The sequence below is a fragment of the Neolamprologus multifasciatus genome, chromosome 8 (genome assembly GCF_963576455.1).
Source record: "Neolamprologus multifasciatus chromosome 8, fNeoMul1.2, whole genome shotgun sequence".
Classification (NCBI taxonomy): domain Eukaryota; kingdom Metazoa; phylum Chordata; class Actinopteri; order Cichliformes; family Cichlidae; genus Neolamprologus; species Neolamprologus multifasciatus.
In genome coordinates this window covers 11,204,269-11,273,815 of record NC_140446.1, presented here as the reverse complement: position 1 = coordinate 11,273,815, position 69,547 = coordinate 11,204,269, and the positions used below count along the sequence as shown (strand labels likewise).

At 39.3% G+C, this 69,547-nt stretch overlaps 6 protein-coding genes and 2 long non-coding RNA genes across 11 annotated transcripts; 5 read left to right on the top strand and 3 right to left on the bottom strand.

The window, feature by feature from the left end:
• Positions 1-2,748: 2,748 nt before the first annotated feature.
• On the top strand, positions 2,749-17,589 carry LOC146512563 (cadherin-related family member 1a). Of its 4 annotated transcripts, XM_085170557.1 has the most exons (18): positions 2,750-3,065; positions 3,309-3,311; positions 3,512-3,607; positions 3,964-4,109; positions 4,202-4,252; positions 4,518-4,607; positions 4,752-4,838; positions 6,049-6,165; positions 7,673-7,816; positions 7,905-7,983; positions 8,112-8,212; positions 9,235-9,438; positions 10,069-10,221; positions 10,785-10,949; positions 11,617-11,684; positions 12,998-13,226; positions 13,916-14,170; positions 16,168-17,589. In XM_085170557.1, exons 1-18 carry the CDS (start codon positions 3,005-3,007, stop codon positions 16,708-16,710), a joined length of 2,592 nt encoding a protein of 863 aa, XP_085026683.1. In that variant the 5' UTR covers positions 2,750-3,004; the 3' UTR covers positions 16,711-17,589. The 4 variants fall into 4 exon arrangements, with proteins under 4 accessions (XP_085026685.1, XP_085026683.1, XP_085026682.1 ...); XM_085170559.1 differs by lacking the exon at positions 3,309-3,311 and having other exon boundaries at positions 2,749-3,065; positions 15,529-16,283; XM_085170556.1 differs by lacking the exon at positions 3,309-3,311 and having other exon boundaries at positions 2,751-3,065.
• Positions 11,691-12,829, top strand: LOC146512564 (uncharacterized). The gene is made up of 2 exons (XR_014875742.1): positions 11,691-12,681; positions 12,721-12,829. It is a non-coding gene; the product is annotated as an uncharacterized LOC146512564 (long non-coding RNA).
• A 6,082-nt stretch (positions 17,590-23,671) lies between the features above and the next one.
• LOC146512562 (leucine-rich repeat, immunoglobulin-like domain and transmembrane domain-containing protein 2) lies at positions 23,672-27,340 on the bottom strand. Its single transcript, XM_085170555.1, has 3 exons — positions 26,317-27,340; positions 25,318-26,099; positions 23,672-25,110 (listed from the first exon to the last, which is right to left on the bottom strand). Exons 1-3 carry the CDS (start codon positions 26,424-26,426, stop codon positions 24,323-24,325), a joined length of 1,680 nt encoding a protein of 559 aa, XP_085026681.1. The 5' UTR covers positions 26,427-27,340; the 3' UTR covers positions 23,672-24,322.
• Positions 27,341-27,436: 96 nt separating this feature from the next.
• Positions 27,437-30,817, bottom strand: lrit1b (leucine-rich repeat, immunoglobulin-like and transmembrane domains 1b). The gene is made up of 4 exons (XM_085170553.1): positions 30,550-30,817; positions 29,765-30,225; positions 29,222-29,527; positions 27,437-29,090 (listed from the first exon to the last, which is right to left on the bottom strand). Exons 1-4 carry the CDS (start codon positions 30,669-30,671, stop codon positions 28,012-28,014), a joined length of 1,968 nt encoding a protein of 655 aa, XP_085026679.1. The 5' UTR covers positions 30,672-30,817; the 3' UTR covers positions 27,437-28,011.
• A 4,323-nt stretch (positions 30,818-35,140) lies between these two features.
• Positions 35,141-41,378, top strand: rgrb (retinal G protein coupled receptor b). The gene is made up of 7 exons (XM_085169778.1): positions 35,141-35,513; positions 35,820-35,976; positions 37,516-37,637; positions 38,005-38,158; positions 38,304-38,421; positions 40,567-40,680; positions 40,925-41,378. The coding sequence occupies exons 1-7, from the start codon at positions 35,438-35,440 to the stop codon at positions 41,063-41,065; spliced, it is 882 nt and encodes a 293-aa protein (XP_085025904.1). The 5' UTR covers positions 35,141-35,437; the 3' UTR covers positions 41,066-41,378.
• A 6,489-nt stretch (positions 41,379-47,867) lies between these two features.
• Positions 47,868-50,832, top strand: slc18a3b (solute carrier family 18 member 3b). Its single transcript, XM_085169768.1, has one exon. It carries the CDS (start codon positions 48,517-48,519, stop codon positions 50,083-50,085), a length of 1,569 nt encoding a protein of 522 aa, XP_085025894.1. The 5' UTR covers positions 47,868-48,516; the 3' UTR covers positions 50,086-50,832.
• A 539-nt stretch (positions 50,833-51,371) lies between these two features.
• On the top strand, positions 51,372-63,246 carry chatb (choline O-acetyltransferase b). The gene is made up of 15 exons (XM_085169767.1): positions 51,372-51,605; positions 52,107-52,227; positions 52,971-53,162; positions 53,656-53,774; positions 55,103-55,156; positions 55,267-55,447; positions 57,120-57,297; positions 57,417-57,586; positions 57,663-57,763; positions 57,873-58,001; positions 58,096-58,218; positions 58,315-58,456; positions 58,693-58,755; positions 59,135-59,272; positions 61,091-63,246. Exons 2-15 carry the CDS (start codon positions 52,183-52,185, stop codon positions 61,355-61,357), a joined length of 1,902 nt encoding a protein of 633 aa, XP_085025893.1. The 5' UTR covers positions 51,372-51,605; positions 52,107-52,182; the 3' UTR covers positions 61,358-63,246.
• Positions 54,893-57,124, bottom strand: LOC146512558 (uncharacterized). Its single transcript, XR_014875647.1, has 2 exons — positions 55,779-57,124; positions 54,893-55,512 (listed from the first exon to the last, which is right to left on the bottom strand). It is a non-coding gene; the product is annotated as an uncharacterized LOC146512558 (long non-coding RNA).
• Positions 63,247-69,547: the final 6,301 nt, after the last annotated feature.

Sequence of the window (69,547 nt, the reverse complement as noted above, 5' to 3'; positions counted from 1 at the left end):
GTGGTTGAATTCTTTCTAGAGGTTTCTGTTACTGTTACAGCCCACAGGTGCACTCGTACACAATGAAATGCTGCTATTCTTAGTAACACCTGTGCTTACGTGCCATGTCGACAGTGCAGTAAAAATATCTGCTCTGGCCAGTAAGTCAGAGCGATAAAGTTCAGTGACCTGTAAAACAAGCTTAGGGCACCTTGTACATTTAATTGGTGTAAGCTGTGGTCTAAAAAAATTGCAACTAAATAACCTCAAACTTAAATATTTTTATGTTTATTTAGCTCTCCCCAATTCAGACCAGACTGAGACCAGCGGGAGTCCACCTTGTATTTCCCTATAAACAGTCAGTGTGTTGCAGCAGATGACAAAGGCTTAGTGTAGTAATCCTCTTGTGTACCATCTGGCTGTTCATCTAAAATTAAACCTTCAAACCAGGGCACTTGCAACAGATGCTAACATCTGTAAATATGCAGGTGTTTCATTAAAGCACATGCACGTGGCGCACGCAGCTGTCAGGCATGGTTTTAAATCTCACATAATGTTCACGTTTAGGACACGTATGATTCATATATACTGTGTATTGAAAAATCCCACAGATGGGAGGGATAAATAGGGCAATAATGGATGAGCCTGCACAAAGCTCCAGTTTGCAGAAACCTGCCATTACTGGGGATAAAAACTGGTAACTGCCAGTCATTTTCAGATTGATGACCAATATTTGGTAGAGTTCCAAGGCTGTTGCTGCATAAAATAGGCATGAAGCAGTTTGTGTTTAAAAGTTCAGATGACAGTAATCTGTGCTGGACGTTTTGTCACTTCAACCCGTGACACGGTAGAAACTGATGCGTCATCACTGCTATTTTTATTCTGGTGTCAGTGTTTTGTTTTTAAAAAACATGATTGTTCAAGCAAGCAGCATCACTCTAAGGATGGCATCTGTTAGGTCTATTGCTCTCTAAGCAGGGGCTATGTCCACGGGTGGGGCATGGGGTGGTATAGCCCCTCCCCAGTTATCTCCTCTGCAAAACCCACTGGACAAGACTACTGTGAATTGTACAATACTCAGCACCACCGGATAAGATAGATAACTTACTTAACAGAAGTTACTGACATTTTTAAGTGCTTTTATTTAATGTTAGTTGTTTGAATGTTTGATTCACATTTTTAACTCCATCCATCCATCTGCTTCCGCTTATCCTTTTCAGGGTCGCGGGGGGCGCTGGAGCCTATCCCAGCTGTCATAGGGCGAGAGGCGGGGTACACCCTGGAGAGGTCGCCAATCTATCGCAGGGCCAACACACAGGGACAGACAACCATTCGCACTCACATTCACTCGCACATTCACACCTAGTGGCAATTTGGATTATCCAATTAACCTATCCCCACAAGCTGCATGTCTTTGGACGGTGGGAGGAAGCTGGAGTGCCCGGAGAACATGTAAACTCCACACAGAAAGACCCCAGCCTGATGGTAGAATTGAACTCAGGACCTTCTTGCTGTGCGGCAACAGTGCTAACCACCGTGCCACCGTGCTGCCATTAAAATTTATTTTAAAGCTTTATTTACTAATTATTCTACCATTTATTTAATAAAAGGCATCTATGCTGTATTATTAGTATTATTATAAGCTATGCACAAAATGAGTAAATAAAATCATACTCAGCTACATTAGAATGACAAACTAATTCATTATAAATAATAATGATCATGTAATATAATGCAGTATAGGGCATATGCATATTGATCTTTTCTTTCATATTATATTATTTTGGTATTTGACAGTGGTACTTATCAGAATAATTTTTTATGTTTTTCTACTGGTTAATCCACCTCAAGCTCTTTAATCAAAATGTTAAAAGAGAAAAATATAATTAAAAAAATATATATATAATGCTACTGTACATCTATTATTGTGAATGTAGGAGATCTAATTAATAATGCTGAGTTTCTATGCTTGTGCGCTAACATTTTTCTGCCTTAAATGAAAATGTTCAGCCAGGGACTATTTTTATACCTGTGAATACAAAGTGCACACTCTACACCTTGGAATACAGTTAACACGGTAGCTCAAATGACAGGCAAATGTGCACTCACGTGACATGAAATGGTGCAAAACTCTCTCTTTAACTGTTGTCAAGGTTGCAAGCTCAAAACGTCATACTCGATTTTTCCACCCTGCTCTTCAGAGTGTCAATTTTTTTTTTACTTTCATAAAATCAGCTCTTCTGAATCGAGCATTATGCTTTGTCTTTCGCCTGATTTGTCTGCTGGTAATTCATACTGGAAGGACATATTACAGTTTTAATTTTGTATTATTTATTTTATTTTCCATTTGTTCTTGTTTTTGTTTTTTGTTCGGCCACATGGTGTGATTGGCTTCTCTCCTTTTTATTTATAGGGTTTTAACAAGCCCATTAGTCACATATAGCCAAGGTGGCCTAAACTGCCCGCTGTTTAGGCCACCCTAAATGAGCAGGCAACTACCCTTGCCTGCTCATTTACCAACACTAGCCTTAGCTGCACTCATGAACTTACAGCCAATAAGCTTTCTTTAGATCTTGCAGTCTACTTTCCCCAGGAAACCTAGTGACCTGCCAGTTGCCCTGTCTCAGCACAAAAAACATGACAAAACAAACCGCTGATAATAACAACCAAACAAAAATCTGAGCTGCAAACATTTCCTATCAATGTTTCCAGACTAAACATGGATTCTGTGCCTCATGTGTGCGCCTGTCAAATTTGTGGCGAGGTGCGATGATCACACCATATTGTGTGAAACTTGAACTCTCGTCTCTCAATGATCCAAGAGAATTTGGAGTGAGAGCAGTGTGGTAGAAGATGTGTGCAGAGAGAAGGGATGCGTCACTGGATTAGTGCCTGAGACGCTGTCCCAGCCTCTTCCTACTTCTGAGCCTGCTGAGACGCCTCAAGAAGGGCACGACACTCACTGCTCGCTTTCCCTCCACCAAGCCTTCCACATGAGCCAGCCAAGCCTTACCTCCCCACCAGGATGAAGAAAGAAAAGAAAACGCATGCTTTACTGTTTCTCCTTATGCTTCACTTCACCTCGGGTAAGGCTCTGCTTTTCTTTTACTGTCTTTGTTGTGTGTGGTTAAGACTTCTTGCTCCGCACTTATCTGGTTAATCCTCTAACACAGAGAGGCCATGTCTGTCTTAGTGTGGACTTTCATGTTGCTTGTACTTCATAAATTTCAACATGCAATGCTGTTTTTGTCTGGGTCTTAATACTACATCCTTATTATTTCTAATTTAACTCTTTTTTCCTCCCTGCTTTCAATTCCTGCCCTTGTTAGCAAGTGAGTGCAACTCTTCTCACTGTAAAATAATAATTAAGGAGAAAAATAATTTGATGTTGTAAGAGACATTTGTGGGGTTTATACAGTGTATGGAGCAGCTTCCTTTTAGATTAGGTCATTGTTTTTCTTTTATATCTCTCTTCTGCTCAAATAATGTGAATTGTCTTTTTCTTTCTTATTTTTATTTTTTTATCACAAAGGGCAATCAGACTATGCTCCATATTTTTACGATAATGGTCCCAGCAGTACAAATGGAAATATGGCCTTGTTCAGCATCTCTGAGGATACACCCGTTGGTAAGGCTCACGTAAAATTACATATTTTTTAAAAATTATTATTGTTATAATTTAATATTTTTAAGTTTGGTATAATTTGAGCATGTTTTTACATTTAGTGTAGTTTGAGATGTGTGCTTTAAGTGCCTAAGTGTTGTATGAAATGATCTCACATGGTGCTAAGGCTCCAGCTAATCGCTATAAGATCTTTTGGATTGTGACGTACATCACAGTCTTACGGGAAGAAAACATTATGGGTAGAGGCTCATCTGACCTAACCTGTCAAACGTGCCTTTTACACTAGTGCTGCATATAGACACGTCACGTTTCTGCCCCATTTCAAAGGTTTTGTCCCTGTATGTGTTCTTTTCTCATAGGAACACAGATATATGTCTTGAATGGCACAGATCCGGAGGAAGATCCAGTACGATATGGTCTTACTTTTGAAAAGGGCTCTACAGAATATTTTAGAGTGGACCCAAAGTCAGGAAATGTGACTCTAATTCAGGAGCTCGACAGAGAGGTAGGCATTTTAATAAAGACTCCTGGTTTGGAAACAGACAAAAAAAAACCCCACTTTGGCTCAAAGTGACGTGACATCTTTATTTTTCATAGAAACAAGATGAAATCTCAGTGCACGTGAGCATAACGGATGGCCGTAATAAAGTAAGCTCTATAATCTACAGTGCAATTCAGTTTACAGTCACATTTTAATACTGCATTTTAACTGGAAACTCTATCATAAATATTAGGATTAAATAGTACTCCAAAAAAGTGCCATGACAGCCTGTAAAATCTATTTAACTGTGCATCATGACATTTTCTCTGATTGCTATTTAGATTATTTCTCTGCAAACAATGTAATTTATTATAAGCTGTAGCAAAAGCAGCTGTTTTGGAAATTTGTCATTGCTTTTCACGTGTGTTTCAGGTCGTTGAGACAGTGAGAGTCTTTGTCACGGATACCAATGACGAGCCACCTGAATTTCTAAATTTGCCTTTTATTATTGATATTCCAGAGGTATATTATATAAAATAACTATACAGTTACATGCATGCATTCTAGAGTGTTTTTTTTCCTGAATGTAATAAAAGTGTCAAACTAATTAAATAATCAAAATTCAATAATGTTTGAAAATGATTGAACTTTTTGCTCCTTTCCCAGGACACTGCTCCAGGAAGTAGCATCTACAAAGTCCAAGCAGTGGATAAAGATATGGGCTCAGGAGGAAGTGTTTCCTATTATCTACAGGTAACTTCACAGCCTCACTGTAATGTGCTTTTGTTACCATGGCAACTTCAAAACAACTTGAGTAGTAACTCCCAAATTGCAAATATTTTTGAAGTTGAACTGAAGTAAAGATGCAAAAAGTCACCAGTAAAATTCAGGCACGTTAAAGAAGCTGTTGTGAATTTTAAGAAGTTTTGTTTAAACTCAGGTGAAAAATGCCAACCACATATCACAAATTAGAAACTATATAATGCACAAAGATCCAAATATCATACTTGATTAATTCTGGCTACTGCATCTATGTTTACTGAGCCATCAGTCAGAAAAAACACTCTCCAAAATGTAGCAGCTAGGCTTCTACGGCAGCACGTGCGCTGAAAAGTGACCTAGTGTAACCTAGGCTAAAGTTAAAGCTTTTTTTAGCCACGTTGCACATGGCGTCCAGATGAATACTGAGTTGATTGTAAGAGAGTACTAATCACAGAGAGGGCTCTTTATAGCTTCACACCTCTTTACATCTTCCGCTCTCTTAACTCTCACATCCTGGAATACTCCCTGAAGTCTGCCAACACCTTTATCCTCTTAGAGCCCAAAATGTATTTAAAACTGTTAACAAGTTGGGGTTTTTTTTTCATAATTTTAGCATTTCATTTTTTTCATATCTTAATTTTTCTGTTTGTTCTAGGTTTTTTTTTTAAAGCTCTTCTCCGGTTTGATTCAATTTCTGCTTTGCAATCCATTTAAAAATCAATTACATTTTTTATTACCAAGACTGCAATGCTATTATAAGCAAATAGCGACACTTATAACTAGCGTTGTATGGGATAACCAGAGGTCGACCTGACATCACGAGCACTGCGCGTGATGGAGGGAGGAAAAGGGCATTTGAGTGATGGGACAGTGATGCAGGGAAAGATTAATCTCATACCATAGAGCAGTCTGGAAATCGTGTTACTTTAGTGGATTAAATTTCAATTACATTTGAGCATGGTATTGAAAGCTTAATAGGGGCTTAGGTTTGGTCTGGGCCAACAGCTGACAGCACAGTGGTTGTTAGTCTCCATGTGTCAATTGTGAGACAAAGCTACCCTGAAATGCCAAGGTTAAAATGAGCCAGGCTAAAACTGATCGGTACCATATCAGAATTAGCTTTATTGGTTTTCATTGCTAAATTTAAGTCGAAATAAAGCAGTCCTACTATCTTTATTAACTGTGACTGTTATATTATCAGACCTCCCCATTCACCAAGTTCACCATTGATGGACACAGTGGGATCCTCAGAGTCAAACCTGGCGAGACTTTGGACTTTGAGACCACACCAACGCATTTTGTGACAGTAGTTGCAAAGGTGAGAGGTCACTGTGACACTTTTACATTTGGGTTGTGCCTTTATTTGCTTAATCAAGTGGTCTTAATACATGTAAACACAGTAAGTAGCTTAGTTTGCAGGTATTTCTGTCCTCAAATGTAAAGGATTTTCAACTTTAAAGTCATGTATTTTTGACATGCAATTGCATCAATCATGGGGTTTAAAAAAGATAAATGAAATTGCAGTTTAAAATTATTTAATTCTAAGTAGAAAATTACATGAAATCTAAAAATTAGTTATTGGAGTTTATCAATAACATTCCTTCTGATACAATTTGTTCATATAGAACCAAATCCTGCATATTTAAAAAAAAAACAACATCAACAAAACAACAACAACAACAAAAACAACATTATACTAAATACACACATAACATAATTATGTTCTATGAGCAACCACTTGCAGTGACTGAGAGGAAAACATCATTTTAATATGAAAAAAAAAACTGCTGCAGAACTAGATTCAGAGTAAAAGTTGTTTTACCTTCACTGATTTGGGTGAGAGAAAAGCAAAGAGTGAAAAAGGGGAACAGGGAGCTAAAAAAAAATCTGTTGGGAAGTGGTGAGATTTTAACTTGCTGGTCTGCTGACGCACTGAAAGTCCTGCTCCCAAAAATAAGTATAATTTATCACTGTGAATAATAGTTATTAGTTATTATAATAACTATTATTAGTTATTAATATAATAATAATAGTTATTATTATAGCTAGTTTATTTTTTGTAGCCTCGGCTCTTGGCTACTTAAATACCTGGCTACGTAACATTTAGTAGATAATACAGTTATTAAAAAGGTAAAGCTATGATGTATGAAAAATATTATATTATAGTGTTCCCAATTAAAAATGAATTTCATTGCCTAACTTTTGATTTTTATTAAGGTGCAAGTTTTTCCTAGGTTTTTTTGGCCTTTTTCAACTTTAGTCGATAGACACAGTGAAGATAGGACAGGAAAACAGAGGCAGAGAAAGAGGGGAAGACATGCAGCAAAGGACCGTGGGTTGGACTCCAACCTGGGCCAGCAGATCTCAGCTGTATGGCATGTGGTCACCTGCTCAATGCACTGAACTAAAGTGGCAAATCAGACAATAATTGCTTCTAAAATTATACTAAACCATGAACATGTATCTAAAATCTTATGCATGTTCTTCTCATATTTCATTCTTTTTTTTCTGCACTTTGTGATTTTTAACAAGTTAAGAAAAAACAAACTCTTAACTTTTTCAAGCAAGACATCTCTTTAAAGTGCAAGTAACATAGCATTTATTAGGTTGGAATACTAAAAAAATGTATATTTTTGGTTAAACTAAATTTTTAGTGTTTTTTGTGAGCTGACTTCAACCTGTTGTGACAGATAACATGTAGCAGAGATTCCATAATCCCAACATGGCCAAATGTAAAATAAACTTAACCATGTCTTTGATTAAATATAAAGGTGTAGCTAATTATTCCATGTGGTAACTCTGCTTTTACCTTGTTGTTGTCACAGGATGGAGGTGGAAAGTACAAGGGGAAGCATCAGGTGTTGACTTCCACAGCCACAGTAACAATTAATGTTATTGATTCCCAAGACATGCCTCCATACTTTGTAGGAACACCATATTTTGGATACATCTATGAGGTCTCTGTTCCTGTAAGTTCTTGTCGCATTCACTTAAGTAAATTTGATTACGGTTATTGCTTTTGTGTCCATTATGTTGATGTACTTTTTTTACTTCTAGGGCTCTGAAATATACACAGTGTACGCTAAAGATGGTGACCAAGGCAATCCTAACCCGATACATTATTCCATTATTAATGGTAAGAACAATAGCAAAAAGAGAAAAGTGCAAGATTTAGTTACTTGCTCGTAAGGCAAAGGTGTGTTACTGTGTCTTCTTTTAGATTATGATCAGATTTCAAACAAAACTTCTATCAACACCTTTCAGGTAGTGATGGTGTGTTCGACATAAATAGCACAAGTGGTTGCATCACCCTGACAACTTTTCCATCTTTGCTGAAAAATGAGCTGTATGAAATCAAAGTCAAGGTAACAAGTTATTTTTTACTTATCTTCATGTTTAAAAGAAACTTTTCAACGCAGTAGCTTTTGAAACCACCTTCAGCAGCCATAAGTTGAACGGATAGATTTTTTTCTTTGTACGACTTTATTAGTCTCTCACATGGTTGTGGATGAAGTTTGGTCCACTCTTTACAATATTGCTTCAGTTCATTGAGGTTTGCAGGTATTTGTTTATGCACAGCTCTCTTAAGTGCCAATCAAAGTATCTTAATCAGTTTTAGGTCTGGCCTTTGAGTGGGCCATTACAGCACCTTGATTCTTTACCTTTTCAGCCATTCTGTTGTAGATTTATTGCTGTGCTTAGAATCATCATCGTGGTCCATGACCCAAGTTTGGCCAAGCTTTGTCTGTCAGGCAGCTGGGCTCACATTTGACTCTAGAAAGTAGAGAAAGGAGTTCATAGTTGACTCAATAATTGCAAGGTGTCCCGGTCCTGTGGCTGCAAAACAAGCCCAAATCATGACCCCTCCACCACCATGTTTCACAGTTGGTATGAGGTGTTTGTGATGATATGCTGTGTCTAATTTCCACAGATGTGGTGCTGTGGATTATGGCCAAACATTCACTTTGATCTTGTCTAGCCATGGGACATTGTTCCAGAAGTCTTGGAGTTTCTTCAGACACAACTTTGCGAACCTAAGCTGTTCTGCTATATTCTTTTTAGACAGAAGAGACTTCTGGCAAACCTTCTAAAATGTGTTGGTCAGGTTTTGCCTGGCCTTGGGGTGTATTTTCTGGGATGTCCACTCCTAGGAAGGTTGCTACATTGTGTTAACATACACCTGAATGCTCCAGACCAGCAAAATTCCAAAACTTGTTATCGTACAGAGGTGGTCTCACTGATGATTGGTTAAATAAATGCATTTGATCTTCTTCTGGAATAGTTTTTTCACAGGACTGCATAGAGTCCCATGAAAACCTTTTTTCACCGGTGCTTCTTACTCTCATTGACTATAATTTTATTTACTTGTGTATTTTTTAAACTGAAGGCATCTGAGGTAGGCCCAAACAATGAGCTCCAGGACTATGATGTTACCACAGTGACTGTCCGTGTGGTTGATCTCAACAACCATCCCCCGACCTTTTATGGAGAAAATGGGCCACAGAACAAATTTGAAGTCACCATGTATGAGCATCCACCTGCAGGGGAGATCCTCCGCGGCTTCAAGATCACAGTCAATGACTCTGATCAGGTACATGAATTCCCAAATTGCAAATATCTAACTCATCTTTGATTCATTCCTTGGACATGCAGCACTGTGCCATTACTAATCAATAACTGTGATCAAAGGTGGTGCAATAATATTAAAATTTAGAGAATATTAGCCAGTTGACAGATCCATTTAAAGAAATTACATACAAAGTTAACTAAATATGTGAAAACAAACATGTTGTGCAATAATGCAGCCCCAAAGTTGCAAATGTCCAGCAAATGTATTGAAAGTAAAAATGTCACTCACTATGCCACCATGGTTAGTCTCCTCTACCTGTTTATAATAGCTCATGTAGCATTACATGACACTCTTATACTCTTATTTATGTGGTGGCAACAGCTCAGGAGGTAGCGTAAGTTATTTTATAATCAGAAGTTGGTGGTTGCTCCAGTCTGCATGCGAAATCCTTGGGCTAACTGCGAACCCCAAGCGTGTGAGTGTGTATGAGTGTATGTCAGAAAGCACTTAAGCATAAAAAAGTGTTTGTGTGAATGGGTGAATAAGACATGTTGTATAAAGTGCTTTTAGTGCTTAGGTAGAGTAGAAAAGCGTTATAAAAGAACCAGTGAGTTTATGTAATGGATTTCTGTATTGTGCTGACATTTTTAGGGAGCAAATGCCAAATTTAAACTGAGGCTAGTTGGGCCGAGCCGAGTGCTTCGTGTGGTTCCCCAGACAGTCCTGAATGAAGCACAGGTGACCGTCATTGTGGAAGACACATCCGGCATCGACTATGAAAAGGGGCCAACTCTCTCTTTTAAGGTGAGGCACTGTATGGGCAATATTACAACAAGTTATTATTAACAAGTGTCAAAGAAATAATCCTGCTAGTTATTTTACTGGGTGGGTAATCTCTTTTGATTACTAGGAAATATGATGAAGACCTGCTGTCATTTTGATTAATGGCTTTAGCCAATGAATTAACTGCATTTTCATTAACTTAAACTTTGCCTGTATACTAATACTTTGCGAATGTTGCAACATAAATACATAGCTCACCTTTTGTAAACTGCCACAAAGATAATTTACTCCAATCATTTGTGCTTTATAAAGGACCCAGGCTAAAAATCTATCTATCAATATGACTGTAGATAAGCAATAACAACATGAGCGCCCTAGTAAGTCTCTGATTTATTTCACTGACTGCAGTGACATTAATTTTAAAAATCATAAATCAAATCTGAAAATATTTTCTTTGCTAGGTTTACAGTTTCACAGAGTAGCCAGTGTGGCTTTAGATATCTGTCTATCCATGAACTCCTTGATTATGAGTTGACTAAAGCTTTCAGCACTAATTTAATCACTCTGAGTGTGTCTTCTTGCAGCTCCTGGCAGTGGAGATTGACACTCCTGAACGGTTCAGCGCAACAGCGGACATAGTGATCAACCTGCTGGACACAAATGACAACATCCCTAAATTCACATCTGAGTATTACATCGCCAGGGTCCCTGAGAACTCTCCTGGAGGCTCCAGTGTTTCATCTGTAACAGTGAGTCAATCACAGTTAAACTCATCTTTAACCTGATCAAAGTGATTATATAATCCATCTTTCCTCTATTAAATGCATATTGCTCAGCACAGTTCATTAGATAAAAGCAGATTGGTGCCAGACAAAAATAGGCTTAGCGCTCTCTTGCTTCAGTTTGCTACTCCTGGTTATGAAATTTGTTATCTCCATGTCACAGTCTGGCATATGTCCTATGTTACTCCTCATCGAGGGGGATTATTAAAAAAAAAATTGGCACATTTGTCCCTTGCTTGTCCTCATACTGTAGAAACCCTGCAACCAGGCAATGTGTCCAAGTTAAGCAGTGAGAAGTAAAAAGCTTAATTTTGCTTCAAGGTTAATCATGTTGACCGATGCTTGCTGAACATCCCCTCGCAACACACTCTATATGAGCTTAAGACCCTATCTAGTTGTCCACAGGGGGTTTTAGTAAAAATAAATGACACAAAAAATTATTTTCAGTCACCTTAAAGTAATCATATTTATTTAAGTTGCATATCTATACACTATTATGATGTAATTTTCCAAAAAGGTAATTAAAAATTTTTAAAGTGTAATTTTTTGATATTTTGTTGTGTAAGCATGAGTATGTATGTGTGGTATGTAGGAGTATGTAGGTGTACAATCGCCTTCCTTTTTTTCTCTGTAGGCAAACGATCCAGATTCCGGGTCTTGGGGTGAAGTCAAATATACGATTTATGGATCAGGATCTGATTTGTGAGTATAAACCTTTCATTGCTGCCAATTTAGGTTCATTCTGATCAGATCTTTAATTCTGGCATTTCCACAAAATGCATTTCACAGCCTAAAGTTATTTTGAAAGTATGAGTCAAAAATTCTCAGAGGCTCAGGGTGTTTAGTGCCAACAGGACACTAGTCTTGAGTCATCTTTGTGTCTTTGATGAAAGAGGTAATCGGGAAACTGGTTTGATTGGCCCCTCTGCTGCACAAACAGCTCGCTCTAAAATGGCTGTAAGATGCTGGCTAATCTCCTAATTGGATTGGTAGGTTAAAAATAGAGACCCTGGCCCATCTCACATAGGCAGAGCCAATTAATATGCAATGTGACAGCTGGAGCCACAGAAACGGCAGCTTTGAGAAGCAAGGCAACATACAGCGAAGGGAAAGTGAGAATTTATGCCTGTCTGCAGGCTGCAACCTGAGTTAATTGTGTGAAAGTTATCAGTTCCAAGGAAACTTGTGAAATTACACAGCGAAAAACAAGACAGAAAAGTCTGCTGAATAAAATGGCTGCATGCCCAATGTTGAACTAGAAGGCACTCAGAAAGCTCCTGGCAAGCTTTAAAATTAGTAAACCTGCTGTGTGTACGAGCAAGTATTTATTCCTTATTGTATCCCTGAAATTGTTATGAATGTGTTTTTAGGTTAGAGAAATATAACAGCTGGTAAAAAATTAAGCCCTACAGGGTATAGTCAAGTTCTCCTGATTAGTGATCACTTTAAAACAACCTCTGAGAAGTCTGAAAATCTCAAATATACATTCACAATGTTTGAAATGACAAAATAGTTAGAAGCTTTATGGTTCCAGATCTGCAGAAAACACAAACAGTGTATAACAATAAGAAAAAATTGAAGAAAAAAAACTATTATTGTGTAAATCAGATTTCTCTACAGATGTACATATGCATTTCATATGCTGGAGATCTGTCTTTAAGGAAGCAACTCATTAAACATATTCTCCCTGCAAATCAGGGTTCAGGATTTTTCACCCAAACAAATAATGCTTCATAAGCAGCAAAAATTTACAAGTTTGTTTTTCCTACATGTTTTTTAAATCAACTGGATTAACATCTGAAGCCTTACAGTACAACACGTCTGTTCAACGAAGGCTGTAAAATTGTTTTTTTTATAGCAAAGTGTGAGTCATGTAGAGATTCACAGGGAGCAATGAAAATCTGTCACTTGAGCTGTGAATTACGATGCCTGTATTAGAAACGCCTGGTTAGTTGAGATGAAGCTAAATGGACATCTGTGGTTGTGACTCATGCACTGTGTGATCTGAACTGCAGGTTTTCCATTAACGCTTCATCAGGCCTCATCAGCACACAGCCCTGGACCAGCCTGGATGCAGAGGTCAGGTCAAAGTACAACTTTTATGTCAAGGCTGAAGATTCAGAGGGGAAGTACAGCTTGGCTGAAGTCTTTGTCACAGTCACTGACATGAACGACCACGCTCCAGAATTTGATGAAGTGCTCGTGGAGAAGACGATGATTATTGGCACGCCTGTCAAAATAGAGGTACATTTTGCTTTGAAATTGATCTATCTCGTCTCTTTTAGCTTAATCTGTGATTCTACTTTCACCAAGTTTCAGCTTTTTTGTTGTAAACTGAATGTTTTGGGAGCTTAGATAACACTAAACATTCAATGTATTGAGCTTTGGTTCGAGAAAAGTTATGATTGCATAATTTGGCATCAAAAGACTAAAATTTGGGTGTGTGGAGCTTTCTAAATTTGTTAATATTCCATGGCTATAAATACAAAAACCACTATTTGCGCCTTTCTGATAAAGACTACAAAAAACAGCTGTTTAAAATATATTCAGTTGTGTGGATTAACTAGAAATGTGTAACTAAATTAAATAAAATTTGATTTCAAATCTAAGGAAAATCTGAAGCCTGCAGTGGATGTGTCTGCATTAATACCTGGTTTAAAACACTTCTTAGAAAGTAATCAGTGTGACTAATTAAAATTATTAATAGGGAAACAACAATTCCATAGCCTTTTTTTATTTCATAAGTACTACAGATGATAAGTTGACTCATCTTAAAATGTATGCATATATGTGCCAAAGCTAGGTTAAAGAACGACATATTGCATGCAATATGTCAAATCTAATGCATTTTACCTAAACATCACAGCCTAAGAATAAAGATTTATTCGTTTACATTTTAACTAAACGCTATTGATGCATGATGCTTTTTACAGGCCATGGATGAAGATGCGGAGTCTCCAAACAACGTCATTGAATACTCCATCATGACCGCAGATCCTGACAATGCATTTGACATCAATGCTGACACTGGCGAGATCAAGCTGAAGCCTTATATTAAGTCTATGGAGATTGTGCAGAACATCACCAAGCAGAAGGACTGCAAGTGGTCTGTGGTGGTCCAAGCCAGGGACCGAGGCTCCCCGTCCTTCAGCACAACAGCTGTGGTCAACATCGATATCACAGAGGCGGTAAGACTTGTTCCGACTCGGAGCATGCTTGCAGTGCTTCCTGTCCCAGAGCTGAGCTGTAGACATGCATTTTAACATGAGTCAATAGGAACTGTTGCCATGCTACTATATGCTTCTGCTAAATCAGCATCCTTGTTTCAGCTAGTCACAATTCACTAAGTTCATCTACTTTAAAGGATAACACTGGTAATTTCTTATAGTTTATTTAAAGATCAGAACCAACAATAAAGTTTCCCACTAAGAAGTGAAAAAAAAAATCCATTAATTCTAACTGGACTATCAGGTTCTAAATGTAATCTAATTTGTGGTTTTAAATATGAATCATTATAGAGTTTTAAAACCAATTAACTCTACATTTGTAGCTTTCCCTTTCAGAACAAAGTTTTATCATAAAAAATTATTTGGACAAAAAGACAGTTTTAACCATTCTGGGAATGATCCACTGTACAGTCAAAGGCCACTTCATTAGTTACACTTTTTCATTTACTGGTTAACACAAATATTTAATCAGCCAATCATTTGGGCTCACCAAATAAGACAAGAGGAGACTCAAAAAATGTTGCCTAAACCGATGAGTCACAATTGTTGCTGCAGCATCCAGATGGTAGGTCAGAATTTGGCATGGGCAACATGAATGCATCAATCCATCCTGCCTTGTGTCAGCAGGTGGTGGTGATGGTGGTGTAATCATGTGGGGAAATTTTTTGGCATACTTTGGGTCCCTCAGTACCAAGTGAGCATTGTTTAAACACCACAGCCTATCCGAGTAATGTTACTGCGCATGTCCATCCATTTATGGCCAATATGTACCCATCTTCTGATGGCTGTTTCCAGCAGGATAATGTGCCATGTCACAAACCTCAAATCATCTAAAACTGGTTTCTTGGTCATGACCTCCACAGTCATTCAATAGAGAACCTTTGGGATATAGTGGAGCAGAAGATTTGCATCTTGGATTTGACACCAACAAATCAGCAGTAACTGTGTGATGCTATCAAATCAATACTTAGCTCTGAGGAATGTTTCCAGAACCTTTTTGAATGTATGCTTTGGATTATTACAACAATTATGAAGGCAAAAGGGCCAAAGCCCACCTAGTGCTGGCAAGGTGTGACTAATGATGTGGCCAGTGAGTATATATGGTCACGGCTACACATTTTACTTGTTGATGGAAAAATTCACACTCATTTTGATCTTTGAAATATTGATATAAACTTTAGCATTATCCTTTGAAGTTTTTGTTCATTTGCATTGATCCATATTTTTCTAATACTTTTTGTGTTTTCATCCTGAATCCATTCTTTCACTCTCCATGATGTTTTTGGTTCTGTTTGTGTGTTGTGTATCGTGCTTTTCAGATAAAAGGTCGAGTTGTTTCATACTTCATGGGCCTCAGCAAGCGTCCGCTGACTGTTTTTGGAATTTTTTTGAGCATTCTCACGTCCCTCGTTTTACTAACAATCTGCATATCCACCATCCTGTACTGTAACTCAGTGAAAAAGTCCCGAATCAACCCTGAGAGTAACTACATTAAAGTGGTCCGCAGAGTCAAGTGAGAAATAACCAATGCCTGTCCTTTTTCATTCATGAACATTAAAATAATGTTTATTGGCTGGGTTAGGTCTGTAAAAGAGTACTGGAGTACATTGAAAGAAAAGTCTTTTTTATTATTTACTATTTTTACTTCCACTTCCACTTTTTTGGTCCCATGAACTGGTCATTATTATTGTTTAGCCCTCATCAGTCAAAGAGAAATCCTAATGCATCGCACTGCCAGACGCATTCCTAAACATTAGAGACATATGTAGTTGCTAGCTTTCCTGTATTGTAGGGCAGAGGATGGAAGTCTGGGTGCGAGTGTGAAAGTGCTAGAGTGTTCATAGATATGTTGTTTGGGCCTCCTCTGTCAGTGCTTTGGCATCCAATTTCATGTTTGCATGCTTTTGACAAATACTTGGAATTCAGGTTCAAACTGTTTTATTTATGCTCTTTTACAGACTCCTCTCAAGGGGCCTATGGCAGCTTTTTTAATGAAAAGTAGGGACAATCCTTTAAAAGCTCTAGGCATGGTCACTTTTATCATTAGTGTTTTGGTAGGAGGGACTGTCTTGATCTCTACGGCTATGTACATGCGCAACTCAAAGTCCAACAGGATCATGCCAGCACGCCGCATCATTAAGAGGCGACCCAGGGACCAGCAGCCTTGGACCTTCAAGATACCTGTTATTAAATTCACCAACCCTGGAGAAAAGTTCCTCATAACTGACCCGGAGAGCAGCCTCCAGCAGGAGACAGGCAGCCCCCGGCTGAAGCCTCCACCTCCCATTGCTCCCTGTCTTCCGCCTCCACCTCCCTCTAACGCGCGGCCCAATGAAAGGCCACGTGCAGTCCCAACAATATCTGGCGCACTGGCATCCAAAGGCTCCAAGAAGGCTAAGTCCAGCCGCCGTAAGGAGGGAAACATCAGCTCTGCTTTAGTGTCGGAGCTTAAAATGAAGCTTGAGCAGAAAATACACGAGAACAACCAAGGTTATTATTAACTTTAATGCACAAATATCTTCTTTGATGGCTCTTAACTCACTTCATCCGAGTTCTGTGTGAGGATGAGGTTACGTGAGCCTACCTTTATGTTATTTACAAGCAAACAAAAGAAGAGAGTGGTTTACATAATTATGTCTTAAGACAAGATAGAAGTGGGCTGCAGTGTATTCTCAGTTGACCTGCTTTAGATAAAAACAGGAGACAGCTTGAGTCAGCAGTACAGTACTAGATAATTCACCACACTGCCATCTTGAGGAGGATTATCATTTTAACATTAAGAAGCATTACAAGAAATTGAAAGCTGAGAAGTTGCTCTTTTGTATGATGAAAATGTGCCACTTTGGTTTTCACAGTAAGAGCATCTTGCTTTTATTTTGTTGAGTGAGTAACTGTAGAAAAATGCTTTTATATAAGTGGATGTGGATCTATTTTAATTGTACAGCTCTGTAAATATGGCAAAACCGCAGCTGTATCATGATGCAGTAAATACAGCAAAGTCAAAATTAGACTGTCTAACTCCTCTTGAAGGATGTTGTTGATAAAAATCAGTCATATGCTTGAAATTTTTGAGCTCAGATTACTATTTATATAAGCTGCTTGGACACTTAATTCATATGGGTATTTAAATGTAGTGTCAAAAATATAGGGTCTTTGCACTGCTACTTTCCATGTTACTTTTAAATGCCTTCAAATGTAGGCAAATACAGTGTCATCACTGCAAGAAATATGATGTTCCTGATTCTATCTTAGCTTACTATTGTAAATAAGTTTAGAAAAACTATATATGTTACATATAAATAACACTTGCCTGGTATTTCAAAGTAACAGATTTGTACTGTCTTTGTACTGTCTTGATTTTGAATAAATATTCAAAAATATCTTGGTCTGTGCTCAATTTTGTCCTAGTGGTTTGATTTAGTTTTTTAGGTTTTTTGGGTTGTGGTAAAGACACAAAAACTAAGACACTGATTAAAATAAAGAAAACAATACATACATTATTTTTGCACAGAAACACTGTCCCCATAGTTGAAAAGTTCACTGCAAATAATGCATTGGCTTAAGTGGACTGGCTTAAGTACAGCACTTAATTTTGATGTTTTGGTACTTAGAGTTTTTATGGTTAATCTTGCCTTATGAAGATCATAGCAATGCAGGGGGAGGGATCACTAGTGCAAACAAGCGTGGGACTAATGTCAGTCTGTTATGTAATGTAAATCACAATGTTATAGCAGCTGTGCTTTGTTAGTCTCTTGTTGTTGTTGTGAATTTCTAATGTAAATGTCACTGTTTTCATGGCTGAGGGTGGAACTCAACCTGGCTATCGATGAACCACCATGACTAATACTACAGCAGTAAGTGGTAACATGTGGCCACCCTTTCCATGTCCAAATTCCAGTACAGTTGTAGCCATGGGTTTGACCAATGCATAGAAGTCTTTACCTTCTTTTAATTGTTGAGCTTATTGGGGTTATGATGGTAGGTTGTCTACCTCCATCCTATCCCTAGCACTCTCTGCCATGCCTTGTTCTCCTTCACTAAATTGACAAATTTTCTCTATGGTCTTCTTCTGTTCCTTCCTTCTAACCTTTGCTCAATATCTCCAGTATCCCTCCTCTGCACATGTCCAAATCATGTCAGCCTTGCCTCTCTAACTTTGTCTCCAAACTGCTCAACCTGAGCTGTCCCTCTGATGGACTTGTTTCTAATCTTGTCCGTTCTAGTCACTCTCAACTAGGGATGGGTACCGGTATCCGGTGCCATGATGGCACCGGTTCTGACATAAACGGTAGTAACCAGACCGAAAAGCAGCGGACATTTCAGTGCTTTATTTCGGTGCTTTTTTTTCCTGAGATGTCATACACTTTGAATTCTAGCCAATCATTTTACGTTTCCGAGGATAGTAGGCGGGTCCAGGTACGTATGTTCTTTTAGAGCAGAGCTACAGATTAAAAATGCCCAAGGCGAAGCGGTCAAAAGTCTGGCTGTACTTCACAGCAAAATATGCAAACTCAGCAACCTGCAACAAGTGCTTTAAGGTGATACTGTGATACTGTCAAAGGAAGTAACACCTCAAATCCGATGAAACACCTGGCGACGCATAGCGTGTTTTTTTAAAAGCCGAAAAATGCGCCGTATTTGATAGCTTGGTGCGAGACCTCACACCGAGCGCATCTACTGCGGGTGTGGTGCCTGTTATCGGACCCGGAGTTAGCAACATCCCCCAAAAACCCGAAGAGTAGAGTCCTGGCCCCTAGCCCTGCCAGTGTAGCAGAAATGATGACAGATGATGATGGCAGCAGCAGCCGTTCTTCTCTGCGTGAGTAGCTTAATGTTGTTCGTGTATAATTTACGTTGAGTAGGCTAACCACGTTATTAAATTAATACATGTAAGGTGAACTAGCAAACACCGTCGTAGTTACATGCAGCTGTCTTCTTGTTTGATGGCAGATACTCCCTTCACCCTGGCCAAAAAGGCTAAAATGACCAAAGAAAAAGTGGAAAACAGCTAAACATGAGAGGTTTTTGGACAAAGTTTGTGTTCTCCATTCTTTAAGCACCGGTTTGAGCACCGTTTAAGCACCGTTTGGCACCGGTATCGGATAAAACCTAAACGATACCCATCCCTACTCTCAACTAAAGTCTAAGCATCTTCAGCCTCACCACCTGTCTTCTTGTTAGGGTCACTATCTCCAAACCAAACATCATAACAAGTCTAACACCCCTCTTGTAAACATTCCCTTTCATTCTTGCTGCTATCACAATTCACCCCTGACACTCATCTCCACCGGCTTCATGGTGCCTACACTGTCTTCTTTATCTCTCGTGTGCACTGTCCATTGCTTTGAATAGCCGATTCCAGGTATTTAAACTCATCCAACTTCACTATCTCGACTCCTTGCATCTTTACCTTTCTACCAGCCTACCAGGTTTCAACGTAACTTTATTCTTTCATGAGTTATTTACAAGTTTCTGACCACTTATAAAATGTGTTCAATGTGCTGCCCATTGTGTTGGATTGTCAATGCAACCCTCTTCTCACACTGATAGCAACACCGCAGGAGAAATGCCAGCACAGGCATCCAGTATTCGTAGTTTCAGGTGCTGCACATCTCGTATCTTCACACCATAGACAATTGCCTTCAGATGACCCCAAAGATAAAAGTCTAAGGGGGTCAAATCGGGAGACCTTGGGGGCCATTCAACTGGCCCGCGACGACCAATCCACTTTCCAGGAAACTGTTCATCTAGGAATGCTCGGACCTGTCACCCATAATGTGGTGGTGCACCATCTTGCTGGAAAAACTCAGGGAACGGGCCAGCTTCAGTGCATAAAGAGGGAAACACATCATCATTTAGCAATTTCAAATATCCAGTGGCCTTGAGGTTTGTACCCCATCGTTGTACCTAGCTATTGTTGTACCCCATATACCACACCAAACCATCACTTTTGTTGTTCCAACAGTCTTGGAGGGATCCATCCAATGTGGGTTAGTGTCAGACCAATAGCGGTGGTTTTGTTTGTTAACTTCACCATTCACATAAAAGTTTGCCTCATCACTGAACAAAATCTTCTGCGTAAACTGAGGGTCCTGTTCCAATTTTTTTTTTGCCCTTTCTGCAATTCTGTTCGCCGATCTGGGTCATCCTCATTGAGATGCTGCAGTAGCTGGAGTTTGTAAGGGTGCCATTTGTGAGTAGCTGATATCCGCCGAAGGGATGTTCGACTAATGCCACTCTCCAGTGACATGCGGCAAGTGCTACGCTGTGGGCTCTTGCTGAATGCAGCAAGAAGGGTGTCTTGCATTGAAATCTGCTGCAATGAACCGGTTATTGCATTCACCAGATATCAACACAATTTTGATCCGCTCCTCAGAAACTCCTGCCTGACCTCATCGGTCAACCTGTCCATCACCACTGCAAACAAGAAGGGGCTCAGGGACAATCCCTGATGTAATCCTACCTCCATCTGTTACTCCAATAGCACCCTTCCTCACAGTCTTGCTACCCTCATGTATGTTCTAAAAACCATGTCTTCACTCACTAGTATATTTGCATCTCTAACCTTATTCACTTAATCTACTGCACATCCTTTCCAGCTCGATTTCTGCCTCTAGCCAACTAGTACAAGTCCTTTTCAAGACTTTCTTGGCCTTTTTTTCTCAATCTTTCCAGAATGCCTGGAATGTGAACAATTTCTAAAATACTTTACTGATAAAATTCTATCTCTCAAATCCTCACTCCCCCCAGTGGTGAGCCTTGCTCTCACTGGAGAATGTGCTTCTACTTTTCATCAGTTTGAGCCAGTGTCACTCTGTACACTTAAGCAAATTGTCAAGCAACTGAAAATTACTAGTTCTGCATATGAACCTCTTCCGCCTCGCATTGTGAAGGACGGCTTTGATGTAATTGGGCCCAGTATTCTATTTTTAATGAACTCATCATTGTCTTCTGGCTATGTTCCCTCTGTTTTTAAACATGCTATAGTGCAACCTGCTCTCAAAAAAAGGTGTCTTGACCATTGTGATTTTGTTAATTATAGGCCGATATCCAAACTTCCGTTCCTCTCCAAAATCCTAGAGAAGATAGTTCTCACGCTAGATAGTTCATCCAGGCTTACCTGGATGCGCATGACATCTGTGATAGATTTCAGTCTGGTTTTAAACCACGCCACAGCACCGAAGCAGCTTTGCTGAGAGTCCTGAATGATCTTCTCTTAATTACTGATTCAGGGCATTCTGCTGTATTAGTCTTATTGGATTTGTCCTCAGCTTTTGATATGGTTGACCATAATATCTTATTAACAAGGTTAGAACACACTGTGGGCATTCGGGGTGAAGCCCTTAACTGGTTCAAATCATACCTTTTGAACAGGTCTTTCTCCGTTACCTTGGGTACTTATTCTTCCTCAACTGCATCCTTATCCTGTGGTGTGCCTCAAGGCTCTGTGCTTGGCCCAATGTTATTCTCATTATATATGCTCCCCCTAGGCTTAATCTTTGAAAAATATAACATTTCTTATCACCTCTATGCCGATGATATACAAATATATTTTCAATTAGATGATGACGACATTGCTCCTTCATTGCACTGCTTTCTCGAGTACATGAGAGAAGTCAGAGAATGGCTTTCAGGCAATTCCCTTATCCTGAATGATAAGAAAACGAAAATTGTGGTGTTTGGCAACCATATCCCTTGGGGCCTATTAGCTGATTTGGTTCCTTTGCCACTTCTTTCTCTGACTCAGCTAGTGACCTAGGTGTCCTGCTGGATAGCTCTTTCAAATTTAACAAACAAGTGTCCTCAGTAATCAAATCTAGCTTTTACCAACTGCGCCTTATTGCTAAGGCTAAGCACTATGTTCCTCATAAAGATCTTGAAAAGCTCATTCATGCTTTTGTGACTTCTAGATTGGATTACTGTAATTCTCTCTCCTTTGGTCTTCACTCCGCTCTCCTTCACAGACTCCAGCTTGTCCAAAATGCTGCGGCTGACTGGCACTAGAAAGCATGCCTCTATCACCCCTGTTCTTATTGATTTGAATTGGTTACCCATAAAATATCGCATTGAATTTAAAATATTGTTGCTCACCTTTAAAATTATAAATAATTTAGCCCCTTGTTATCTTGTCGATCTTCTTCTTGTCGATCCCTGGGCGAGCCCTCAGGTCTTCAGCCCAATTACTCTTGACTCAGCTTAGATCTAGACTTAAATCTAGGGGTGACCGTGCTTTTGCCCTGGTTGCACCTAATCTGTGGAATAACCTTCCCATCGCCATCCGTGCGTCAGACTCCATGTTATCTTTTAAATCCCGTTTAAAAACTCACTTATGCAACATAGCTTTTCCATCTTGTTAGTGTCTCTATTTTATATTTGGTTTAATTTTTATTTATGTACTTTACCTTTTAGCTTTTTCTGTTCTTAGTAACTTTGTTCTTATATTCCCTTTTATTGCTGTATAATTAGTGTCCTCAACCTGATGACATATGTGGTACTTTGTTAATAGTCTTTTATTTAGTCCTGTCTTAATTTACCTGTTTTTATTGTAAACACTTTGGTGTACCGCTGGTTTTTTAAACGTGCTATACAAATAAAGTTGTATTATATTGTATTGTATTGTATCTTTCCATAATACACAAAATCAGTCTTTTATTCTTCTTTTTTTTTTTAGCCAACTCCTACAACAGGATCAAGAGTTGGCATCTTAGGTTCCTGCAGGTACTTATGAAGATCCAATATTATAATGTTATTTTGTCGCCTAGCAACCACCAAAAAAATACAAATCACAAAGTTTCTATAGCTTGGGCATGTACTAGCTGCTATAATGAATGTACATTTAGGTTTCCCATTGTTCTTCTAAAATAAGCAAAACCTTCACTAAAATTGATCAAAGCTGAATTAACCTTGTTTTTTTTTATTTAGGAATACATTTATTTGGAATAATTTGCTATACTGAAAAAAACAGGTAACAAAAAAGAAGAAGAAAAAGAAAAGTCAGCATTACATAACTTTTCCAGTCTTTTACTACTACTGTCCCTACTTTTCATATAACATCACTTTCTTTTTAACTGGGCTGTACATATTATATTAAATCAATCAATCAATTAATCACCGTTTGGTGATTAACTTCTTGAAACAACTATGTCTGGAAAAAATACTATATATTAATATATTATCTAAATAATAGCATTTTTCAATTGTTTTATTTATCTATTAAAACATAAAATTATTATAACATGCAGTAACTGATGCACATGTAAAAATCATGTGAAAGTACAGTCACCGTGTGGACACAATCAGCTCAGAGGCATTAAATGGAAATATCATGTTCTGCTGACTAGGATTCAGATAGAAAATCACTTTAATCTGCTTAACAGTGTATGTATAAATTCATGGGAAAATACAGCTTACGTAACAAATCCTCTGAGTGATTGTGATAAAAAATCCGAGTATGTCTCAGCGTTTGTCTTTGACTTCTTTTTAATCTGCATCAAACGCATTTCATTCAGTCATAGCTTTGCAGTCCTTAAGAGAAAACACAAAAAGATTAAAAACATTTTCAAGACAAAGTAAATCAAAGCAGGCCAGAAGCACACGTACAATCCACAACATCATATTGCAGTACTGCATGATAACTTAATTACACATGATTTTTTTTTTATTTCACAAAGTGACACTAAAATAGAAGATAAACCCTCCATTTAACAAGGAAGAAAGGCATCTGCATTTTCAGGTGACAGCTTGCAATATACATACATTCAAAGTGGATGTGTGCATCTGAGTTTATATAAGCAGCAAAGTCAAAAAGAGGAATTATAACAAAAGCCCAACACTGAAAGGGAAAAAATGTTTACCCCATGAACAAATATGTTATTTTACCACATAATAAATGTACAATTCAATTTTTTTTTTTTTTTTTTTTTAATGTTTTTACTTACATGGTCAGAAGAGTCTTCAAAGTGTGAACCAGAAAAATAATGGTGCATGTATTTTAGAAAATAGTATACCTAGCTTTGTAATTCAACTGCAACACATACATTTAGAGGCACAAACTTAAACTACAAATAAACTTCATGTAGAAATGTATTATGAATGCAGTTCTTGACTTTGATGCTAGTACAGATAAGCTGCACTTCCTCTTTTGCACTTATCCTCAGACCTCCGTCTCTTTGTTGGCTTTTCCACCGAACCTTTGCACAAAGCTTCATCGCTGGTTGCCTGCAGGCTGTCAAAAGTGCCCTGCCTCGCCCCCTCCTGCAGGTTTTCATCATGCATTCTGTGCATCCTCCACAGATCCACAAACCGGTCCACACAGCTGAACCTGGCCTCTGTGGTGCAGGCATACATGCCAACCGGCACAGCCAGCACCATTGCGCACACAATAACTATAATGTGGATTAACCTTTCTTTCTGCTCCATCTCACTAATGTCACTTCCTGTTACAAACACAATGCACTGACCTTCCCTTGGTGGGTGGTTCTTCAGGGTCACACACACCTCGTATTTGGTGACAGGAAGCAGATTACTGACCGAGTAACTGTTGATGCCCGGGCCAATGTAGATCATTTCCTTCTTTGGTGAATCATATTTGCCAAAGTGGATGGTGAACCAAGTTTCTGCAGGGTTTTCAGTTGCTGCGTGCCACTCTAGGGTGATTCCATAAACTGTCTGTTTGGCTATGTGTATTTCAATGTAGGCATTCTCCTCAGATGACAGCATAGGGACAGGTGGTAGGAGAGGAAGGGAGGAATCAGAAGAGGCGATGTTAACTGTAATGTTGACAGAGGAGTTGCCAATGAAATTGTTGGCCGTGCAGGCGTAGAGTCCTCGGTCTGCCAGATGAAGAGAGGGGATCAGGAGCTGGGAAGAGAAGGTCTCCTCATCGATGTTTGTCTGTGATGCTGCAAGGTGAAAACAGAGCATCAGAGCAAATCACAGGATTTTTTTTCATCTGGTAATGACATGCTCAGGTATTCTGATATTATGCAGTAAGTATTGTCTCTTTCAAAACACTGCAGCCTGGGAGTTCACTATATATACTTCGCTAAGTGCTCCAACAGCAGGTTCACAACAATTTAATGGATGGTAGTGATTAAAAAAAATCTTACCAACAAATCCTCTTATAATCTTCAGACTGTACAGCCACTGAATGGTCGGCTCTGGCCTGCCCTTCACTAAGCATGTTAGGGTTGCATTTGCTCCCAGAGGTAAAGTGATGTTGGTTTCTGGGGCAGAGGTCACTGGCCTCATGCATGATTTTAACTGAATCTCATGGAAAAACTTGTGAGCTTTGAGAGCTGGACCTGAACACATCAGATAAGAGTTCATCAGGATGATGGGAGGGCTGACTGCCCTGGTGAACTCCACAAAGCCTTTGAGGCGGCAGTCACACAACCAGGGATTATCATGCAGCCCCAAAACCACATTTGACACCATCCCTTCTTTTGCCCAGGCTTTCTCAGCTATTTGGGAAAGGGGCCAATTAATGAAGACTTCTTTTGCTATGACACTAAGCTGATTGAAGGATAAATCTAAGTAGGTCAGCGCAGGTAAATATCTCAGAGCATGTTCGGGTAGCACATCCAGGAGATTGTGTTTTAGGTCCAAAATCTTGAGGTTTGGTGTATCCTGAAATGCTGTCCATGATACTGAAGTCAGCTTGTTCCCTTGTAGCCTTAGCTCAGTCAAGTTAGCGAGCCCCTCTAGGCTTTTCATGTTCATCAGAGCGATCTCATTAAAATTTAGCCAGAGGAACTCCAAGGCAGGCACTTTTGAGAAGGATCCTCGGGGTAACTCAGTCAGGTGGGATTTTTCAATTTGGATTTTAATGAAATCATGTGGGATGTCCACTGGGATTTCTCCCATGGATGTTTCCATACATAGTAAAGACCTAAAATGACAGACAAGAAAATTTGTGCTATACAAAGATACTGGTGTAGTACACTTAGCTTAAACACAAATTTTGGATAGTGTTTATTTGGGCATTTCACACTAGTCATGCTATAAGTAATGTTTATTGTTGCACGTAACTTATTCAAAAGAGGACAGACTCATAGCAAATATACAACCTAGCTTTACAATGTAGCATATTTTTAGTGGCCACTTACCTTCCTAAGATATCATCTGTGCAGGAGCAACCGAACAAACAAGTTGACGATCCAAAAGAGATGAACTGGAATACCAAAGTGATATGCAATGTGACATAAAAGGCGTCCATGATCCTAGACACGCATATGAAATAGGCCTGTCAGGGCAGGATATGCTCATGGGCTGCGTGAAAGAAAGCCCATTACCTTAATCTCCCTTGACGTAACCCTTAAGAGGCCAAATGACATGTGAGACAGGCGTATTTATAGCAATGGTCCACTTTTTCTAAACACAATGTTAGGTCTTTTCAAAAGGACATAAAGAGTTAACATTCACAAGTGTTTTTCAGTCGAGAGCTATGAGTTCGGCTTGATAGTAGTTCTTGTCTCAGATATGACCCCAAAATGCTTCGCATCAGACTAATTTAATTTATTTGTTCCCCACTAAAGCAGCAGCATTGACATGACAGGAGGCCCATCTGTGTTAAGTGGGCCGGAGCCTGTCAGGCTTAGCAACACTGAGAGGGAGGGCTGCACAGAGACAGAGACAGATGTCCGGAGAGGACTGACCTCAATAATCTAAACACTGTTTGTCTCTCAGGTTGATAAAGGCCAAATCAGCATATACCAAAGCGAGTGTGAAAACAAACATCTACACTATAGCTCTGCAGTTTCACACAGTTTCATATCCTTTAATACCCACGCTTTTTATATGTGCGCATTATAATTTAACAGATAAACAGATTAGCCACGTGTTCAGCATTTCAGGAAATGTCTTTTACATAATGCATATCATAATCGTCGTTTATTGCTACAGTTTGCTTGAATGCTGAGTTCATCATACAGAGACTGTACTAGTAGGTAATTTAGATGCTGGAGCACCCATGAGCACACATAATCAAAATGATAAAGACTGATCCGATGGAAAATATGAATATTAGTCCAAATTTATGCCATTATATGTATCAACTATAGTGATTCACATATTAATGCTACAAAAACTGCCTCGGATTTGCCTACAGCTGTATTAATTCATTGTATTTACTTAGTTTAAGCATGTTTTGTAGCAGTTTATAGATACAGGGGATACGTGTGGGTGTTTTTAAAGAAAGTAAAGATGTAGGAAAAAAGTAAGCATAAATCAATATAAAAATATTTATTTTTATACAGTACATTCATACATACACATATATTTTAGGTTACAAATATTTACACATTACAAAATGTACTGTATTTCAGGTTTTTCATCCAACAGTAAACCTGGCACATTCACATCATACTGACATATAAAACAGGCTAAATAAACTATTGTTTCCCTAAATACGTGTAGAATAAAGATTTTCACACAAAGCATAAATTACATCTTAGGAAAAAACAAAGAAAAGTGAATGTATTGGGTTTAAGAGAGTTTAGGGCATCAAGAGATTTTTCTCTTATTCTTAAAAGTGCACGATGAATTAAAAAAAGTTATTTCTACACCACTTGTAAATTTACAACTGTGTTACTGTGTATATTTTCCCTTTTTGTTGTTTCCCACCAAATGAATGGTAGCTTTTACTCCCACAAGGCTGTAATTTATTTGAAAAGATCCAGTCCTAAAAGAGCTACAAGTGTCCTCTGGATACCCCTTTAAAAAGAGGATCATTTGAATCTTTCTAACAGTGGAGCACGGCGGTGCAAAGTGCATCCTTTGGGAACTGAGGCATATGTTTGGTTTTAACAGAAGTACTCATTAGGTAGCCCTTCAGTCCTGGCTGTGGCCTCTGAGTCAACACTAGATCTCGCTGAGAGCAGCCTGTTGGATTCGTCAGGATTTAGCCTCGTTAGATACTCGCCTTCCATCCCCTTAGCTTTGGTCCCAGGGCCGAGGGTCTCAAACGTGACGTACGAGTCCTGTATTTCTTTGGATTGCTTCCCCAGCAGCTTTTGGCAACGTTTCTTTATTGCCCCACAGCACACAATCAGTGTAAGAGGAACAGCAATCACGCATGCCACCGTTATCACCACCACATTAATGAGCTTCTGAGTGCCACTTGCACTGGCTGCTTCATCGGTTGAGAAGATTACACACTGCTCCTTTTTTGGGATCAGACCTTTGACGCAAACACAGGCAATGTACTTTGTCTTTGGCACAAGGCCGTCAATTGTGATTCTATTTCTTCCAGAGCCCACATTGATTCGACGCATGTCTCTCTCACCAAATATAGCATATAGGACGCTAAACTCTGTGGTATTTGTGGCTGTAGGGGCTCGCCAGTTCAGAGAGACAGTATGGTCAGTGTCACCAATCACCTTTACAGAACGCACTATCCTTTTCTCAGGAGCTTGCTGTAACGATGAGGCATTGGCCGATAAGTTACTTAAAGCATCCTGTTGCACGTCCAGTGGCTTCTGTGCATCCGAACCTTTGCCTCGTCCCTGAGAAACACCATCAGAGATGCTGTAGCTCTCAATCTCATACTTCCCAGTCACCCCCTTGGCATTAAGAGGTTCAATGATGGGCTGTGCAGCTGTAGATGTAGGTGGAGGAACGTATCTGGCAATAAGCTTTTCCTGGTATGCCGCTCTGCCAATGCCACCATTTTTCTTCCCCCTTGATCTCTTAGAAGTACCACCACCGCCACCTCCTGCTTCTTCTGACCGAAAGGAATCTGTGATCACCAAGGAGATGACAGCGTCTGCCGTGCCCACAAAGTTGGTCGCCTTGCAAACATATTTCCCAGAATCCCGGTAAGAGACAGCAGGCACGCTCAGAATCGACCAAATGATGCCTTCCTTTGAGATCTCTTGCTGAACTGAAAAAACAAAAAGGTAGAGATCCACAGAGATAAGCAGATTGACAACAAAAAAAACTTTAATGTAATTGACACGTGTACAGAAATAAATCAAATCTAAGCACATCTGGAACAAATTCAACAAAACTCACCGGTGCCGTTCATTTTCTTGCCATCAGCACGGCTCCAGAACAGCTCTGGGATGGGGACTCCAACTGTGCCGCAACGCAGCAGCACATTGTTGCCCAGTGAGCTCCGAACACGAGCCACAGCCGTATGCACTCGCGGGCCTTGGCACCTCTGCAGCTCTGCTTCAGTGAAAAGAACCCCTGATAGGCTCTCGGGATCAGCGCATCTCAGTCGAGTGTCAATGAGAGCCACGGAGGACGAGGGGGACTTCTGAAACTGAACCAGATCATAGAGTCGACAGTCACACAGCCACGGGTTATCATGAAGACCTGCAGAGGAATGTATGGAAAGACTTTATTAGTGAAAACAATAAATTAAGTTGTTTTACCCATTTTAAGACCAGACCATTACCTGGGATTGAGTATAAATAAACATAATTAGCCTAACAAGCTGACACACTGCACACACAGTATATTTAGACTAATCCCTAACTGAGCTTTAAAGAAGTAGCTCTCATACAAGGCAGATTACAAAGAAATCTTAATACATCAAAGTTCAATCCTCACCAAGTATTAGTTTAGAAGAATCAGCGTCCTGGGGTGGCTTCACACTTAGCCACATTGTGAGAATTTCACCAGGAACGGTTGTGAGACTGTTGCTAGACAAGTCCAGGTAGGTTATGTTCTGTATATACATGATGGCTTCTGCGGGCATGCTGGAGATCTTGTTGTTGTGTAAGTCCAGGAGCCTCAGGTTTGGCATGTCTGTCAGAGACTCCCAGGGGAAGGAGGTAAGGGAGTTGCCATCCAGCCTGAGCTCATTAAGGTTGTAAAGACCCCGGAAACTGTCAGGAGTCAGGGAGTTCAGGGAATTGAAAGACATCCAGAGAAACTCCAGACTGTTGAGGTAGTGGAAGGTGCTGCTAGAAATCCGTGTGATTGCCGTCTTCTCAACGCGGAGCTTTGCCGTGTCGGTTGGGAAATTTTGAGGAACCACAGTGATTTCCGGATCATTGCAAAGAACACTTCTGCAAGAAAATAACAATAAAAAAATATGACTACCTCTACAGAACATGTAGCAGTAACAATATTAAAGATACTTTTAAATTCAAGATGAAAGCATATTTTATACGTTAGTTTTAAATAAAAAAAATAAGTTTAAAAAGTTCAGTTTATTAAAGAAAAAAAAAAACGTAGCAGACTATTTTTGAGTTATAAGCAAATGGGATTAAGGAACAAATCCAAGTTAATTCCAGCACACGGAGTCACTGAATAGAGCAAAGCTATATTCTCACTTTTATCGCAAAGCATAATAATACAATTGTGCTCTGAATTCAATTCACAGAGTTTACCTCGCTTTTGATCCGTCGCTTAGTTTGTGAAAGAAACAGCTGCACTGGGCAGGACACGGACTGCTCATCAGAGGAAGGAAAACTAAAGCCAAACAAAAAGCTGCAGGAAAATGTCGACTCATTTTGCAAGCTACTGAACACTATGCAACTAAACTACAGTTACAAAGCACGCGCCGCTACTCGGTCTAACGGGACGCGGGATGCATCGTTTTGCACGCTCACAGATCCACTCTGCTCCGACTGGTCTGAACCCTGAGATAAAAAGGATAGGCAGGGATTAGGGAAGGACTTGGGTTATTTTCATTCTCACGATTAGGCTATTGCTTCCTGGAAGCTGATAGGTTACCGCGTTTTTACTTTCATTCTTAGACATACTTTCCAAGCAATGATTGGATGGACAGTTATGACACAACTACCTGCAATTATAATATATAATTAGCAATATAAAGAAGTAGCAGGTGGACGAACTACAATCGCTAAATCTACCTGAGTGAGCATTTGCTTCTTTTTTCTTCGAGTAAATGGGGAAATATCTGAACACATTTAAAACGTTATTCGTATCTTATCATTTTTATCCATCTCAAGGCTTTCTGCTCCACGTAAATCGACCAAGTTTCACCAAAAACAAACAAACTGAATAAATTATGATATGAAACACAAGGTGATAAAAATTTCTCTCGATTAGGTTTAAATGTCCTCAAACCGTCGTTTTTGTTAGAAACTTCATTTACAGACTGTAGTTAAATAATAGCAGTGAGCGACCACTAGATGGCAGTGGGAAGTCACTGAGTGTAAATAATTGTTAAACACTTACACTGCTTGTCTCCATCCAGGTAATCAGTGGGCTTGAATACAATTTTAAAACAAATTTTCTTATGGAGATAATTTCTAATCTCTGCAAGACTGCATGAATCTACTCCCCTCCCCCCCCCCCCCCCCCCAAACGAACATTAATAAAAACTTGGATTTCATCATGCTTTGTGATTTTTTTTTTTCTGTGCTATTAACACATGTACATTCATACATCATCATATGCAGGCTATCTGAGTATGACATACTTTGTGGATGACAGATGTATTGTCACAGTCTGAGGGTTTTTTTCACAGGTAAAGAGGTTTAAAGACATGGCTGCTCGGCAGGGTTTTCAAATCCTTTAATCCAGTCATCTCTCAGTCTCTTGATAATACATCTTTGTTCCATTTCTTTCAAGAGGGCTGTCCCAGACAGGAAAACCTCCAACCCTGCATCTGTCCCTATAACATTTCCCCATATGACCCCTAATTTGTATGTATTCTAAAATACAATAAAAATATTAATCTATCAACGTGTTATAATAATGATGAGTTATAATAATGAAAGAAACTGATGCAAAATGACATTTTTCATTTTTAATTACCAAAAATATACATTTTAAATAAATATAATTGTTAATTTAAAAAATATTAAGTCAAAATGGAAGCAATTCTCTACATTATGGGAAAAAAAACATGTACCGTTTTCACAGGACTCTATGCATAGATTTTATTTGAAAACAAAAGAATTAAGAAGGCAAGTAGCAGCAAGGGGCTGACAGTCAAACGCTCTTGATTTGTCACAATCAGCAAGTTTGAGCACCTCTATAAAAGCAGATGTTTTGGCAGTTTCCTCATCAGGATCATTCAGGTAACAAATTTTAAGGAGAAAGCCTCTTCTATGCTAAAAAAGAAAAAAAAAGAACACGGCAGCCTGCACACTAAAGAAATAATAAGACTTCTAAAACAATATCCTTTCAACAGGGAAGGAAAGATATTTGCCAAAATGCACAGTTCATGAAATCCTGTCCATGACCAGTTCATGAACTCCTCTGTCTACCAAGCAATACAAAGTATTCTACAGTCAAATTTGGGGCCATCTATCCGACAGCTGAAGCTTGGCTGAAATTGGGTCATGCAGTAGGACAATGATCCCAAGCACACGAGCAAATCTACAAGAAAATGACTGAAAAAGAAAAGAATCAAGATGCTGCAATAGCCCAGTCAAAGTGAAATGCTGTGTTAGGACCTCAAGAAAGCTGTGAAGAAATTAATGTCTGCAGACCTCAGTAAGCTGAAGCATTGTTTTGAAGAGGGGTGGGATAAAATTCCTCCACAATAACATGAAAGACTCATAAAATCACACAGAAAACTATTACTATTATTGTTTATAACGGTGGTTCTAGCTCTTGCTCATTGGGTGTTCTTAGTTTTTCACAGGATTGCAGAGTCCTGTGAAAACTTTTCTTTTCACATGCCTGAAAGTACAATACCTAAAGTAGGTGCTATATGTAAACACAGTATATTGGCGCCTGTATGTGCACTGGGGTCGGGGGCATTTCCATCTGAGCTGTTTATGAGAAAAAGGTATAAAAAGACCAGTGTCTAGAAAATAGGAGTTATCCTATTTAACTGCTTCTAGTTTTAAATTAGGAAATATATTTTTAAAAATGCTTTCAGTTCCTGGTCATTTGTTCAAATGGAGTTTCAACAATAAAGCCTTTGTTTCATTGCAAAACCAACAGATTATGCTGCAGTAATTAACTATTTGTCAACGGATCAATGTTTAGCCTTTGTAGGGAGTTGTAGCCTCGTGTTTTATGCCACAGTTTCATTTGTATGCGGCTAAACACGACGAATACTCTATGACTGAGATGATGTTAATTAAACAGTTAAATTAAAGAAAGCTACAGTCCTGATCTCTGGCATTATGTTAAGTCTGGCAGTGCAGGTCGTAATGCAGCTGGTAAATGCTGTTGGACTAAAACTTATTCAACCTCAAAACGCTCTTTAGTTACTTCAATGCTCATATTTTAAGCCTATTTTCTTCACACTCAGCCCCAGCAGATTAACAGATTGTGCTATTAAATATTTTGAAATTGAGAAACTGGCATTGCATTATGTTCCTGAATGGCATCACACTGCTCCACCAGCTTCTAACAAACACCTCACTAGGCCTTTTGTTGGGATTGAGGGCAGCACACAAATATTCTGCGATGTGATTCAGATGCTCCAACTTCTCAATTTATCTGTGAAATATTGGCATTTTTACTGCCCCAAATGTTCCAGAGCAGCAGATGCCAGCAGATGACAAGTACACATGTCATAGCTTTTTTGTGTGTGTGGACTGAACACGGAGCTTACAGAAAAGACAATATGGACAGTTTAGAAAAGGGTATTATAAGTCCATTGGGACAATTCATTACTTCATAGTTAATGAGGTTGTGGTAATCTGTGGCAAGCTTAGTGGTGCAATCAGACTCTACCCAAATGTTACATTTTAAAAGGTTTAGGCAGCCACAATAGCCAAAGGTAACTTAGGACAGCTGTGACATGGGATGACAACATGCCATGTCACAGATCCTCAAATCCTCGCAAACTGCCTTCTTGAACATGACAGCAAGTACATGACAGCAAGTATCCAAATGGCCTCCACACTCACCAGATCTCAATACAATCGCGGACCTTTGGGATGTGGTGGAACAGGATATTTGTAATCCCACACGTGCAACCAATAAATCTGCAACAACTATGATGCTATCTTGTCAATATGGACCACAATCTCTTAGGATTTTTTCCAGTACCATGCTGAATCTATGCCAAAAGGAAATAAAAAGTGACATGTAGGCTGGTCTGGAAAACATTTTGTTTTTACAGCAGAAAGAAAAGAGATAGCCTGATGTAGTCATGAAAGTGGGTACTGGCTCTTGACATTAAGCAACTTACGGTTGTTCCCAAAGTTGCTTGAAAAGCCTCCAATTAATCCAAAACCCAACAGTGACTCCCTGTTAAACCCAGAATTGAATTTAAGATCCTTCTTCTCACATACAAGCTCTTGAACACCTCCCTTGTTATCATAACAGAGCACTTGTGATTTTCAAAAAGAACTAAAAGTAGAATTGGAGGAAAGCCTTCAGCTTTTAGGCTCCTGTGGAGCCAGCTCCCAGTTTTAACTCAGGAGAAAGGCACCTTCTCTACTTTTAAGATTAGTCTGAAAACTTTCCTTTTTACGCTTATAATAAGTACTTTCCACAATACTTAGTTAACACAAGAAGTCACTTGGATGAGTGATGAAACATTTCTCCCACTGATAATGCTACATCCAGATGAACAGATTAAACCTTTTTGGACAAGAAAACACACCTTTAGGCTGTTCATATATTTTTAAAAGGAGTTTTTTGGAAACCTGGAATGTAAAGGTCTATTTTTCTAAAGCATTTTGGGTCAACGTCTGTAATTTGAATATGCTATTTACTATAAATAAAATAGACAGGACGGTCAATACAAAAAGTGCATGTTCGAGGTTTTTTTTTTTAATTTCCAAAAATTTAATAGATCCGCCCACCTCTATTCTCCACTCCCCATGTGTTTATACACCATTATTACATTAGTCTGTGCTTCATCTTGTCTTCTTATGCCCACCCCAATCGGTGGGGTGAGCCCTAAACTAAAGGGCATTTAAGAGTTATCAGTGTAACTGTCCAGACTGCCGGTCAAAGTCTGCTTAAGAGTCCAACACTCTTTTAAGTTAAAAGACAACATTTCCCATGTTTCCTTTCTCTTATCGCTTACAAAAGCTGTAGGTTGGTTTCGCCACAGAGTGTTCGGCAATAAACTTTCAGAGCCTTTATATGACAGAATTGCGCAGAAAACTCGCAAAGTGTTTGCAACCACTCACTTGCAGAACGTGTGCAGGAAGTCTGCTTGTTAGGACATTCTTCGGGGGATTGTAAAGAGGGCTTTGCTAAGATTAGCGCGTTCATGCTTTTTCACGTGAAAGCACCTTTATAAGGCCTTATTGTGGCACAGACTGTGGGTGGCTACGCTGCTGGAAAACGACTCGTCTTCTTTGCAAAGTCTAATTTGTGTGCTTCATCATGGCAACATATACGTTACCGGAGGGATTCACAGAGTTTGACATGTTTACATTCGGTTCAGCACTCCTTGTTGGCGGTAAGTGAAGCGCGCTGTATGGTTATACAAGAAGGAAGGACCCAGATAACCATGAATAAATTTGGAAGAGCTGTATTTTTAGGGGGATTCCTTGTTTTTGTTGTTGGGGGAGGGGGGGGGGGTTAATGCTTGGAAATGAGTTAGATGTTAAAAGTTCCAAACCAAATCTACTTAGATTGCATTTTGTTTGTTTGCACACTTTGTGGGCCAAAACCAATAAGATCGGCCATGCAGGCAAATCCAGCTAGAGGTTAAATGTGAAACCAAATAATAGAAACGTAATTTATTCTTTGTTTTCACTTTTAGGTATGCTGGGATTCTTCCTCAATGCCATCAGCATCCTTTCTTTCCTCAGGGTGAGGGAGATGCGCAATCCCAGCAACTTCCTGGTGTTCAACCTTGCTGTAGCTGACCTCAGTTTGAATATTAATGGACTCACTGCTGCCTATGCAAGCTATCTCAGGTAACAAACAGGGCATGCTCTGTTAGAAATGTATTTTCTGGCCTTCTACAGTCACTTTATATCTAAATCTTTCAGCAGAAGTTTTCATATTAAGCTGTCCAGCACAAGCTGACTAAGTCTCGGGGTTTCATAATCCAATCCACAATCTACTTTGTTCACATTTGGCAAGAAAATATGTTGAAAGTGACCAAACAGCCCAATTCTACTTGCTATCAAATAATTAGTAGTTCCTATTTATAAAACTTAATGTGTACTGATGTTGTGAGACATTTCCAGCTTGACCTATTAAGAACGGTGAGTTTTCCTTAAAATTATTATGTAAAGTGTTACGCAAGACAGTTGTTTTTGTACAAACTACAGTGGGGGGTTTTAATTAATGCATTTATTTAAGTAAAGTCAACTTGGTTTTTGCATTTCTCTTCTCATTTTTTGCTTATTGTAAAAATGTCCACATGTTTAATTGGAATCCAGTTATCAAGCTAACCACTTTTTCAAATTTTAGAATCAATTATTTAAGTTTAAGTGGGATAATTTGTAAGTACACCTTCATGAACCCAGCAACCCACTGCACTCGTAGTGTCACAGCTATCATAAAATGAAGTTAAACTTTATTTAGTTTGTGCAGTTGAACATAATGAAACACAAAAACAACAACTTATTATGATACAGATGTGTATACTGACCCAATGTAATTAGTCATTTGATATTTCATATGCTTGTTGTCTGCTGCTTTTAATATGTGGCAAAGCATCCATCCATTCACAATTCAAAGACTTCTCCTTCTAGAGAATTGATCCTATTTTAGTGAAACCTGCATACAACGATAACCTATTGGGACTTCACACAAATTCTGCTCAAGGTCAGAGACACATTTGGTGTTACATTGGGACTTTTCCCTTTTCACAACATAAGCTTTATGGATTTTATTTACAGTTTGAATTTAGTGTGCACAAAATGATAAAGAAAAAAACAAATGAGGTGATAGCTTGACTTTTTGCTTTGCCTCACATGTGCCCTACATGGTGATAATGACGTTATTGTTCATAATTATGGAGGGAGTGATCCTACTGGTTGACTCCCGCATTAGAAAGCTGCAGTTAGGGCCTTTCTGTCACCACTGTCTTAACATCAGTGATATGGTCACATATATTTATGCCGTTTACTGCATGGCGATGGTTACTGTTGACCATGTAGCCATAACACTCCTCAACTTAAACACTTATTTTGCGTTGATCTACATTAATATGTCCTGTATATGACTACTTGTGAAACTTTTTGACTTCTTTCAATTTAAATTCTCATTAGAGAAGTCAATGACGAAAAACTTTCTGTGCTTCACAAATTATAACAACCTATGAATTATGATGGGTTGTGATCAGAATAGCCTCTACATCAAAGAGTTTCTGGTTATTTTATTTTATTTTATTGAGCTGTATACCTTTATACCTAAGCACTTTGTTTTTATATATAAGTTTGTGTAATTTTAGGCGCATTTTTCTGCAAGTTGTAGTATGACACATGTTTCTTTGTCTTCTTCAGATACTGGCCATTTGGTCAAGATGGTTGTGCCTATCATGGTTTCCAGGGGATGATATCCGTACTGGCATCCATCAGTTTCTTAGCTGCAATCGCTTGGGACAGATATCACCAGTACTGCACCAGTGAGTAAAGGCACTACAAATAGGTGTTCAAAATGTTAGTTAATGCAGTTTTATACACATTTGAAATGAGATATTCAGAGAAAGTCAGTCTTAAAAAAAACTTAAACATGCATATTTTATCTGCCCCTGGGAAATGGTATAACTTTTTATTTATTAATTTTTTGTTTCATGTTGGGCAGGGGATAAGCCGCTTTATAAGCCGCTTTGTAAACCATGTGAAGCAACTCTTAAATGTTTACATTTGATATTTCTTCATATTTTTGTCAACTGAATCGACTTTATATTTTGTCGGCGATAACCTTGTGATATTTAGTCAACTTAAAATAACTAAATCAGATTTTTCTGTTGAAAAATTAACACTGTGTAGGACAGAAGCTTTTCTGGACCACATCTGTCACAATCAGCAGCATCATCTGGATTCTCTCCATCTTCTGGTCTGCTGTTCCTCTACTGGGATGGGGCGTCTACGACTTTGAGCCCATGAGGACGTGCTGCACGCTGGACTACACCAAAGGGGACAGGTAAATGTGTAAATATTAAAAGATAATCTTACCATGGACAATAGTTTTCTGTTTTCATAGCTGCCAGTTCACATGGAAAACAAGTACATAGACTTTTACAGCTGTTTACCATATTCTTTATTGTTCATGGTTATTTTTCTAACAGGGACTACATCACCTACATGCTAAGTCTGGTGGTGCTCTACCTGATGCTCCCAGCTTTTAACATGTACTCATGTTATGATTTGATCTACAAGCATTTCAAGAAGATCCATCACCACCGGGTAATACATGCTGCAGTCTTACTAAAAATCATTGTGTATTAGCACATCCAATTGTGCCTTCAAAATATTTTGTTTTGTTAAGTATTGGACAGTCGCACAAAAGAGTCTGATCACTGGCTGTGTAGAAGAAAGCAGCTTAAATGTTATTTTGCTCTAATCAAAGGGGCTCTAATCAAACCACGAGTTTAAGCAGATTAATTTTACGCATAATGAAACACAACCTTTAAACCTGATGGTGAGTGCTTTTCTTTTTCTTCTTTATTTTATTTATTCTTTAACAGGCTTATTATTTCTCCATTCTTCTATTTGCATGCCACTCTTTTTTATGCTGAGCATAGAAGTGAGACCGGTTGCAATATTAGGGCCATTGCAGGTAAAAATAGTCATTATTATTATTATTATTAAAGCTCTCAGGTACAAAAGGATAATAAACTCAGGCAAAAAATTATTTCCAAGAATAAGGTTATGAATAAAAAAACAGCAATTTACAGAGGAAAGGTCAAGAAAAACATTCTCTGAAAAAATATTCTGTATTTATTTATTTTTTCTGTTAATTTCCAAAATTGTATTATTTTGCTTAAAGTCCACAGACAATGAACTGAAGCAAAGTTGTAAAGAAGAAAATCCTCCAAAAATGTGAGATAATGATTAATTTGTATAGAAAATGAAAATTATGGCTTGCTAAAGGCATGGTACTTATCTTGGTGTCATGGGGACAGCAGTCTAAGCAAATAAGCCCAGATTTCCCTCACCCTAGCCACTTCCTCCTGCCCATCTAGGGGGGACATTCAGATGTTCCCAAGCCAACTCAAAGACATAATCTCTCCACCCAGTCCTGGGTCTGCCCCAGAGCCTCTTCCCTGTATTACAAGCCCAGAAAACCTCACCTAGGAGGTGTCCGGGAGGCATCCTAATCAGCCCAAACCACCTCAACCGGCTCCCTTTGATGTGGAGGTGCAGCGGCTCTATTCCAAATCCCTGTTGAATGACCAAGCTCCTCACCAACCCTGAGAGAAAGCTCAGAGGGCAGCCCTGGCAGTGTCCAACACTAATCAGAAATAAGCCGGACTTAGAGAGGGCTTCACCAAGAGACTCTAAGAAGGCTGGGTCCTCTGAACTGTCATTTGGCATATAGGCATAAACAACGGTCTGGATCTAATCTAAACCACAAAACACAGGCAGCAAACCGCAGGGATACAAGTATAAAAAACAACATTAAGCCTGACCGTGGATTCTCACCGAAACTCCAGAATGGAACAGAGTTAAACCCCTCAGTGAGAAGGAAACTGGTTCCATACCCCAAGTTGTACGTTGAGTGAGCCCGACTATATTTATATCAGCTTGGACTCGTCCCTCATAAGTGAGGTGATATTGAATCTACCACAAACCAGTTTTGGGAGCCAGGGATCAGAGTACCAGGACCTCTGCTCTGACTGCCAGTCAATCCACTAAGCACTGAACACCTCCTGTGGGCCCCTCCTGTGGGTGGTCAACAGGAGGATGGACCTATGTTGCTTTTTCAAGCTGACGCCAGCTGGGCCCCATGGCTTAAGGCCTGGCCATCAGACAATTGTCCTCGAGACTGTACCCCAGGCCTGGCTCCAGGGTAGGACCCCAGTAACCCTATCCCGAGCAGAGAGCACTGGACCCCTGGATTGTTACGCTGCATAGGTTATGTGTACCACTGTTTTGTCATAGGTAAGGAGTCAGACAGTCTGCCATGGCAGACCTTACCAGAGTAAATTGCCCCAACCACATAGCTCCTAGATCAATGGGAAACACAAACCCCTCCACCGTGATAAGGTGGCGATTCATGCAGGGGATCTCAAAAAGATGGCAATCATAAGTTGGAATGTCTGAAAAGCAACCCATGTAAGGCTCTGAGTTGGTTTCCATCCTATTCAAGTGTGATCTGTTATCTATTAATTATTCATCCAGCAGTTATGCCACATTCTAACCTTGTGTTGACCACATACCACATTGGTCATGAAACCATTGAAATGCATCTCTACTTCATCTCTTGTTTCAGCAACTACACATAAGCTTGATAAGATCATTATCACTATCATTATTAGACTTATTGTGACACACTCTTTCCGTTTTTGAAGTCTTGTTGTATGTAACACAATGGACTTTATTTTACAGTTTAACACCAGTTTGCCTGTGAGGGTACTGCTGATGTGCTGGGGCCCATATGTCATCATGTGTGTCTATGCCTGCTTTGACAATGTGAAGCTCATCTCTCCAAAGCTAAGAATGGTATGTATTTATTTTGTTTTGTGCAACCTAACACTATGTGAAAATGAAACAGTTAAACACCTCTTTCTTCTTATTATTGTTGACTTTTAGTTTAACAGTTTCTTAGTTGCAGTTTCAGTCGTCATTCTTGTGACTTATTCCACAAGCAAGAAAATGAAAGGAGTCAATCATTTTAATGTCACACTTGCCATAGTATGTGAGACAACTTAAACCTTTGCTTTTTTGTGTGCCTTTGCCCTTGTAGATGCTTCCAGTTATTGCAAAGACAAATCCTATATTTAACGCTCTCCTCTACTCATTTGGAAATGAGTTCTACCGAGGGGGAGTTTGGCATTTCCTCACTGGACAGAAGATTGTTGAACCAGATATTAAGAAGTCAAAGTAAAAGAAAACCCAGCAAAATCGGGCGAAAATCCAAGATCATCAACTGCTTTCATGATAGGTTCCTCATTCAAACGTAGTAGGATGTTTTGAAATAAACATTGCCAGGTCAGAGATGTACAGTTGTGTTATTTTCATATTTCATATTTGTACAGTACATGACATTACAGGACGGTCTGTTTGCTTGGAGCCACCATACCTCATGTTGGACTTAGCTTAAATGTTCATGCATTCTTTCTTTCAGCAGCTTGACTTTAACCTGCACTGCTCAAGCATCCACGTGAATCCACTGACAATAAACACAGATGTTGCTCCTCTTCTGCTGTTTGCGCTTTCTATTTTAATCCGATTAATGGAGATGCTTGTAAGCAAGAAGCCTAATTGCTGCAAGCAGAAATGTGCCTTTTATCACATGTCAGTGTCAAATCGAAAGTATTTTAATAAGCAGATATTTTAATAGTGGTTTTGTTTTGTAGACAGCTAAATAATACAGCCCCTCTGTACAGTGAGGAAATATTTACTGTGTTAAGCCCGTTGCGCAATTAAGCTCCTTCTTAGGCGACGTGGACTTAATCTCATTTCAGGATAGCTACTTGTCTAAATTAGGAAATGCATACACTAAACTACACAGAGTTTGGTAATGTTTTGTCTTCATTTCATATTAACCTACACTGAGCTAAATTTGATGACATATTCAGATATATTTAAACATATTTAACAATTTTGTTTTTACTTTTCAGTGCGCCGAATAGTTCTAAAACAAATGCTGTAGTTTTTTTTTTAGTAAATAGGCAAGCATTTGCATTTTCTGTCTGCATGCACATGAATAGACGCTTCAGAGCAGGAACACATAATCCTACACAGCAAATCCAGCATGTCCAAATTAACACTGTCAGATTTGATTTCAACACTTTTAAAGTGTCTATATGGGTCCACACCAGAGAGTGTTAATTTAACTCTTTTTGGAGAGTTGGTATGTTAACTCTGATTTAGTGTTAAACACCAAATCTGTCTGGAGTTGATAATTTAACACTTGGTGTTAAGAGTTTATATATTAACTCTCAAAGAGTATTTTAGTTTAACTACGTAAGAGTTATCTTCTAATTCATTCTAAAAAGCGGGAATTTTACTGTTCTGAACTTCTAGAAATTTCTTTTGGAAATAAACATTTACTAAAAAGACGCAATGGTTTTTGAAAAACATTTATTCTGAACTGTGCACCACAATTTCAAAACATTTTCTGAAAGATGTAACAGTGTACATGTTCTCACTTTCATTAGAATTTCGTTTATCAAAAGGTCTGACATAGGTGAGCTGGTAAATGCAAATAACAGCATTCTCATCACTTATTTCAATAAATACAAAATACAATATGCATGTCCTTCATTCATCACTTTGTGGAACTTCAACGCACTTCTGCTCTCCCCCATATTCCATCTTCACAAGCATATCCTATGTGGAGATTGAATAAAAATTAGTTGACACTAATTAATGGCACAAATCAATTGCAGCACAGTAAAAAAAAAAATAAATAAAAAAAAAAAGAAATCCTTTTTGAGCCATTACTTGTGTAAAGTATTTTCCCAAAAGACAAGGACACAGGCAACAGGTAATACTGAACTAAATGTAAAACCTCAACCTTTTTCATTTTTACCTAAACCGTGTGCACAAAACTCTGGAGGGATCTAAATGCTAACGTAGAACCAGTCAGGACGTCTGCTACTGCTGTTTGCTCGTTTTTTATGGGAGATCGTTTTCAGGCTTCAAGTAGCACCATTATACCAACATTTCACATTCTAGACATTGTTTTAAGTGTATTTGACCAAAAAATTTAACCGAAAATTCACATGCAAGCTTTTTTTCAAGGCTGTGGTATTTGCCGAAAACAATACCTTTCAGCTAGCTAAAACAGCGAGCGGTGCTATCAGCGAGCAACATGGCTAATGCCTTTCACACAGCTTTGTCTCAACTCCAAAGAGCCACAGAAGTAAAAGCTAATAATAATAATTGAAACAATCTTTGAAAAAATGACTTACCAAGCATGGCAAACAACTCAAATATGTAGAGCAAAATGTTCTGAAACGGCTTCACTTCAGCTTCGATCGGAGCCGTGCTGGGGGCGGAGTCTGTGAATTTACTCTATTAGTGTCATAGCCCCTGTAGGAGTTCAGAGTTAAGAGGTCAAGAGTTAATGTTTCCATTGTAACACCTCCAGATTTGAAATAGAAACACTCATTATTAACACTCGATTTTAACTACTATCATTTTACACCTCAGAGTTACATTAAAAGCATGTGACTCTACTTAGAGTAAAATTAACTCTAAGACTACTAACACCAAAACATTTAACACTTTTGAATTTGCTGTGTACCTGTAACAGATTAAATGAGTGATTTTTTTTGCAGTGACCCTATATTGGCTTGGCAATTTCATAAAACCAGCAATGAAATGTCTTTGTGGGTTGAGTTACTAAGCCACGTATATTCCAAAGATCACCACAGAAGGTGCACATACTGTAGAGCAGGGCTGTCAAACATAAGGCCTGGGGGCCAGATTTGGCTCATCAAGGACTCTATTCCGGCCCACTTGATGACTTTGGAAAATGTGAAGGAGGGCATAGATTTTGGATTTTTAACTGTTTTACAGTTTTTCCTACTAATAAGGGACCTCCTTTACTGCCATTCATACTACATCAAAGTAATTAAGTAATAGATAAACAATAACAAAACACAAAAAAAACGGTTTTATCGCTATCTGCTAAAGAAATTTATGTTAAGCTTTAGAGTAAATTTAGATTTATCTTTTTATGTCATTTTAGACATGCTCACAGATGTCAGCATTTCTTTATTGTGTAGAAAAACTTGAGTTGTACTGCTGAATTTGCACTTCTTTTCCCTGTATTAAATTGGATTAAATGTCTATATAAACTTCTTTACACTGACAAATGGAGGGGTTTCCCTGGTTCGGCCCACTTCAATTCAATTCAATTCAATTCAATTTTATTTATATAACGCCAAATCACAACAAAAGTCGCCTCAAGGCGCTTCAGATCAAAGTGGGCTATATGTGGGCCCACGATGTAAAATTAGTTTGCCATTTCTGCTGTAGAAGAAACAACTCCAGCTCTGATGCTAAATGTATCCACAGCAGAAATAATCCACTGTGAGACGATCCTTGTCACACTAACCTCCGAGGTGTGACGTTGTTGCCCGCAGGCTGGTCGTAAGGGGATTAAACTCTCTCACCATCAAATGGCAGCCTTCTTTAAGGGAGAAGGACTCAGCCTAATGAGCAACAGTGAAGCAGTTCTGAAATTAGACTGTTGGCTGCTTAAATTAGAATGACGAACCCCTGCATTTAAATGTTGAATTGCATAAAGTCATAATTTTTACCCCAGTAAGGCATCTCTTAAAGTTGCTATTGGAACGTTTTTGTTTTTAATAGTGCAGACAGACAGAAGATTTGAGTCAACTCAGAACTAATGTACAGTATGAACAGTGACAATACCTGCAAATTAAATGGCATTCCCATTTGCTTCAGCTGCACTTTGAGTAGCATGCCTAACCAAAAAAAAAAGGCTGAACATTGTGCTAAGTTAGCAATGTTTTTGTGAGTTTGTATTTTTTTCTGTATCTTTTCTTGAATGTAAAAATGTGACAAGTGGGGATAAAAGTAAGTTGAAAAGCTTGAGCAGGGAAAAAAAATGCATCGCCTAATCAGAAGCTGCCTCGGGAATGCTGTTATGCAGCCTGCTCATTAGCATCGGATTTCCTTCCAGTATATGAGCAAGGTCTGCTCATTAGGAGGAGTTAAATGTTTGGCATAATCATGTCCTTCCTCCAACGGCTCCTGCTGCGATCAGGACTTTTCTTGAGAAAGATTAAAGAACTAAAAGATCAGCATCAAGTTCTTAGAAACAGTTGGCTGATTGTGTGTGTGGTCTAGTGATCTAATTTGGTCAGAGCTGTAGATAGACACTGTGGTAATAGCAGAAAGTTCACAAGAAGAAAGTAGAACCTGTCACAGACAGATAAAGCCTGACTGAGCCTTCCCCCAAAACAAATAAGTGATTACAACCCTTTTCATCCAATAGAAACGTTAAGATTTGGGATCCACCCACCAGGCAAGCTGACGGTTAATAGAAAATAGAGGTGTGCTAAATTTATTACTCTTCACAGTTGTTAGAAAGTAGAATGATGCCTGTCCTTATTTGGCAGCTTTCTCTAATATAAGGATGAGGATAATAATAACTTCAATTTAAAAAAATAAATAAATAAATACATCCCTAGAAAATAAAAGTCCAAGATGTTTAAAGAAGAGCCTTAAAAATCTACTGTGTGCCATTTATATTTGGCTGGAAAAATAAATTAGGTCACTAAAATACAGAGGATATCACTGCTTTAACATTATCTTCAGTTCTAAAAAACACTTATTGACCTACCACGTCAACACCAATCAATCGTAGGCTTGCTTAATGAAAAAGCGTCATAACTTCCACAGTGTTGTAATCACTTGTGAAGATTGTTCTTTTGCATGCTTCAAAAGAACCTCAGTTTGTTACATGCCCTCCCTTACTATTCTATCCTAGTTTAAATTGGCACAATAGTGTTTAATTCCGAAACAGCAAGCCAATATAAGGGAAGTGTATCATTCCAAAAGCAATTATTTGTGCAGCTGAATTAAATTGGTGGAAACATTTTGAAGAATTTTGGTCGAAGAACACTTGCTTTGCTAAAAGGCCCTAAAATATCTAAAAACAGGAACAGTGAGTGATGCAAAAATCATCTTTGAAGTTTAGCCACAAGGGACGGCTGAGTGAAAACACTATTTGTAAAACCTCCAGAGACACTATATGGACCTAGCTGGTGAAGTCCTGCATGTTTACAGCATTAATACTGAGCATGTGTTTACTCATGTAAGAGACAAAGGTGAAAGCTGCCTATCAAAGAAGAAAACCAAAGGGCAACTAAACCCTCCATTAAATATTACACACTACAGTCCAGAGGTCAGATCATATCAGAGAGTGGAAGGAAGCACGTTAGGTAGTAAAACCCAACCTCTGATGCTTGGCTTAGTGTTACATAATACTATCTGTTCATAATAGTTTCTGGGTCACAAGTGTTATCATAAATTTTGATGCCATTAGACCACGAACTGTGTCAAAGATGTGACATATCTGAAGTGGATTTTTTATGCAATGATTTTTAAAGGATTAGATCACGCCTGCGTCACTAGGCATCTAGAAAACCTTGCCCCTAGTCTCATCCATTAAGCCTCTCTGTTGTACTGTCTTCACGTCAGAGGCCGAGTCATCATCCATAATTCAGGTCTGAGGATTAGGCTGAAACTCTTGACTCTGCTAAATTATGCATGAATGAAGTATAAGGCAATAATATTCTACATTTTTTTAAGTGTTTATGTAATATGTATGTTTATCTCTCTCTCTCTCTCTATCTGTGTGTGTGTGTGTGTGTGTGTGTGTGTACCTACACATATACATATATGTATATAAATCACTTAGGCACAGTCACTTACATAAAGTACATGCTGCTTAATCTTTATATCTTTTTTTAAATCTTTTTATCTTCAATATTTAATAAATAATCCAACTCAAGTGCATACATATATATTCATACACTTTCCTGTGCAAAACTTCTGAGCCACCTTTCCCATCTCCTCATTCCCTGTTTCCAAGGTATAGAGCAGAATTATTTTTTAAAGGAATGACCAAGAACTATTTGAGCCTAATTATTATTCTTATTATTACTACTATTGTTGTTGTTGTATTAGCAAATTTTAATTTAATACATTTAAATGTTATTCTTTTTTTTTTAACCCAGATTGCTGTACTTCAATTAATATTAGTTTTCTAGTACCAACGAAGAGGTGCCAGTCTTGTGGTCTGTCCTTTAGCGTGCGCTACCCTGTTCACCCTGTTTATTTTAATCATTTGCAGGTCGTTATCGCCCTCTACTGACAAACAGAAAGAAGTCTTGTTAAAATGCATATATTAGAATCACATACAGACAGAAAGTAAGAATAACAACTATATAAAAAAAATTATTTTGCAGTTTCTCTTGTAGCGTCATACAACAAACAACAGACTTAAATAGCAATAGGACTGCGCAAGACAAATATTTGAAAGAAACCGAAACTAAAGCATTTAATTGAAATTCTTTTAATGGGTCCTTTGGGTAGTAATAGCCTGTAAATAATTCTACAACTGTATAAAATGTCAGGACTGTAGTACTTAGTAAAGGTAATGCAGTGATTTCCACTCCTGTTGTTTGTACCAATGAATTTTCTCCACGAGGTGTCGCCGATGTTAAACTTGTACCCTGCACAGTGTCTGCGCAGAGAGCTGCATGCGACATTATTCCGTGTAAATGCAAACGTTAACAAGCGCCATGACTTTTGGGAGTTTAGGCAACATTTTTAAGAAGGCCATGAAAAGTATCTTTGCTTCAAAAAATGAGTGAGAGACTCAAACTTAGCCTTTTAAAGAGCCCGTGGGGGCGGAATCTGTCCACGGTACTGGAGTCTTTTGGGTGCAGAAAAGGGCAGTGTGACAAAGTAACTTTAAACAATAAGGTCAATGACGTTACTGGCAAGTCTAAGAAATGTCGTAAATGTTGTGTTTTGTGCGATTGATATGGATAGACTTTTATTCTGAAAACATGTACCGTCTCCTGTGCGTATATACTGGTGATGACAAAGCGCAATATATTTTTCTATATCTCCAAAGTCTAGAGTCACACACTGAGAGTACGAAACGATTTTTCTTCTGCGCCGTTGTAATAGTGCTCACCAGCTCTTATTGGTTGAAGTGATTGCTGCCAATGGTTGGAGATTAACATAAAAGAGACAAGTGGAGAAGGGATCCACTTGGGGGCAAGCTGGTGATGCGTCATAGCACTTGCTGAAAAGAGGAGACAAAAAAAGGGACTAAAATAGCGCCGAACCTGCGGGTTAATGTGTACCAATGGCCACGGAGTCACTCGTGGTCTCGGAGCAGAGCGCAAAAGTGCCACAGGTGATAGGAGGTATGACAACAGAGATAAGCGAGATTGAGTGTTCTCTGTTGTGCAAATAATTATCAAAATCTCTCCAAACAAAAACTTTGAAATGTAAGAATAGAAGCTGAAACCTCTGCAAGGTGCAGAAAATCTACGATTTCACCACGTCACTTCTCGGGAGATCATGAAACATCATCGGACGTGGCTGAACCGAGGACAAGAGGAGAAAGCTGAAGAAAACCATCTTCACAGATGAGGCAGCCAAGTTCATCTGCGCCTCTCCCTTTACGCACAGGCGAGGTGAGGACGGAGAGCGTTACTTCAGTGTAAAGAAAGCACCAATGAGTCATCCGAGGTGTTAAAAAGATCGGCATCAGACGGAAGAAGCACAAATACAGTTTTGAATCGAAAATCCTTTTTTTTTAAAGAAAAGCACACCATGGATGGAGAAGGAGGCTCTTCGGGGCTGGCCAAATCAGCCGCTGTAAAACTGTCCGAGATGGGTGAAAGAACCAAGCAGTTAGGCACCGCGATGCGGGATCCTCACCAGCAAAGACGGATCATACTGGTGATTGTTTGCGTGGCTCTCCTGTTGGACAACATGCTCTACATGGTAATCGTGCCAATTATTCCAGACTATCTTGCTGATCTGGAGCTTGAGCAGTCAGAACACGTCCACGTTGTGATGCACCCCAACACTTCGGCAAACAGCACAAGCCAGGACAAAAGCAACAAGGACAATTTAGATATCCAGATAGGAATACTTTTTGCATCAAAAGCCATCCTCCAGCTCTTAGTTAACCCCCTGTCGGGAACTTTCATAGACCGGGTGGGATATGACATTCCACTTTTAATTGGACTGACTGTCATGTTTGTCTCTACCTGCATCTTCGCTTTCGGGGAGAATTACGCGACTCTCTTTATGGCCAGAAGTTTGCAGGGTCTCGGTTCTGCTTTCGCAGACACCTCTGGAATCGCAATGATAGCTGACAAATACACGGAGGAGGCAGAGAGAAGCAGGGCGCTCGGCATTGCTCTGGCGTTCATCTCTTTCGGGAGTCTGGTGGCGCCTCCCTTCGGGGGCGTCCTGTACGAGTTTGTCGGCAAACGAGTGCCGTTCATCGTGCTCGCCTGCATTTGCCTGGCGGATGGCTTAATGCTACTGACCGTGATCAAGCCATTCTCTAACAGGACTAGAGAGAACATGCCAGTCGGCACCCCCATATACAGACTCATGATTGATCCCTACATAGCTGTGGTGGCCGGGGCACTGACAGTGTGTAACATCCCCCTTGCCTTTCTAGAGCCAACTATAGCCAACTGGATGGAAACCACCATGCACTCATCTCAGTGGGAAATGGGGCTCACCTGGCTCCCAGCCTTCTTCCCTCACGTTCTCGGTGTTTACATAACGGTTAAATTGGCAGCACAACATCCAAATTTGCAGTGGTTTTACGGAGCTGTGGGCATGGTTATCATAGGGGCGAGCTCCTGCACAGTTCCCGCATGCAAAACTTTTGGGCAGCTTATCGCCCCGCTGTGCGGCATCTGTTTTGGCATAGCGCTGGTAGACACTGCCCTGCTGCCCACACTTGCATTTTTAGTTGATGTGCGTCATGTTTCTGTGTATGGTAGTGTTTATGCTATTGCAGATATTTCCTACTCTGTCGCTTATGCTATGGGTCCCATAGTAGCCGGGCAGATAGTGCACAGTCTCGGTTTTGTACAACTTAATCTTGGTATGGGTCTTGTCAATGTGCTTTACGCACCAGCCCTGCTGCTGCTGCGCAACGTGTGCCAAATGAAACCGTCCTACTCAGAGAGAGATAACCTGCTAGACGAAGCTCCGCAGGGGCTGTACGACACAATCAAGATGGAGGAGAGGAGAGCGAAGAAGAAGGGTTACAGTTCGGCAGGGAATTGCCTGTCGGTAGATGAGAATGGGTTTGACCCCTTCAGAGCACAGCGGTCCTTGTCAGAAGAGTCCTCCGGCCCGGAGTGCACTTAGACCGGTTACAATCCGACCGACAAATCAAAACAGTTGTGAGATTTGTGAGGCAGACAAATTACAATCTAGTGATTTAAACTTTTATGTAAGTACCGATGTGCAATATAAACACCTAGTCACCAACGTCACAACTGTGTGACTCGTTTTTCAAAGTTTTCTTTCATCTTTTTTCTGACTGTGGTTTCATTGTGTCAACAAACAAGTCTATGTAGCGTTTGTCAAGGATGTATAACTCGAGTTTTGTGAGAGATCTTTCAGCTACCGTTGAATTTGTGTGTACTATTCAGTATTATATATACAAACTATATAAATAGATATAATGTGCGTACAAAATTATATGGGACCAACTGTAAGCAGCACATTTCTCCCCTTCACAAAATAGCCTATATTTTTAGTCTCGGAGGAAACTTTTTTCACTTGCACATCAAAGGCCTCTTTCTTTTTTGTTGTTAAAAATTGTGGATTTTAATAAGTAGGCCTGTTTGTTTTATTTATTTTTTGTTTGAAATTAAATGTATCATAATAAATGGATTTTGTACATATGTGGATACACGCACAATGTAAATTGTTCAAATAAAAAAAATATATATCCGTGGATCTCTACAAAGTGTGTATGCCGTTGCGCGTGTGTGTGTGTGTATGAAACATTTTGTCAAGACGTAGCTAATGATGTCAGTCTCCTTAAGATGAACTAATGTGTATTAATTGAATAATTGTGGTTTTAATAAATCTCTGTTTGGATCAGTGTGACGGTGGTGATTTCATTTTCATAATTTTAATTTCAAATGAATAAAACAACATAAATGCCGGATTTGTTTCGATATTAATATAGGAACTGTAGACGATAAAAGTGGCTAAAAGTTCGCATCACCCCTCCTGCAAACATAAAAACACAAGAAAAGTGTTATTTGATTTCATTACTTTTTTTTTTTTAAACGATCGGGAAAATCATCTTTATTTTTGAATTTTTGCTTGCTGACACAGGAGGCGCACATTAGTCACAGGGCGTAAATAAAAATCGAACAAATTCAAGTGTAACACACATAAACTGATTTAGTTCTCGATTATAACCTCACCACATGTTGTCAAACCCGAGACCATGAGACAAGCTTAGCATTTAAATCTAAAAAACAAAAAAACAAAACTGTGGACCCCGCAGGGTGATCACACGACACCTGAATGACAACCAGACGCTCGGTCCGTTTTTGATATATATTAAAATTTTTATAGGGTGTGGGCGGGAGGGGGGAAGCAAGCTGTCAGATAATATGTTCCGCGAATAGATTTCGATGGGAGGAGTTTCTTGCCTCAAGGGGGTAGGTAAACGCAAACACCTTCAGCATCTTTTCCAAGGCGTGCTTTAATGTGGAGCCACAGCCGTATGGCGACGCGTGGGGAAAGGGGAGCAGTCCAGCGTCTAAACGGAGTTTTCCTCTAACATGGGCTTTCACCGCTTGGACGTGGGAGGTGATGCCAACTTTCACACACTTCTCTGACCTTTTGATCGCTTCGCTGATCGGGTAAGGCTCTGATGAACTGCAACAAACGGAGACTTTGTGTTCATTTCAAAAGTTATCATCATCTCAGTTTTCTGAGCCTGTTTGGCGCACAGCGGGGGGAGATTTCTTTACTTTACAGTTTTGCTCAAGTTAAGTTTTAGTTAATCAGTCCACTTGTTTTCCACTAAAAAGACTTGCATCCAATGATGCTCCTCTTCATTGTGTCTCTTTAGGATTTTAGCACTTTTAACATTAAAATTGATGTAAAAGAAAAACCTCTTTATTTTTAAGGGAAGGAAATAGAAATGGGCTTTTTAAAATGCTTATCTGTCTGCAGTGAGTCAGGAGGCGCAGCTGGAATGCAAGCACAAGAAGTAAATTGCGTTAGGCTGCAACTTGATCAAAAATGGAAGCCTGCTGGCTCACTTTCAGACAGCACACAACTGTGTAGTTACATTTTATCAACAGGCCTAATTTTTTATTTTTTTGCTTCTTTTCTCTCCTTGAACACGCTTCATGCAGGAACGGCTGAAGCCAGACCCTATTAGGGGTGGGGGGAGATTCCGAGTTATATTCACTGGTCGAGACTGGACTAATCATGCCAATCTTGGAGAGAGGGACGGCGAGAGACCAAGACAGCCAAGTATGAACACACACCGCTGCTTCTTTCTTGTCTTCTTTACGTCAGCTTTACTTTTTCGTGCCGAGCGCTGCCCGTGGTGCCTAAATTCGCAAAGTAACGGTACTGGAGATCAGCACCACGGACAGCGCCAGCTTCATTTGCCTAACTGGCCGCTAGGGGCAAAAAAAACCCTCATTCGAGAACATAGAAAGTATGTTCAAGACACAATTTTGTGCAGAAATTTGATCAAAATGATGCAGCAGACTATAATATAACAGAGACAATGTTGCGTTTACTGGGTCAAACCAGTGCTTAATTAGATAAATAAATAAATAAATAAATAAATAAATAAATAAATTTATTTATTTATTTATTTATTTATTTATTTATTTATTTATTTATTTTCTAAATACCAATTAAGGACCTTCTGAAAATATCTAAAGATTTCCAAGAATTTGCAGATACATTGTTCTGCATTTGCACTGCACGTCTCCATATTATAATCTTGGCTAACCAACAGCATGCAAATGACCAAACATCACACAGATAATATTATCAATTTGAACTTACCTCATGGGTAATTTGCAATGCACAGGAGACTGTGTAGTTTATTCTCAAATTGGCCTTGAAGCAGTCAAAATGCATTATTAACTTGGGTTCTAATAATAAACGACTGCTTTAACTAATGAACACTGAATCCCATTAAAATGTTGACAGTTGCTTTCCTTCCATTACTCTTCGTGTGATGTTTTTTGTGATATCAGGTGCTGCCAAAGGTCCCCGTTCCCCTGCTGAAACAAACCCTTGACACTTACTTGAAGTGCGTTCAACACCTGGTGAAGGAAGAGCAGTTTAAGAAAACAAGGACCATTGTGGAGAAGTTTGGGGCTCCTGGGGGCGTGGGAGAGACTCTCCAGAAGAAGCTTTTAGAGAGGAGGGACAAGATGACAAACTGGGTAAACACAGACCTAACAGATGAAAAGTTGTTTATGTGCATGAACAGGAAAAATTACAGTGCGCATCCTACTTCTATCAATAAGGAGCTTCTGTATTGTTTTGACTTTATGACTATATAAATACCTGCATGTGTTTTTGCACTGTTTGCTAGATAGTTGAATTGCTGAAAGCAGCTGTAAATTATTTTATTTAGGATAAAAAACAATTAGTTAAAAAAAGTCTTAAACTCCGTGATAAAGATTTATCCCTGCCGCCGATTGTGCTTTGTCTGGGTGATCGGTCAGTCCACTAGCCATCCAGCTCAGTGAAATCTATCACACTCCCACTCTCACACTAGCCCCACTCTCCCACTCTCCTTTTCATCTGGCAGTGATACACTGTAATGGCTTTTTACTTCACTGCACAGGTCTCAACTCTGAAAGTAATAACTTGAGTCCAAACACATTTAACAAAGCAACATTTCTCAAAAACTGTCCCTGTGTTCACATTTAGGTCTATGACTACTGGCTGGAGGACATGTACCTGAACAACAGGTTGGCCCTGCCAGTCAACTCCAGTCCTGCCATGGTGTTTCCTAAGCAGATGTTTAAAGATCATAAAGACGCCCTCAGGTATGTTCTGGACTTCTGCTATGCTGACTTTTTTTATTCACCCTTCTTTTTGAGGTTGTAAAACCAAAGTTTTTTTTAGAATAAAAGGTCAAACTAATCAAAATTGAAGATGCAGATGTTTCTGTTTCCGTATTTAAATTCTTTAGCAGGTGATATTTGAGTCAGATAAACATCAGAATTTAGTTTGATTCTCTGTAAGTTGTCTTTCTAGGTGTGTATCAAGGGAATGAATGACAAAAAAAAAGCATATTTATCCAGAGGGGAAAAGTCTCAATAGGTCAGAACAAAAATAACTACAGCTTTCTTTTATTAACAGGGAATCTACCTTTCAATTACTGTCTTAAATAACAGATTTTTTTTTTAAAAATCTGAAAACCATCAGAAATTATGAGTTTATTTTTCTATATGATCCAGAAAACACAAGCTGGAACTTTTAAATAGTTGTTTTAAATGTATGTAAATGAAAATATTCTTTTACTTATTATTACTGTTATTTTCTGATCATCTATCCTTAAAACCAATATTCTCTGTCAAGCTGCAAGCAAATGTGGGAGAGCTACAACGTAACTCACTTAATATGTCACACAATGACTGAGCATAATGTGAGTGCGTGCTAAGTTCTGTACCAGAGGAAAAAACAGGTCACATGCTGAATGTTGCACAAAATACTGCGCAAACACATAATCAGCTCTTTAGCTGCTGACAGATTTTTATGTTCTTTTGTATAGATGCAGACTCAGATTATTATCTGAATTTTACAGTCCTGGAAAGAATCTTTGACCGTTATTAAATGAGCTGTGGTCTGCCAGAAATTACACCGGTCCATCCAGCCCTGTAGCTCAACATTAGCTTTTGTCAGCTTGCACAGCCACTAAGTGAATATTTCCAGAGCACCCCAAGCAGCTGGTAATCTACTGACACGGCCGCTTATTAGATTGGGAGTGACAGGGCCAAGCTCTCCGCGGAGACTCTTAGTCAGGCCTCATTTAGGGGTGTGGTGCACTGAGGCTGCCTCCTTTGTATTGATCTGGCTTTGAACGTAATAACACCAAGACAAATGATATACAACATGAGACCTGACAAGCCGCTGCATTTTCCCCCTTTGCCCACTCACCCACTCACACATACAGACCGGCTCTCTCTCTCTCGCAGATGAACACACGCAACTCTCACACTGTATCCCAGTAATTCACCATAATGTGATTACTGTTAGTTCTTTGAGAGATGGGAGTATATGTAATTGCAATCACAAGCCATGCTGCTGTATAACTTTGGTGTTTCACAACAATACCACTTTCAAATTTCACCCTCTTTCTTGCTCTTTTAAGATTTGCCGCCCGTCTCATCAGTGGAGTTTTGGAATACAAGGCTCTCATTGATGTGTAAGTTCAACCTGCAAGCTATGTGGATTGAAGATTAAAACCAAAATTATATAATAATGAATCACAAGTCTTTTCATAGGTGATCTGGTGTGTGTAAAAATGTCTCTCAGGCGATCGCTGCCAGTGGATTTCACTCGAGGCCAGCTAGCTGTCATGCCTATGTGCATGGAGCAGTACTATCGCCTCTTCACCTCCTACCGCTATCCAGGGTTAAAGACAGACACGCTGAAGGTCCAGATGAAGGCAGCATCCTCAGCACCGGAGCACATGATTGTGGCATGCAAGAATCAGGTCAGGACACTGGCCGTTGAGGAGACTTCTCACACTCAGTAATACTGCTGATTAAAGAGTGTTTTCTGTCCATTTGAGAGAATACACATTAAGTGACATACAAGTCAGTTTCCATGTAGCAGAGATGCTCAAGTCAGATTTTAAAGTAAGGACTAGTCTAAGCACCTTTACTTGAGTAAATATAAATTATACCTTTTTTTTTTCCTGTGGTAACAGTAAATAAAGAAACAACCAACTCCCTTTTCTACACCCCTCTCAAATACAGAAAAAAAGCTAAGAAAAATAATAATTGTAAGTAAAGTCATTATTGAAAGGAATCTGAGAAACTTACCCAATGTACCCACTACTGCACCTCCTGAGGATCATCTTATAGACCTTTTGCATGAAGGACAGATAGAACAGAATTAGACCTGTTAGTTATTTGACTAATTTTAATTCTGCTGTAACAGGGGAGTCAGTTCTTTCTCAAAAAGCAGCGCCTGCTATGAAAGTGTGACTATCTGTGGCTGACAGTGTCTATTTGAATATTTAAACTGGCCAAAGTTTCATACTGGGACAAGACGGACCAGGAAGTACTAAACAGGAATTGTCATAATAGACAGCATGTAGCGGTAAGGTAAGCTATAGTTTCACAGCCGAGCCAGGTGACAGAAGTCATTTAAATCCCCAATAAGGCTCTCCTACTTGACTTTTATAGTTTAACTGCTTTACTTTAAACCTAGCTTTTAACCCAGCTTTAAAATAAAGCAGGTAAGAATTGTGTGTGTGTGTGTGTGTGTGTGTGTGTGTGTGTTCCTGTCTAGCTATCTTTGTGAGGACCGAAATCTGCATTCTACTATACTTGTGAGAACCAACAGCCACTTGTGAGGATACACTCACCGGTCCTCACAAGTTTGAAGGCCTTTTTGAGGCTCAAAATGTGGTGTTAGTGTCAGGGTTACAAGGTTATGGTTAGGTATTAGGGTAAGGGTTAGGGTTAGGCATTAATTTTTAATGGTTAGGGTTAGGGTAAGGGGCTAGAGAAACCATTATGTCAATGAAGGTCTTCACTAAGATAGCTGAACGGGCTTGTATGTGTGTGTGTGGTCTGTTCCTTACCTATCATCTAACACAATCCCCTGTACAAAACAGCCTGTACTCATTACCATCTCATCTCAGAGTCACATCAAAGTCACCGATCCACATTCAAGCACATGTCACCAACATCTGCAGCATCTATAGCCCATGGCTAATATATTGATTTTTATGAAGGTTAAGAACGAGACTGCAAATTAACATGGAAAAATTCAGGAACTCTCCCCTGGAAATGATTCTGGGAGCCATCAATCTGTAGCCTCTAAGGGCCCGTCCCTATGGAGATACAGGGAGTTAACTTAATTACTGCAGATTAAATCGGCCACTTTGTCTGAGAGCTTCCTTGAGTCGCATGTTAAACTGATCGTGGAAGAGAAGCAGGTAATTGGCCCTTCTCAGTCCCTGCCATTATTACTAATGTCGTTATTATCTCAGCTGTTCAAACAGTAGCCGTAAGGTTAGCTATAAAGCGCAATTAGCATGCAAGGAAATAGTTTAACTTAAATATTCTCCTGTCGAGTTGAATCATCCTGGTGAAGCTGTGCTTGATGGAACAGTTGAGAGACTTGTGATTGCTGTCATTTATTTTTCTCACTAGTTTTTCGTGTTGGATGTAGTCGCAAACAGCAAGCAGCTCAGTGAGGAGGAGATCTTATCCCAGCTGGAGAAGATTGTGAAAATGTCTGAAAACGCTGAGGAGAAGCTCCCCCCTTTTGGCATCTTGACATCTGATGGAAGGACAGAATGGGCACAAGCTAGAGAGGCACTAATAAAAGGTCTTACCACAACTTCATTCTTACTCAATTTAACATTTTAATCAAATTTTTTTAAAAAAAGGGTTTTTTTTTAGAAAAAGCAAATCCAGGACATGGGTTTCCTTCTTTCATCTGTCCAGATCAGATCAACAGGGACTCTCTGGCACTGATTGAGAGCTGCATCTGTGTGGTGTGTCTGGATGAGCCCAGCGGCCTGCAACCCAGCGACACCAACAGGGCCCTGTTGATGCTACATGGTGGAGGACATGAAAAGAACGGTGCAAACCGCTGGTATGACAAGTCAATGCAGGTAAGACGATATTCCAGGTGCTTCAGTTTTCCATGACTGTAAAGTTTGGGTAATCACTTAATCCCCATTTTCTCAGTTTGTTGTAGGCATGGATGGGATATGTGGAGTGGTGTGTGAGCATTCGCCATTTGAAGGGATTGTTCTGGTGCAGTGCTGCGAATACATAATGAAATATATGTAAGTTAGCCCACTGTAGCAAGACAGGCCACACACTGAATATGGTCATCTAAATGAATGCTGATGAGGCCAGAAGTGTCTGAAAGAAACGTGTTGTTGTTCTGAACAGAATGGAAAGTTCTTCCAAGATGGTCAAGTCCTCCAGCTATAGAGAGCTTCCCCCTCCAAGGAGGCTACGCTGGAAATTTAACCCACATATCCAAGGACTCTTAGCAGCATCTGCAGAGAGACTGCAGAGGCAAGACTAGCACAAACACACAACTACAATTATAAATAAGTACAGGATTTTTTTGAGACAGGAAGTCACAAAAATCTACTGTTTTCTTCTTCAGGCTGGTGAATAATCTCGACATGAATGTTTTCAAATTTAAAGATTATGGGAAAGAATTTATCAAGCAGCAGAAGATGAGTCCAGATGCCTTCATACAAGTTGCCTTGCAGCTTGCATTTTTCAAGTAACAAATATTCAATGTGTGATATCATAAGCATATCTCTAATTGAACTGTTTGCCATCAAGGTGCAGTTTCAAATCATGTCTGCCCTGCACTTAGATGCACTGGAAGGCTCGTGTCCACTTACGAGAGTGCATCAATTCGGCGTTTCCAAGAAGGTCGCGTAGATAACATTCGCTCAGCGACCGCCGAGGCCCTGGCCTTTGTAAAGTCTATGGCAGATGAGAGGGGAGCGTTCTCTGTGAGTCATTTTTCTCACTTCCGCTTTAATTACTAACTCCCACTTTACTGCTCATCGCGCCTCACTAATGAAACAGGTGCGACTGGCAACCTTGGCAAGGAAAAGTCAGTCAACCAGATGATCCCCCTGAAGATTTAGCAGATCTATGAAAAATGGCTGGCTTTGCTGCTGTCTCGATGCAACAAATGTCCTGTGTCCACTTTTTTTTTCATTGAATGACTTTTCTTCTCTGACAGGACTCAGAAAAGATGAATCGACTGGGGGATGCAATTAAAGCCCAGACAAGTTATACAATTGCAGTGAGTATTAATCCAAAGTTCTCACCACACCAGCCAAGAAATGGTCGACATGTGCAATAAAGCATGCTATGTAATTAGCTTTATAAGTACTGGTAGATTCTAGATTCTAGATTTGATATCTATAATGCACAGATGGAAATTCTACATTAATTTCCTCATCTAATTTTTGCAAAATAAAAAATTAGAACAAGTTTTACTTCCAAAAATTTTTTTTTTTTGCCCCAAAAATGACTGTAAGAGGATGGTAAAAGCTTTGGTGAGGCTCTGGTTGTGGCTTAGCTGTATTTCAATGAACAGTGAGCCACATTTCTGGGATAAAGAAGTCTGTTTTAGTGAATGGAGGTGGAAAAGTAACTATTCATAAAAATATGTTTTTCAGGCGATTACAGGAATGGCGATAGACAATCACCTCCTTGGACTTCTGAGGATCTCAAAGGAGCTCAACATGGAAAAGCCAGAAATCTTTTGTGATGAGACATATCTGGCCAGTAACCACTTCATCCTCTCTACCAGTCAGGTACCACATAATCATATGCTATTAAAATATATATATAATTGATACCAGAAATACAAATCCTCTGCAGAACCTACACTCTTCAAGTTACACATTTTTCCCTTTATCGGGACAGATGAAACACCAGATGTTCCATGGAGACAAAAAGAGAAATACAGACGTTTCTCTGCTTTTCCACAAACTAAGAATGAAAAAGAAAAAGATGATGTGTTAATATACCTGTAAAGCACAAATAAATCTGCTATTGTGTTTTCTGCAATTTGAGGATACTCGTGTGCATTTAATTCAAGTTAAGCCGCTGTGGAGTTTTTTAAGGGCAAATTGTCATTCAGTACCACACTCTATAACCAACAAAGACAATCAAGAACAATGAAGACACCTCTTAAAGAGAACCACTAAACCATAAAGTAATTATTTTAAAGCAGTAATGGAGTCTGCAAATGTGCACGTGCCAATTTCCAAACTGCAGAAGCCTAATTAAAGATATTAGGTTTAAGGAGATGCGGAAGAGAGAGGGCAGTGGACTTTTTCACCACATCGTTTGTCACAACCTTAGAGACTGAGATGACGTCTGATGAATGGAGAACAAGTGTACTGGTAGCAGTTTTCAAGAACAAGAATTATGTGGACATCTATAATAACTACAGAGGGATAAAGTTGATGAACAACACCATAAATAAATGGGCAAGAGTTATTGAAGCTAGGTTAATAAGAGAGAGCCCCTTCTTGTTTGCAGTGGTGATGGACAGGTTGACAGATGAGGTCAGGCAGGATGTCCGTGGACTATAATATTCGCAGACAACATTGTGATGTGTAGTGTGAGCAGGGAGCAGGTGGAAGAGAGCCTGGAGAGGTGGAGGTATGCGTTTGAGAATAGGAATGAAAAGGAAAAGAAGCAGATGTGTGTGAATGAGACAGAGACAGGTGTATCAGTGAGGCTGCAAGGAGACATAGTTAAGGTAGACGAGTTTAAATACCTATATGGTCAACCCTCCAAACCAATGGACAGCCCACAAAAGAGATAGAGAAGGGATGAATGCAAGGTGGGTGGGTGGAGATAGCAGCAACAGTGAAAGGGAAGGTTTACAAGACAGTAATAAGACCTGCTATGGTGTTTAGTGAGATGGTAGATGATCCACTGTGGTGACCCCTAAGTTCAACAGCTTAAAGAAGAAGAAGAAGAAAAGGAAGATGACGATGATGATGTTGTTTATCCAACCAAAACATTTTGTTTTTGTTTTTGTTTCTTTGCTAGACTTCACCTGAATCTGACGTCCCCTGATAGTGAATTTATTCTGTTAGACCATCTTTAGATTTAGCTTTTGCTTCCCTCAGAACATTTTCACCCCACAGTAGCAAATTAATCTGGTCTATTCCCGTCCTTCGGCAGCTTCACTGGCTTCCTGTAAAATATCACATTAATTTTAGGAATCTGCTTCTTACCTTCAAGTCTGTCCGTAATCTCGCACCTCCACATCTTTCTAAATTTCTGCACATGGCCACTCCTTCACATAATCTCAGATCCTCTGCCTCCGTTACTTTCATTATACCATCTGATTACCTGACCACAATGGACTTCATCTCTGGAAGTCTCTCCCACACCAAATTTGCAATGTTGATTCTCTACCTATCTATAAAGCCAGCCTTAAAACACATCTTTCTTTTTTTTTAATTTTCTATTGTTTGATTTTAACTTTATGATGTACTGGCTTTTTTTTCTATGATGGCTTCAACTGTGTCCTTTAGTGTTTTAAAAGGCACCTATAAATAAAATGTAGTATTATTATGATGATGATTATAATTATGTGGTCTTGACTCCAGGTTCCTACCACTGTGGAAATGTTCTGCTGCTATGGCCCAGTAGTGCCCAACGGTTATGGCGCCTGTTACGACCCACAGTCAGACCACATCATCTTCTGCATTTCTAGTTTCTGGGACAACACAGAGACTAGCTCGGTCGTTTTCGTTAAAGCCTTGAACGAGGGCCTGCTGGAAATCAGGGACTTGTGCAATAGAAGCAATGCTACAACTAGCAAACTAGCTGTCTCCAGCCAGGGAGCCAGCCAGCCTCATAAATCAGGGAAGTAAGCCATACTGAGGGAGTACGCCCACTCAGCTGCTCCACTCACCACTGTTAGACTTTAGCATTAGACTCAGTAGTTAAGATGCCTTCACATGTCTTTGTTGTCTGTGCAATAGTGTTACTTTCATAACAAAATTCAAAGCCTTAAAGTTCACATGTAACTGTATATGAAACATGTACATTTAAAAAAAATATATATATATATATATATATATATGAAAACTAAAAGAAGAAACAAAAAGTTTTCTCTTGGATCTGTGTGGACAACAGAATGATTTTGGTCCAGCACTGACCCTGCTTGACTTGGTAGACTGACATTAACTGGTCTGCTGCCTTTAGGAAACTAAAGCCATGTCCGCTTTGTAGCACTGATCTGAGGGTCAATTCCTCAGTCAGTGAGAGATTCAGCCGAATGATCCTAGTGTATATTTTAGACTAGTAACATACTTTACATGGAAAAAAAAATACCAACACTAAATAAAAGTCACTTATAACAATCATAACATCCTATAAATGTGATTCTACAAACCTCACTTGTTGTGTGCTGTAAGATTTAAATGTTCTAAAGTTATGTGTTTTTATTCTTCTGATGCCATCAGGTTGCCAAAGAGGCTGTGCAAATGTGAAGTCTGTGTGATGATGAACTTTAAGATGTTTATGCCAACGTGTGTGTGAATACCTTCAAACATAGAAAAGTGGCTGTAAGTGAGTTATGTGATATGGTTTCAGTGGCACATTCAAAGTTGTCTAGCTATAATGTATGTACTGTATTTAAAAGTAAAAGTTATATTATGTGTAAAGTGTTATAAACAGTGCCGCATTATAAGCAAGATACAGTCCACTAATGACTGAGGCATACCACTGTGTTCACTTATGTAAGTGCTTTTTATTTGCACTTGGAGGTAGAAGGAAGTTGATGTTAGCTACACTGTAGGTTCTCTGTGCAATAACACAAAATCAACGCTCAAGGGTATATGTGCAATTTGCCAAAACAGCTCATTAAATGCATGGAGCTTGTGTAATTTTAAATTAACTACAGTGACTATTTTTAATATTCAGACAAAACAGAGTAAGATTTCAGTCAATTCTGGTGATCTATATCATGCATGATGTTATAGCATTTAAATGTTCACTAAAACTGGGATGTAGATTTGTCTACACATATAAATTGTGAGTGGGTTTTTTTTATCTCGTGTGGTGGCTTGTGTTACAGCGAAGCAAATCCGTGGTTACTTAGCGGTGCGGTGTGTGAGAATATTAGTCGTGTGCAAATGACACATAGGATATGTATCTGTGTATCATCAGCCAAAGTGAATGTCACAATTTCCAAAACTATGACCAGAAAAATTACTAGGTGACACATGCATGTTTATTCTTAGAATAATAGCTGTATTTTTATATGTCTGTGTGGAAAGTCTTATAATATAGTGAAATATTGTTAAAGAGAATTTAAAAAATGCCTTAAAACTAAAGTCATGTAAGCTGTTTTCAATAATTTCAATAAATTGTTACAATCTATTGATGTTCAAAGCTTTGATGTTAATTTGATGTGTTTCCTCTTGGTGTTTGCTGTCTAATCTGGGTGATACATGTAAAAGAATATATTTGTAGCAAAGCGGCCTGTTTAATTAATGTTACACTCATCCATGATAACATTTTTATAAAAGTAATTAATGTGTAACATGTCTCTGGCAGATCAGACATGGTGTTTTATGAAGTGCAGTGAAAAGTCCAGTCTTCTTTATTTTGACAACGAAAACAAAATGCTAATTTATTTTGAAAGGCAGTAGCAATATTTTGTTCACAGAAGAAAATACACGTAAAAGCTGTAATAAAACTGTCATGTAGTAAAACTGGAAACTATTCCATAAATAAAAATAACTTAAAACTAAAATCGCGTCTGTATTTTATTTAATTTTTTTTCTTAGAAATTTGATGTTGTGTCTTGCTAATTATCCTTACTTTGGTGGTGTAGGTGCCATGAGGAAATTATAGCTTTTGTATTGCCGGGTTTTATGGTGGTTTTGATTTTTGTGAAGGAGACGCTCTCGTGACTCATCGAGTGTCGCCACTCACTGGCCAATCAGTGCACGCAGTCTGTTATTTTCTGCATGACTTTATCAGTCTCTCACATCACTGTGGAGGAATTTTGACCTACACTAGTTCACAACGTTGCTTGAGTTCATTAAGGTTTGCGGGCATTTGTTTATGCAAAGCTACCACAGCATTTCAATGAGCTTGAGGTCTGGACTTTGAGTGGGCCATTACAACACCTTGATTCTTTTTCAAGCATTCTGTTATAGATTAGCTGCTATGGTGGGATCATTTCCCAGTTTGCCAAAGTTTTAGCTGACAGATGGTCTCACATTTGTATAATTTGTGAACAGTGGAGCTCATGGTCAATGACTGCAAGGTACTCAGCTCCTGTGGCTGTAAACAAACCCAAAATTCTCACCCTTCCACCACCGTGCTGACAGTTGGTATGAGGTGTTTGTGCTAATGTTCTGTGTTTGTATTTATTCATTTTGGTCTGATTTGTCCAAAGGACATTGCTCCAGACGTCTTATGGCTTGTTGCATGCAGCTTTGCAAACCGAAGTCATGCTGCCTTTTTGGATAGAAGAGTAATTATCCTGGCATTGTTTTATTTGTTTTTTATATTGTACTGTCACCCAATTTAAAATGTAAGGACTGTAGAGTATGATATGTAGCTCTTGGGTTTTTTGCAGTTTCACTGAGCAATGCATGGTTTGACTTTAAGTTGAATTTGCTGTCATTGGGTTAAAATACAACTGAATGCCCCAGATTTGCAAAATGTCAACTTCGACTTTTTTGCTTTTAGAGGTGGTCACTCCTTCCAATTATCTATTAAACAACTGCATTTGATTAGCAATGCCTGGCTGCTACTTACCTTCTTAACTCCTATGGATGCAGTAATACAGTAAATTTCCTTTTTCACATTACTGGAGAACCTCAATTAAAAGAGTTAAGCCTTGAAATTCACAGAATTGTTTAAATGGGGTATCGTTTAACATATTCTTGAACTGCTAATGTAAACATTTACTTTGCACAGTTAATATGTTGCTATGCTGCTGTAATTGGGAATGGACTGTCATTCACACCTGCCCTCCCCCTCATTTCTTTTCTGTTAATGTAACCACACTGCAAACTCGGAAACTGAGCCCTAAAATCCAATAAGTACGCCATGAATTGCTATAACATTAATTGATCATCTCGATTACTGATGCAGCTGTAGCTTTTTCAATCTTCCAAACATGCAATAAAATCTGTTTAATCAACAACCAAAATGCCTGGCACTAGACAGTCTAATAATTAAATATCAGATAACTAACTATTACTGTTCAGATGCTGTGAATGGTTTCAGGTCCAGTAGTCTTAAGAGTTGAGCAAAACAGCCTCATCTTGAAGTAGAATGTCAGACAGACAAATACAAATGAGCTTATTTTAATTTCTGTTAGTGCAAAGCTAACATAGCTGTAAAGAAAACCCTAACAATGATGATTAGTCTCAATTCCAGCTGTATGTAACTGGACTCATTTGCATGGGGTTTTCTGTTTGCAGCATTGCCACTTGAGTCACACGTTCTCAACAGATGGCCTAATTTCATTGGCATCAGACGAGGTCTTTAGGGAGAGAGACACATTTAATTCTCCATTGGTTAAACCACTGAACCAGGTCGACCAAGTGCCCATTTAGCAAAGCTTCCATGAACTGGTCCAATTAAATCTGGAATAAAAATTAGGCTAAAGAAAAATGTGGACTCATGTGGATGAAACAGCTCAATGTGTCAGTGGTAGCACACTCATAGCTGTCCAGTTCCACAATAATGCAAATCATCATCTCTGTATTCAGTGAAACAGTGAAAAATGTTTAATTGAATCAAAGCACCCAGGAATACAGGAGGCACTCTTGTGCCTCAAATGTCTCCAGGTTAATGTGGGATTTTCTGATGCTGCCTTTACTTTAGTCAAGCAAATATTCTATATCATGGATCAGCTGAAGAAATAAATTAGTTGCAAGCAACTTCTTTCTTGAATTATTTACATCTAGCAAATACTACTATTGGTAGTAACAGTACAGAACTAATTGGTCTATGTCTTCTATCTTGCTAAGGGAAGGAGAAGTGTTTCCTGGTTTATTTTATTTATTTATTTATTTATTTTTATGACAGCCAGTATCTGAGTTTCCATTTGACTGACCTCCTGCAGCCTGAGATGATGATCATGTGCAGTGCCAAACCACTGAGGGGCTTTTAGTCTAAGTGGCACCCACCAGAGAAACGGGCAGCGCCCCCATGTCTTTTTGGGTCTGCTTCTTCCACAGATAGGAGTTTCAATTTGGTTCTACTCACCCATATTTGTTTTAACCACTTATCATTTTTTATATTGGATTGCATTTATATTTATATATTCCACTATTCATTCACTGGTGGAGTAGCCACAGCTGACAGAACTGACTGACAGAAGCGAGGCTGCCATATCGGCCATCACCTCTGGCCATCACCAGTAGGTGAAGTGTCTTGCCCTTGACCAAGACAGACAGAGCTGGGGATCGAACCGGCAACCTTCCGGTTACAAGATGAGCTTCCCAACCCCCTGAACCACGGTCGCCCTATTTTATGGTCAAGGGGGAAACTGGACCATATCCCAGCTGTCACAGGGTGAGAGGCAGGATACACCAAGGAAAGGTTGCCAGTCCAATTCAGGGTTAACACAAAGAGACAGCAAACCATTTCCGCTCACATTCCCAGAGAAAACCAGAGACAGGGATACAGGAAATTCTCTCTTGCTGTGAGAGAACAACCTTTTCACACATATTGTATTTACACTGATCAAAATAATTAAAGGAAGACTTTTTAATCAGAGCATAACATCAAGTCAATTCATTTTCTGGGATATTGATCTGGTCAGTTAAGTAGCAGAGGGGGTTGTTAATACGTTTCACCTGCTTTGGTGTTAATGTAATTAAGAGCAGGTGCACTAGAAGGGCAACAATGAGGCAACCCGCCAAAACAGGAATACAGGTGGAGCCCAGTGGCATTTTCTCCCCATCTTTTGTTTTTGGTTACGGTCAGGGTCACTGCTGGTGGCATGAGGCCATTGCCAGAAGGTTTGCTGTGGTTTGCTGCATAGTCTAAAGAGCATGGTCCCCCAGGAGACAGCCAGTTACTCTAGGACAGTTGGATAGGGCCGTAGAAGATCCTAAACCAATCAGCAGGACCGGTATCTCCTCCTTTGTGCATATAGGAACTAGATGAGCACTGCCAGAGCCACAAAATCACCTCCAGTAGGCCACTGGTGTGAATGTCTCTGACCAAACAATCAGAAAACGACTTCATGGGGGCCTGAGAGCCTGAGCCCAGTGTCTAGTGGGCCCTGAGCTCACCGCCTGTTACCATAAGCCTGGCCTTGGCATTTGCTATAGAATACCCAAATTAGCAAGTCCATCGGCACCCTGTGTTTTTCACAAATGTTACAGACGTGAAAGAGACTGGAGAACGTAATGCTGCCTGTAACGTCGTTCAGCATGACCAGAATGGTGGTGAGTTTGTGATGGTGTGGGGATGTGATGCATGGCGGGAATGCATACAAGCACATGTATACAAACTACTGAGCACTATTTTGAGTTGCTGGAATTAAATTTTACCAAAATGAACTAGCTTGCCACATATTTCTTTTTTTTTCCCCTTTTATTTTTGGAGTGTCTTTAAATTCAGCCCTCTGTAGATTGATAATTTTCATTTCAAACAAACAATCTTTCATTCCGAATGCATTTTAGTATAGATATCTATTATCTTTTTTTTTCTTTTTTACATTGAAATCTGATGTGTTTCTTAAATTTTTTTGAGCAGTGTATAAAATATGGATACAGATGGATGTAACCCTCTTGATGGTCTAAAAAGTGATGCACATTAAAATGCCACTGACCAGCACAAGGTTTAAAAACAGTCCGCTATCTGACATCACCCAGTTGCTACTAATGGTAAATGGACTTTGGCAGTGCTTTTCTACTCTGAATCTCAAAGAGATTCATGCAAGCACTTGTTGTGTCTAACATTCACACATGCACTCCCAGTCTGATGAATGCACCACTTACAATAATCCTACAAATGTACTGTTTACACAGAGTGATTAAACAGGAATTTGTACTTGCATCTGACAGGCCAAAGCAGTGGCTTGACAAATAAAGTGCTTACAGAAAAAGCATTGTTTGTAAAGAGCTCAGGATGCTGGTAAACTGCACCAACTAAAGCAATAACTTTTTTTCCCGTTATGTTTGTTGACATGACGTCATGAATTAACTGAGTGAGGATGCAGGTGTAAATTCTTCAACCTAAACGCTATATGGTATTATGCCTATATGCTTGCTTTCAATAAACTCTAAGCTGTTTATTGGCTGAATTTAGCTCCACAATAAGGGACAAACAGCTCAAAGGTCCAATATTGGCTGTCCAGCTCAAAGGTCTATTGACAGAACACTACGATTGGTTGTGGAAAGTGAGTGCTGATGGCAACCAGCGCTTTCACTTCATGAGGAGCAGCCTGTGACAAGACTTGGCGGTGAGATCAATGGCGGAAGCCCACCTGGAGATGGATGATGGGAGAACATTACCACTAATAAGCCTCTGCCACACTGCCGACAGAGTCAGGACCTTGCTTGCTGGCTGCTATCGACTAGAGAGGGAGAGTAGAGCGGAACTGTCCATTCACATATCCTCTTTCCTGCTCGTGTGCTTGGCAGAGTACAAGAGAAATGAAAAGCAACTCTCTGTAACAGAGAAGCACGAAGGCAAAGTAGGAGAAGAGTTCTTGAAAACTGAGAAAGTATTTTCAAATATTACTTCTTTAAGAGTGCAGAAGCACTGAGGATCACAAATCATGCAACTGTTGTAATCACTAATCCCGGTGTACCGTGCTCATAACGAGGATCAGTAATTGGACATATGCAACATGTATATTTAAAAAAGTAGCTACAAGATTACATGACTCCATTCAGCAGCTAATTAGTTACTCTGAACTTGTCCTTTCACTGTTAATATTATCATCAGGTAATTCAGAAACCTGAGTACTCATGCAGCCTGCTTTGAAAATGAAAATGAGCTTGACATTTTCCCTCCAAAATGGGATAGGAAAGAAATGTCCCATTGTCTTGTGTCTCAGATATTGACATTTATGAGGGAATTCAAAGACATTACCACTGCCATTCTTACAATATTTCAATTAAGGCTGGGTTTATAGTTAGCTGTCTGTTTTCCCTCACAAAGGTATACTGATAATGGTCATACTGGCATTTATGTGGAAGCTGATCCCAGGGCAGGAGCTACATTTAGACATGTTCTTGAAGCCTAATTGGGTGAGAAGTGAGGTCCCATTAAATAATATGTCACAGAACAGTATGTGCCAAGAGCTGAAATGAACTAATTCCACAGTACCGGTCCCATTTAATGTAGATGTGAGAGAATCATTCACAGTAAATTCCAAACCTGGTGCATTTCAGCTTAGATTAAGTAGCTTTTTCAGAGAAGGAAAGACAACATTAAAAGCTAGGCGAAGGATTTGTTTCCATCAAATAAAGAACTAACTACTCATATTTTCTGACGGACTGCAGAATAACAGCAATAATTATTACTGAATGAAAATGTTGAAATGACTCCAGTCTTTATCACACACTTGAATTTCACTGTAGTAGAGCGGCTAACTTCAAGCTCTTCACTTCAGTTACTGTCAACAGTTTCTTCAGCTGTTGTGATAATGTTATAATGAGGCTCTGTTGGATGACAGCATGACACCCATTCATCTCAAAGCACACTGCCTCTAATTTATTTTCCTATTTACTCTGTTCAGCCCAGGTACTTGTTTTCTCATGGTTTCTAAACTATAATCCATCCCCAGACTGCACATTATCCAAGCCGGGCTACTGTAAATGTAGCACCTAAACAGTGTTGGCAACGTATGATTCATTTTGTGATTGGAAGATCAATAACCAATTTGAAGATGACCTGGTGGAGAGGATCAAGATTGCGAAGCTATGCTCCGATGTGCGGCGTAAATCTCGGCTGGTGGATGTGTGTCCAGGCCTGCCACGGGCTCCTGCTCCGGGGGAATGATTTATGCCTCGGCCCTGCAATGAGTCCAGCAGTGGTTGTGCTTTCATCGAACAGGCGTGGCTAATTTG

What these genes read in the sequence shown, in the direction of transcription:
- LOC146512563 (XM_085170557.1), top strand. Translation starts at nt 3,005, where the DNA reads ATGAAGAAAGAAAAGAAAACGCATGCTTTACTGTTTCTCCTTATGCTT. An exon ending in CTCTGAGGATACACCCGTTG is followed by an intron (nt 3,608 to 3,963) that starts GTAAGGCTCACG and finishes CTTTTCTCATAG; the next exon opens with GAACACAGATATATGTCTTG. An exon ending in ACATTATTCCATTATTAATG is followed by an intron (nt 7,984 to 8,111) that starts GTAAGAACAATA and finishes AACACCTTTCAG; the next exon opens with GTAGTGATGGTGTGTTCGAC.
- LOC146512562 (XM_085170555.1), bottom strand. Translation starts at nt 26,426, where the DNA reads ATGGACGCCTTTTATGTCACATTGCATATCACTTTGGTATTCCAGTTC. An exon ending in ACAGATGATATCTTAGGAAG is followed by an intron (nt 26,100 to 26,316) that starts GTAAGTGGCCAC and finishes CTGTCATTTTAG; the next exon opens with GTCTTTACTATGTATGGAAA. An exon ending in GATTATAAGAGGATTTGTTG is followed by an intron (nt 25,111 to 25,317) that starts GTAAGATTTTTT and finishes TTCACCTTGCAG; the next exon opens with CATCACAGACAAACATCGAT.
- lrit1b (XM_085170553.1), bottom strand. Translation starts at nt 30,671, where the DNA reads ATGAGTCGACATTTTCCTGCAGCTTTTTGTTTGGCTTTAGTTTTCCTT. An exon ending in TTCTTCTAAACTAATACTTG is followed by an intron (nt 29,528 to 29,764) that starts GTGAGGATTGAA and finishes ATTCCTCTGCAG; the next exon opens with GTCTTCATGATAACCCGTGG. An exon ending in CAAGAAAATGAACGGCACCG is followed by an intron (nt 29,091 to 29,221) that starts GTGAGTTTTGTT and finishes TTGTTTTTTCAG; the next exon opens with TTCAGCAAGAGATCTCAAAG.
- rgrb (XM_085169778.1), top strand. Translation starts at nt 35,438, where the DNA reads ATGGCAACATATACGTTACCGGAGGGATTCACAGAGTTTGACATGTTT. An exon ending in TTCAGCACTCCTTGTTGGCG is followed by an intron (nt 35,514 to 35,819) that starts GTAAGTGAAGCG and finishes TTTCACTTTTAG; the next exon opens with GTATGCTGGGATTCTTCCTC. An exon ending in ATATCACCAGTACTGCACCA is followed by an intron (nt 37,638 to 38,004) that starts GTGAGTAAAGGC and finishes AACACTGTGTAG; the next exon opens with GACAGAAGCTTTTCTGGACC.
- slc18a3b (XM_085169768.1), top strand. Translation starts at nt 48,517, where the DNA reads ATGGATGGAGAAGGAGGCTCTTCGGGGCTGGCCAAATCAGCCGCTGTA.
- chatb (XM_085169767.1), top strand. Translation starts at nt 52,183, where the DNA reads ATGCCAATCTTGGAGAGAGGGACGGCGAGAGACCAAGACAGCCAA. An exon ending in TTGTGGCATGCAAGAATCAG is followed by an intron (nt 55,448 to 57,119) that starts GTCAGGACACTG and finishes TTTTCTCACTAG; the next exon opens with TTTTTCGTGTTGGATGTAGT. An exon ending in GGTATGACAAGTCAATGCAG is followed by an intron (nt 57,587 to 57,662) that starts GTAAGACGATAT and finishes CCATTTTCTCAG; the next exon opens with TTTGTTGTAGGCATGGATGG.